At 38.2% G+C, this 72,089-nt stretch overlaps 1 long non-coding RNA gene across 2 annotated transcripts; it reads left to right on the top strand.

The window, feature by feature from the left end:
- Positions 1-24,429: 24,429 nt before the first annotated feature.
- LOC119696170 lies at positions 24,430-52,292 on the top strand. 2 transcript variants are annotated; one of them, XR_005255514.1, is made up of 3 exons: positions 24,430-24,479; positions 39,664-39,814; positions 52,239-52,292. It is a non-coding gene; the product is annotated as an uncharacterized LOC119696170 (long non-coding RNA). The 2 variants fall into 2 exon arrangements; XR_005255515.1 differs by lacking the exon at positions 24,430-24,479 and adding an exon at positions 31,095-31,188.
- Positions 52,293-72,089: the final 19,797 nt, after the last annotated feature.

Here is a 72,089-nt window from a genome sequence, read left to right as displayed (position 1 = left end):
TGGAGCCAGGAAGGAATTCCTTTCTTGCTGCAGTATTTCTGTGGCTGTGCAAGGATCAGGAAAACAGGCAGAACTCAGTGGGGATATCATGTTATAGGCAGCAAGGTCATTCAGTGTGCCATCCAGCAGGTGACACATCTCTCACGTGTGACACAGGATTTCAAACGCTGGTGAGCAGGACCCAGGTGCCCTCACCACTGCCATGCCAAGGGGTCCCTGTGCTCTCAATTCTGCAGCCTGTAATTTCTACTTTGGTGTGTGCTGCTCTTTTCCTTCTATATCTTCATGCCTTGCATTGTGGCATTAAATTCTGTGCACTTTATAAGTTTGAAATCTACCAGACAGCATGAACAATGTCACATATATTCCCATTGAATATTATTGAATACTATTCAGGCACAAAGCTCAATGACCAATCATGGAATTAATGCACAGTTTGGGTTGGAAGGGACCTGAAAGGTCACCTGGTTCCAGCCCCCCTGCCATGGCAGGACACCCTCCACTAGACAAGGCTGCTCAGTCATCATGCAACACCTGGAACTGATCAAGTGTGGTCCGAGTAATGCTGACAGCACCACAAGCAGGAACAGCAAAAGAGCAAGTTCTGCTGGAAACTAGATTGGTACTGTGAGAAAAAAAAATTGGGCTGGTCAACTACCACACTGCAGAGGGCAGACAAATGATGCCACTCATCTAAGGACCCTCTCATTGATCTCACCAATTTAAGGAAATATTTTCTCTTTTCTCTTGTTTGGTATTTCCTTAAATTTTTGTTCCCTGCATCCCCAAGGTAATTTTGAAATCAAGATCTGTTCTCTGCTGTGGACTCCTCAAACCTGTCTAAGTTTCTTTGTGCTACATGACACATTTATTACAGTACACCTGTCAACTCAGTCTCACTTTTGACTCTTATTTTTCTTCCTTTATGTTCTCTGGATTTTATCTGAACTGTCCATACCACTTCCCTCTCCTGGTCTCAAAACACCTTCTTGTCCAAAGATTTATAGAATCTCATTGATTTCAATACAGAATGAATAAGAATTTAAACTAATGTTTTACACAAAATTCTGACCATATAAAGTGTTTAAATTACTAAGTACATTAAAGTTAAGTATTGTTTTAAGGTCAAAAGGCAGACACGGTTTTTCCATATTAACTATCTCCATTAATCTGCACCGTGCTTGCCTTTGATGTATTAATATTAATGGGCTGTTAGTCTCACCCAGGTTAAAACAGGGAGTGTAGAATATATACCCTCATAATTGCCATTAGTCCTGATGAGGCTGATTCTTGTACATCTCCAAATACAGAGAAGAGCATATATCCTCCAGTCTCTTACAATAAGCCATATGAATGATCATTTCCAGGAATTAATGAACTGCATAGCTCCTTTGTTTAAAGCACTGTGTTAAAACTGTACACAATGATGAAAAAAAAACCAAACTCTTAAATGTAAAGGTTTGGAATTTTAGTGGCAATTCTTTACTGTAATAATGCAGAATGTCTTGCAAAAGGTATGTCAGGGACATAACCTTTAAGTGATTTATCTTCCTTTTTTTTTCTAATAATTGCAGCAACTCTGGTTACTATTTGTGCATTCTAAAACAATAAGGTTTACATTCTACTTTTATTTTCTGTGTTGATGTATTTCAGTTTCTATATACTTGGCCTACTTTGTAGAGTTCAAGTCTCAAACACACAGAGAATTACCTCTGACATTAAGATTATGAAAACTGCACTCAGGCTTTGGGAAAAATGAAAGGGATAAAAGCAAACCCCATAGGTTTTTAAATATCCTTCTAAAGGCCTGAAATAATAGAATATCTTAGTTTTCACTTATTGCTTGCAAAGACCAAAATGTAAGTATTATTTTTTCCTAGTAATAGAAAAGTGAAATGAAGAAAGGTTTTACTCTCAGCTGTTGTCCTTGGGTCTAGCCAGTGACCTTGTTCCAATTGCATGTGAATACAAGGAAATTTGCAAGGCTTTCTCCTGTGCAACTACTAAATGATAAGAGGTAATTATGAGAAGCATCTGGGAATTATCTAGTATTAAAAAAAAAGATTAGCACGCATGATCAGAATCTTAATACATTCAGTTCCCATCTATTTTTCTTTATATGCCTTGGAATATTAGGAAGGAAATTAGTAAGTGAATGGGGAGGTATTTTATATTGGTTTTGCTAGTTGTGGGTTTTATTAACAACACCCCTCTCTTTATTCTATATTGGTTTTATATAGGAAAGGCAAACTAAATTGAGCACATCAGATAACAAGGATATCAAAATGACTAAACATTAGATGGAGGCATATTTTTGTTCCATAATTGGGAATGAAGAAAAAAGGAATAGTGTTAAGAAGTAACAACTGAGGCATAAGAAAAAACATACAAGAAGTGTTCTTTGGTTTTGGATCCAAAGTGATCTGACAGGGTAAATTGAAGTCAGATAAAGGTAAAATCAGAAAGAGATAGAAAGACAAAATAAAGAGTAAATGGATGCACTGGATGATATTTGAGGAGGTAGGAAAGGACTGATCTGAAACTATTAATATTTGCACAAAATAAGTTAACTCCACTGTGGAGAAAATGGAGGAAGAGGTTCAGCAAGTCAGCTGGAAAGGATCCATAGGCCTATACTGAGCATGGGAAACACCTTCTCCAAGTGCAGAGAATAATCACAATTTGTTCATCTGCTGGAACTACTGGAAGAGGGAAAAGGTATTCTAACATATTATAATGGGCTAATGAGCTGTCTTGCAAATTATTGATCAAGAGATACACAATCTGAGTACCTCTTCAGCAAAGTAGAGAGGAAAGATATTCGGATAAAATTTTTTCCCCAAGGAGGTGGTTGGGCACTGCCCAGGCTCCCCAGGGAATGGGCACAGCCCCAAGGCTGCCAGAGCTCCAGGAGCCTTTAGACACCACTCTCAGGGATGCAGAGGGTGGGATAGTTGGAGTGTCTGTGCAGAGCCAGCAGTTGGACTTGATCATCCTTGTAGGTCCCTTCCCACTCAGGACATTCTGTGCTTCTCTGATTATATGAACATTTGTTCATCAAAAGGATTGCAAATCTTTGGAACAGGTTGCTTGGGAAAGTGATGGAATCAGTATTCCTGGAAATGTTCAAAAGACATGGGAGTGTGGAACTTGGGGACATGTTTTGGTGGTGAACACGGTGGTGCTGGTTTATTAGTTGGACTCAATGATCTTAGAGGTTTTTTTAATCTTAACAATCCTATGATTTGGTGATTCTAACCATGAGCCATTTATTAAAATTGCAGGACTAGTGAGCTGGCTAAGCATTATTTCTTGCTGTTGCTGTTTTCTCAAAGAGAGCACAAAACAATCAATTTACTGGGGAGGGACAATAGTCATGCTTTTACCATATTTTAATAAAGAAATTATATTCATACCTAGAATCAACTCTAAAATCAGGATTTTGTAAGAAGCAGAATTTAGAATATGTGTTATTCTGCTTTTCACCAACCATTAAGTCTCTGACTGAGACAGACAAAAGATTTTCTGCATAATAATATAAATACAACAAATGCACTTCAAAAAGTCAAAAAGGCAGCAATACCTACCCTGTTTCCAACAGAGAAGGGAACTTCAACTTTTTAAAACAGAACATTACTACAGGAAGACTTAAGAAGACAGTACTTTGTGTAGTCACAAGAAAACTTTGTTTCATAAGCTTAAGAGCAGAATTGCTTTCATATTTTACACCAGAACAAAACAAAACTCTGTACAAAACTTTATTAAAAATCTTCATAAAATGTGTCCCAAGCTTGCTTGGCCTTTCCCCTCCCCAGTTTTATTCTTTATAACTTAATAAGCAATGATGTAATTTAAGGAGTTCAGGGAAGGAAGAAATGGATGAACAGTGAGATTATGAAGGAAATATATGCTAGGTGAATTTCTGAGTTCTCCTTCAATTGCTTCACCCCATTATTTAGGGTTTTTCCTCTATTTTGTGCATGTCTTTGGTTCATCATATACACAGTTTTTTTAACTCTTATGCACTTCAAATTCTGCTACTTGATGACAGTGAGAAAGCCTATTAACAGACTTCTTGCCAACAGAAGTGAGCTGTGTTCATGGGGATAATCAAGGAACATATTCCCTGTGAGAAAAGTGTCTCATTTAACTTTCAAATAGGTAGCATGTAATTTGACAGGTTCATTTGGCATAAATTTGGAAAGGATTTCTCATGTTGTCCAAGATTTACATGATGTTCCGAGAATATATTTTCAGAAAAGCCTTTTTTAATGATACATCTTCAGGCCTTTGTAGCTTTTTGTTGAGTTATTCCTTTACCATTAAGAGTAGATGGGTGATGTAAATTGCCTTAAATTTGAATACATTTTAGGACCATGGTGGAGCCCCTAATGCACTGCAGCTATTCTAACAAAGCAGTAGATCAATACAGCTGATTAGGTAGATCGCGGTAATGGAAAATCTGAACTGCAAAAAGACCTCACAAAATCTTCCCTTTGTTGAGACAGCTTCTCTGTGGCAGGCACAATCTACCAACTGAATTGACAGAAAATTGAATAGCCATCAAACTTCTAAAGGAAATTTCCTGAATTAGTAGAAGAAAGAAATCCAGGTAAATTAACTTCATGTAAGTAAAAATGTCTACCTAAAATCCTCCATGTGAAAGAGAAAAGAGTTAAGATCCACATGTTTCCCTGTTTGCTGATCTTGAAGTCTGCTTCCACATTAACAAAGAAAATGTAGAATCTCCTCCCTGAAGGTTATAACTTTTCCAGCTAATTATATTTAAACCTAGTATATAGTAACCGACAGATTAAGATCTCTGTTGCTGTCAACTGGATTACAACAATTTATACCAGGGACTACACCAAACATCAAGGATGCAAAGACTGAAAACAGCAATAGCTGCTTCAGTAATTCCATTATGATGTTCTTCTGGATTCTGGAAACCTTGAATACACAGGAACTCTCAATAAATCCCAAATGTATCTACAATTTCCAGCTACTTCTTTAACATTTGATTTTCCATAAACACTATTGTCCAGCACATCAATCATAACTCAAGAGATTACTTGTATGTAATTTGTGAGATTACCCTCAGAAGTTTTCCCCAATTAAACATTTATTTTATTTTGGATATCAGACCTACAAATAAAAATGAGAAAACAGAATTTGTTTTCATGCCTGTAGCCTGTATGATGACATATTTACTTTCTTCTATGAATTTGGATTATAGCCAGGATTTTCTCTGGTTATTTCTGCTTTATTCAAACCCCTTCCAGAGAATTTATAAAATGTACATTAATGATAAAAGGGTTTTTTAAATATTGTTTTATTGGTGTTGTTAAGACTCATGTTTGTAATGCTGAACTGTTTAATTTTGGACTGTCTAAATTCTGCACTGTCATTGTGCACTGCAGTTCATGTAATTGTTGGTGACTGCAGAAGAAGAGAGGATTTATTTCTGTATTTTCCACATAAATTATATTTTTTCTGTGATTGTGCTGTTTCCAGCAATGCCGACATCACAAAGGTAAGAAATAGTTAAAAATTCCCCCAGCGAGTTACAAAGAATGAGAATGTGAAACAGGGTCTTGCCTTTCAGTGGAACAGACCTCCCAGCTTCAAAGGAAAGGTCCTGAACAAAGGACCGCCTGGGTTTTATTGAGCAGTCTGGGGTTTTCCTGATGTGTGTCAGCTCCTGCTGTGTCCCTTGTCACCTGGCTGGCAACACAGGTCCCCCGCCCTGTGTGATGCAAGGGATCAGAGCCAGTTCACAGCATCTCGAGCCTGCAAGTGGGAGATCAACGCCTCTGATCCAAGAAACCCCAACTCAAAAAGGGAAGATTGAGCATGCAGACTAACCAGCAGGAGAAGAGAGGATTGTTAACCAATAGAAAGTAGAATATTAATTAATAAGAAAACCAGGTAACTTGTACCTTAACTGGGATTTGTTTGCTGAAATGTGTGCAAGTGTAAAGTTTTGACAATCAGTGTGCTTCATTTGTGAAAACCTCCACCTTGTACCCTGAGGAGAACAAACAATGTTTAGACACACCTTAAACTGGCAACTCCAGAGCCAGATTAGGTAATTACAAATACCCACACCTCACTGAAGTGCACTGCAAGAGTTACCTGTTCAATGTGGTTATTATTTCAGATAGCAACATCCATTTTAATATTAAAGCTGCTTGACAATTCTGAAATGTGTAATCTTTTTTTCTAAGACCTCTACAGTTGCCTTCAGAGACACTTCTGCAGCTGTGCTGCATATAAATCCAGCCCATAGAGCATGACACCTCAGACAGATCATCAGATTGTTGGTCTCCTTTCTTATTGTTCCAGAAAGAATTAAAACTGTGTAATCAAGAATCTCCACCAGGACAGGTTTTCATACAGCCACAAAGCTTTCATACATTCAGAAGTAGAGCAGACTGAAAGAAGGGTGTCACAGTCCTGAAGACCAGTCCTCTTGCACACGTTTTAGGGGAACTTTACTCTGGAATAAATGCTGTCCAATGTAAGGCCCTGGATGTCTGTGTGCAGCTGAAAAGAATTAAGTCAACGCATTTTTTTTTTCCACAGATTAAATTACTTCCCATCAAAACCCTAATTACTCTACAGCCCCAGTGTTCCTTCTGAAAGTCTTCAACCTCCCAAAACTTCTTCCAAGCATTGACCGACAAATAGGAACACAAACACATCTTTTCTTTTCAACCGGTTTATTTTCCAGGCTCTTTCAGAATGAGCTTTGTCTTCTATTTCCACATGTTTTATAAGCCGCTGTGCTCTGTGCAATCCATGTGGATGAAGTCCTTTAGCATGGAGATTCCCTGGTTTTTTTTTTAATCCATGTGGGTTTTTTAAGTGAACATAATACAAAAAGGATGAGCTCTGGACATATCTTAGTTACATGCCAGAAAAACATGCACAAGTATTTTTTTACCATGGGAAAAAAAAATACACATGCATGCCCATGGCCTCTGGAAAATCTGTATACAGCCTGAGGAATCTGTTCTCATGTACCCATCTCACAGTCCAGACACACTTAACAGTAAAATCTCACTATTATTAGAATTTTAACAACTTTAAAGTTGTCAAAATCCTAACTTTGAGGCAATAGAAATTCAGAATAACATAATGTACCTTGAGACTGTGCTAGGTTTCAGTGCACATATCTCTGTTTCACAGTGCAATAAAGTAAGTTGAAAATGAGTTTATTATATTGCAGGAGGGAGCCATCTTTCTAGTGTTTCCACCTGCAATAGGAATAATAGCCAATTAATATTTTATAAAACCTTGTGGAGCATGTAAAGCAGCAATTACTGTATCTGTAATAACTGATCTATGAATATGTATACTAGAATTCTCAACATAGCTGTATACATGAAGGATTTGATCAAGATATATTAGGAGAGAAGTGAGATGGGATACAGGGCCTTTGAAGACTAAATTTAATGGAATTTTCACAGGAAATATTCATTCAGCTGTAAAAATAAGGTGTGATAATGGAATTTTTGTATGGAAAAGAAAACACTTGAGAATTTCCTGTGAGACTCAATATTCAGTTAAGGTTTTTTTTTTAAAGCAAGATTATCAGAACCTGTGGACATATGTGAGAAACACTGACATGATCATTGTATCCTTTTTTCTTTCCTTTTTTTAATCATGTTCTGCTGACAGATGATAATTACTTCTGTCCAGCAATTCTTAGTTCCGGTGGTATTCACTAAAATTACAGCAGCATTAATGTGAAGAAATGTAATAAAACTCCTTTCTCAAGATCCGCATGAGAGAGTAATGAAGTCCTCTTAGGTGGGGAGCAGATGGTTGAAACTTCTGTCCCAACACGTTATGGCTGAACTCACGGGCAACTTTTACCTGGTGATGGAGGGTCCATTCCCACAAAAACTTTAAGCATAAGTGAAATCCTATTTTGGGATAATCACAAACAGTGCATGCCCCAGCACAAAAGAAACCATGAAAAGAAAACCATGTTGGGGCTGCATCCTGCACTCACATGTGTGGTCCGCACCAGCTAGAAACTACCAGCACTGCCAATAGTTCTTACATTGAACAGCTTTGACTTTCTGTATCTCTTAAAACACTGAAAACATTCACTTCTTCTGCTTTTTAGCTTTTAGACATTAGGACATTCATGTACATTACAGATTTCCCAAGTTTGAAATCTATTTTTCTGTCTGCAATATTGTGTGGGATCCTACCAACTTGTCTCTATGCTGAAATAGAGAAGGAGAAAGGAAACATGGAAGCACTGGCCACCAGGATCAAAGGATGCTGAGGTGGTGTCATGGTGTAAGCTCAGCTGGCAACTCACTCAGCCCCTCCTTCCCCCACACCCCAGTGAATGGGGAGGAGAATCAAAAGTAAAAGCTGTAAGTTAAAACAGTTAAAATGACTGAACAAAAAATAAAATTTACTAATAATAGTAAATAGTAATGATGACAATAAAAAGGGAAAAACCAAACAAGTGATGCACAATACAATTGCTCACCACCTGCTGACTGATGCTAGATGACATCCCAAGCCCAAACAGAGGATAGCATTTATTTCTTTGTGTTTTTATACAATGAGGACTCACCAGATCCTTTAGGGATCTGGTCTGAATAGTGCTCCTAGTAGAATTAGGCTACCATAAGGTAGCTTAGGATCCTACAACATTTAACCCACTATGTTGTCATATGGCAGGTACATGAGGGTGGTGAAGCCCTGGCACAGGTTGCCCAGAGCAGTTGTGTCTGCCTCATCCCTGGAAGTGTCCACAGCCAGGCTGGATGGGATTTGGAGTGACCTTCGGTGGTGGAAGGTGTCCCTGCCCATGGCAGGGGTTTGGAACAGAATGGTCTTTAAGATCCCTTCCAACCCAAACCATTCTGTGATTCTGTGATTCTGTGCTTGAACCCCACAGCACAACTGAATACAAGAGGCTGCAGCACCATCTTGACCAGCAGAGCCATCAAGTAGCAAACAACACTCCATTTAATTTACCATATCAAACTGAAATATGACTTGACTTTAAGACAAGATTTTCCGATGCTTATCTGAAACCACCAAATAAAAGAAAACATTGGCATTGGGCTAAGGATTAGAATCATATGATTGCTAATAAAAAATACATACTGAACTATCAAGCTTGTGCAAATTAAAGTTTTTTTTCTCTCTTTCTTAACACAGGATATAATATTCTATTTCATCAAGTGATTCTATCAGAATATTAAATTTTTCCATTAGCCGGATTAGACTAGGTCTTAATATTAAACTATGTACGTCACTTCAATTAAACAAGATAGGTCCCCTTGCCCTGTTACCATGCTGGTATTATTCCAGCTAAAAACCTTTTTCTTACATTCAACAGGGGTTTGAGCAGACCACAGCTCTGAATATCAGGAGCTGTCCTGGGTAACTGTTGGTAATGAAGAGCAACAACTGGGAGGTAAATCCCTGCCATGAAATATGCTTAAACAAAACTAACATTTTTATTTTTTATGGAGAAAATCACATGAAATGCCAAGTATGTGGATTTAATGAATATGACTTTATAAAAGGATAAACAAGATGGGGTTTATATTTCTTTTTCCATTTTTTTAACAGCACAGTGGAAACAAATTAAATTTGCTCTGAGATGCACTACTTATACCTATCATCTGTGTTGTAAACATCTCCTCTGTAATCAGAAATTCAATATTGCAGACCACAAAGCCCACTGAGGTGTTAAGCTGAAAGGCAGGAGGAAAGCAGGGTGAGCTTTTTCTGGGGAAAACATATGGGTTTTTTTTTTTCCCAATTGAAAAGCCTTAAATGAGATTCAATTAGTTGATGACTGAAAAATGATGCTTAATGTCCAATTAGAAAATTGTCTTATTACAGTCATGATAACTCTGCAGCCCAGGGGTGGATACTCCATTTTGCAGGTAGTTCAGCGACCATATTTTTATTCTTTATATTACTTTATATTGTTTAGGCATACATTAGCATGAATGGGCAAGCAAAAATCCTGTGCCTACACAGACTTCATTAAAACACCTTTTGATATATTAGAAGCATACTGCAGCCTTCAACTGAAACCTTTGAAGGTAGGTTTTAGTAATTAATGTGTTGTGTTTAGTAACAAAACATATTAATGGTAGAAGCTGCTAACATGACAAAACAAGTGCAAGTTCCTGTCTGTCCATTATCCAGGCATACGGATAAAAGTAATGGAGTGGGATGACCACTATGCTCTGCAAGCCAAAGGGCTGGTTTTGTCTAAGTCAAGTTTCAAGCACAGTGTTGCTTCATAATTTACATTTCTGAGGGAGTTCAGGCCATGAAAACTGGAAGAAAATTGATTAGAGTTGTGGTACACAGCTGTGAATGGGTTAGAACTTGGTTTATCAGAGGTTTAAGCACGAAATGAACAGGAGCAAAAAAAAAAAAAATTGTTGCATATAAGTATCATGAGACACCTTGGAAGGAAAATACTCATGGTTAGAGTGTCAGCTAATGTGGAGAGTAACAATGAAATGTTTGTTTTCCAGGAACAGAGTATCAAGAAGTAATTGCACATTCCTATCCATAGAAAGCTTCATGGAATGATAACAAAATGAAAAGGTGCTTTGTTTGTGAAGGTTTCAGTGAGTAAATTAGAAGTTTTGGTGTGCACAAAGGTTATGTGAATTGTCATTAAGTGAATTGTCATTAACAATAATTATCATCACTGCTATCAATAAAGATCTAGGGGTCTTTCGGCAGGAAGAAAACATTCTGAGGAAGCCACAGGATACTTATCACCTTCCTTCTCCCTCTTACCAATGCATAGATGTTGTCTTGTAACTGGTATGGCCTAGGGACTGTGTTGGGGCTGTGGCACACAACAGTTGTGTCTCTGCCAGAAGGCTGGAGGAATACAATGATTCAGGGTGACCTGACAAGGAACACGAGTCTGCTCTTCTGGCACACGTAAAATCACATTAATGTAATTACTGGAGATTTAAAGGGGTGCAGGGTGATGAAACCAGGCCCAGGGTCTTTGTGAATTCACTCTGCTCTAAGCAGCTTCATATCAAACTCCAGGCTGCAATGAGTTACCAGAGAGATTTTGTTAATTTATGTGCAGAAGAGGACCCACATGTTAAAATTTTATTATGATTTTTTTTTTTAAATTGAAATCTGTTTGAAATCAAGAGTACATTTTCTCTTTACCTCAGTGAAGGCAGTATTTCACCCCTGGCAGAGTTTTTAAAGCCTGATCTCATGAGCCTTTGAGGAAACCTGAATTTGAAAAAAAATATAACTATAATATTCTGATTGCAGTGAGGATTTTCTATATCTCTGCAGCTAAAATATGAAAAACTCTTGTACATATTTTTTAATCTCGTAATTTAAAAAACTTTATAGCCAAGACTCATAGTTTTTCAATGTTTTGACTGCCGATATTAAACAATGTAACTACAAAGTGCTGGAATAGATCAGCTTCCTGAAACATATTAATGTAATAAGCAATCAGCCTAAAATCGTTTGAAATAAACATGTCTACTTACTTAAATAAAGTCAGTTCATTTTCCTTCCCTTTGGTATGACTTACACCCTTTCCTGAGCACTTTAATCTTTTAGCATAATTAAAACCCACTAAACACTACTTCAGTTCATCATCCCCAACATCACTAATGGATCCTTCCTGCTCTCAGTGATCTGATGATTACGGATAATATTTCTCTACAGAAAAGTCATTCATATCAGAAGCACATCCCAGAGTAAATTTAATTTGTAACTTATGTGCTGTAAATATAAACATCACAGTGAAAAGGTTTGTCTTGTTTATGCTTTTATGTAGGCATATTCATTAAACCTGTATTTTCTACGGTTTATGACATTCATTCAAAATTGAAATGTCACACAGTCAGTTTGGTCTATATGACTACAGAGACTTGCTTGCTGGTTTTCCTTTTCATTATTACCCATTACCCTGATGTCTCTACTCCTTCATGCTTGCAAAAAGTATATAGCAGTTACTACTTACAACTTCTTGCATTCTGTGCCTTTAATGGAAGGCAATATTTGGCTCCTACAGGAAAAACATTTTATGGTGCTTCTGGGAGACAGCCAGGAACAGCTGGGATCCCTGAACTAGACTGTAAAATAAGGTATATCTTCCTTCTTCTGTTGTTCAGCTGCTGTTAAAGGTGTGTCTGGCTAGCAAGAGACACTTCCTTTGATTACAGGAAAAAGTACAGATGGATTTGGGAATGTGGCTCTTGTGTAAGCTTGAGACTGAGATTTGCCTTTGAACTGTAGTCCAGAGAAGTCCAGCGGTAGTGCCCTGTGATGATGAACAATTCTTTTCCTGGAGAAAGCAGGGGGAATCCTACAGCACCAAGGAACTTCCAGAGCCAAAGGTTTTGTCATGCCCTTCATGACAGAGACAACTCAGCAGCTCCGTGGCCTCTGTTTTTTTGGAACTGAGCTGAGAAGTTCACATCAGTCCTCTGAGGAAGACTTAAATTAGCCAGAAAGGTCTTATGGTGCTTTCTTATTATGAAATTGTTTCAAGAAAGAATTCACACTTTTGTGCACTGGTCTTCTGCTGACAACACTGCACTCAGAATGTTTTGTTTTCACCCAGATATACTGATTTCAAGAACAGTCAAGACCTGCTCATGGGTGAACATCTGTGACTCAATGCCTTGAGGAAAGATCCAGAAAGAAATCAAGAAAGAGGAAAGAGCAAGAATGAATAGGCACCTGCCTGAGACACAGGGGTCCTAAATTCAGTGCAGAGACATGAATAGGACAAAATAGAGCCTGGGGTACAAAGCTGGGGAAGTCTTGTCCAAACAGCAGTGAAGAGCCAGAGAAAATCAGTTTTCTGCTTTGTCTTCCAAGAATCAGTACTGGTACTTCTATTGGTTTATTATTATTATTATTATTATTATTATTATTATTAACTCATAGTTGGTAGTTGATTCTTGGAAATTCAACATGATAATGTTGAATGAAAGCCTTCACACCTCCTGATGAATGGATAGATCAATGCATGTGAGAATAACATGTGGAAATAGCTGACTTTGTTTCTTCCAGTAAAACTCCAGCTCTTTGTTTCTCTCTACTCAGTATTTTTCAGCCCTGTCTCACTTTAATATGATTTTTCAAAATTTCCAGGTCTCCATGAAGTTTTCTGTCTGATTTTCATTTATAAAGGTTTAATCCCCTGCCTTTGTCCTCAGCATTTTTAATTGTGCTCAGCATTTGGGAAGAGAAATAAAAGTATAACTCAGAAGCAGCTATCAACAATGTTAGTCATATACATCCTGACTCCTCACTGCAGGAGAAGTGCTACTATTGATGTTAAAAAACGTGAAAGACAAGGATAAAGGTGGGGTGGCTGAATTCAGGGCAGAACTGACAGCGTCTCCTACAGAAATTGAGAAGAACCTAAAGTAGCTCATGGCTGTTTAAGTCACCCTGAGCTATGTCTCTCATACAGTGTCTAAGAGATTAAGGCATCACATTTCGTAAAACATTTCCTTTTTTTTCAATTCAAATTCTACATTTATTATTAATAGCCTAATGCTTGAATTCATATTCAGACAGAAGCACTGTTTGTACATTCTGGAGGAGTTATGACTCCTGTTGAAGTTCATGGAAAATCTCCCATGGATGTTGATAGGAAGCAAGGTTTCACCTTTCATATGAAGGCAAGATTTAACAAGCAATTGTTTTCATCTATTTTATAAAAATAAGTAATCATATAACATATGCATAGGGTTAGCTAATATCTCCAGAGATACCTCTGTGGGCTTTTGCTGTTAAAGCTGATATATTGTGACTTTGATAAAGATTTTAATTGTGTTAGACTTAATTCCTGTGTAATATGAAACTTGTTGATTTTAATCAGAGAACAACTGTTACACCAAAATTTAGAAATACTTCTCTTCATCATATATTGATGAAAGTCTGCGAAGTGCTGAGCTGTAGAAAGGTAGCCAAGACAAGTTTAAGTTGCCTTAGAAAGAGATAAAGATTTTTTTTTTTTCCTGTGTGATGAGCCAGTTTTGAGCACTTTGATACAAGAAATACAATGATAAACTGCAGTGAGTCTGGAAAGGCCCAACAAAATATTTGGGTCCAAAGCATTTTCCCTGTGAGAATTTGGGGGAACTGGCTGACCAGGAGCAGAAATGGCTTAGCGGGCATTTTTTCCATATCTGCAAGGAGTTTCTGAGTAGGTGGAGATGTTAAATGAGGTTGGTAGCAGGAGGAGAAGAGAAAATGGTTGTTAATTAGAATGAGGATGGTTACAATTTGACATTAAAAAAATATTTCTCAAGGCAAGAATGGTCAGACATTAGAACAGGTTGCCTAAGAAACCAGTGAAATCATTTACCCAGGAAGACACTGAACTTGTGAAAGCTGACAGGAACTTTGTCTGAATTCAAGGCAATCCTGCCTGAAGCAGAAAGCTGGACTAGAAACCTGCTAGGTTCAAACATAAATAATTCCATTATATTAACCTGGAAAAAAATGGACTGCTAGAAGCTGCAAGATATGTTCTACTTCTGTTTACAACTCTTTCTCAAAATTTCAAGTAACATTTCATTTCCACAATCTCTAATTTGTGAGGAAACGGGGCAAAAGAGATTATTTAAATTCATTCTAGGGTGTATCCCTCACTGATGATGACTTGGTATAATGAAACCCTGGAGGGCTGCCATACTATACAACCACAGTTCTGTCAAGATTCTATAATCCTACACACAAATATGAAAGAATATTACAAGTTTCCTCGTTCTTGATTACGAAACCCGCATTTTCTCTGATAACTGCTATTTTTAGTTAAAACTCAAGTGGGTATGATGGAGAATTTGTTAAGGAATTGTTATATACATTATTCTGCATTTCTCTGATTACTCTTGTTGAGTACAGGGCAGATTCTTTTTATTCTTTGAAATAACATGGTAATTGAAAATAGCAAGTTCACCATTTACAAATAGGCAGTATAAATCAAATAATTTGTGCTTCATAAAAATTTCCTTTTGCTATGTCCATAATCATTAAATTGAGAGAGAATTGGGATTGTTCGGAAGAGAAGATTGTTGAGAAGTCTTCAGGGAGACCTTAGAGCCCCTCCTATTACCTAAAGAGACTTCAAGAAAGCTGGAGAGGGACTTTGGGAAAGGGCCTGGGGTGACGGGACAAGGGGGAATGGCTTCCCACTGCCAGAGGGCAGGGTTAGATGGGGTATACTGGAAGGAATTCTTGGCTGTGAGGGTGGTGAGGCCCTGGCACAGGGTGCCCAGAGAAGCTTTGGCTGCCCTTGAATCCCTGGAAGCATCCCAGGCCAGGCTGGATGAGGCTTGGAGTAACCTGAGCTAGTGGAAGGTGTCCTGTCTATGGGAGGAGGTGAAAATTTGATGATTTGTAAGGTCCCTCCAAACCAAACCAACTGTGACTTCAATACTAAGTATTGATCAAATTGCGTATTCTCATTAAGTTAATAAAGTTCAGAACTTTGTTCTGACTTTCTACCAACTGCTAGTTCCTACAAACTGCTAGTCTTCTACCAACTACCAGTTCTACCAACTGCTTCTGTTACTCTGTATAAAGCTGAATTTTCTTGCTACTCCATTCTCTTTCCCTCCACAGCAGCTAATAAAAAAGGGAAAGGAGGAAAAAAAAAAAGTTAATTAGATTCAGATGGAGTGTGTCAAGCATTGTCAAGATTTCAATGGCTACTTTAATCAGAACTAAAACCCATATTGATTAAGATTCATAGTAATTAAAAGTCTTTAAAAAAAGTTTTGATAAGGAAAATTATACAGCATTTCTAAGCCTTCATGAATTTGTCAAGTACAAAATGTCAAAGCTGATGAATATACCTAATTGACATTAGTACTAACTTAGAGTAGAACACCAGAGAAATAAGCAGAAATTTAACTACCATTTTCTCTTCCTTTGATGCTTTGATAGATGGATAAAGGAGCTCTAGGTAAGGCCACTTATAACACCTCCTGAAATTTTGGATTTCATTATATAGAATAACAATCATTAACACAAAGGATTCTTGCCAATTTATTTCTCTGTGGCACTAATGAGGATGTCTATCTGCTCTCCATCATGACTTGTTATGTCTTATTATTATTAACACCCACTTAGCAGGCAAGAAAACTGAAGTACACCAGGGTGACACAACTTGTCCAAGGTCTCATGTATCATTGACCATGTAAAGACTTTAGAGTTGCTAACTCCTAGCTCTGGTCTATCTACAAGGCTGCTGATAATGCTGTTTAATATTATTTTGCCCTATGTGGATATCATAATATTTTTCCTTTACTTTTCTTTAATGTCAAAATATTTGCATCCAAATAATGCCCCTTAAAAGCAGGTATATCACCTTCACTGACAGCTAAGTAATAGTAAATTGAATTAATTTAAAAAATAATTCTAATCCTTGGTAAAGTTGATTATTGGTGTGTTATAAAAGTAATACTTTGAAACAACATGCCATTCCATAAGGATCATTGTTAGTGCTTACTTTTTAGAAGGAAGATCAAGGGATTATGTGTGGATGTTGCTAAAATAGTGCATTTTAGAAGGAAAGCTCTAGATGAAGTCAATATTTACAACAGATGAAAATAAATAAACAGGAACACAACTGTATGAATTCCTTGAAGCTTCCAGCTGTATTTTGTGTTCCTCATATACCATCAGTCTCTTGAGCCATCTTGACTTGTGTAAAGACTAGGTCATTTGGACTGTAATTCTAGGCATAGGAAACAAAGTGTTCCCACTGGTACTGGAGGTTGGTTTTGTTACTGCAAGATAAAGAAAGGAATCCACTTCCATCAAGCAATAATACAGATTTACAGAAATTCAATCAGTTATAAAAAGCTAATACAGTGAAATGCAATATTTAACTTAGACTTACTAGCAGTGGCTCTGGTTCTAGGTATATATTAGTTACTGAGCTAATTTACGCCATCAGTATGCTGTTCCAAGGAGGTCCAGGGATACATTTAACAGCTTCTTTCTTTACCTTCCTCTTTGTCTCTGGGAATACCTCCCACTTTGTCCCCAGTGAAGGGATACTTGAGCAGAAATTAGTGTGCTCTTTGAGTGCTTCAGTCTCTCACAATTGCTTGCAAAACATTTGTTGAGTTGCACACCCAATATCTGCCTCCTTTTCATAGTTCCTGAACCTTCATCAGCTGATGTCCTGTGATCATTTTAAAGGTCATCTAGTCTAAAAAATAACTTTACATAGGTGCTTTATTACAATTTTATCATTCAGTGTTTGGACGGGTCTACACTGGGTGTGTTGCACGTGCCTGTGGGTGCAGCACAGGGAAGGAAGGACTGAAGAAATGAAATGGAGTCTCCTTGTCTGAAGATTAGGTGATAAATGTACTTGGATCATAAAATCATAACATCATTTAGGCTGGGAAAAACCTCTAAGATGATTGAGTCCAATGATTGAGTGCTGCCCAAGCCCACCACTAAACCATGTCTCTGAGTGCTACAGCTGCATGTCTTTTAAATCCCTCTAGGGATGATGACTCTGCAACTTCCCTGGGAAACCAGCTCCAGAGTTGACACTCCTTTTTGCCCCTCTAATACCAATTGTAAGCCTCCCCTGTGCAACTTGAGATGAATGCCAGCCTGGGTGAAAACCCCCAAGGATTTACGTTTGGTGATTTTCCACTGGTGCTGCAAACAGCATATAGTTATTAACTGCCTGCAGTGGACACAGAAGGAGGGATAGGCAAGAAAGTGAATAGAAAAGATGGGGAAATAAAACCAAACAGAAGCAAATGGCTGCTGAATTTTAAAGTTCATTTCAGCATTAACTTGTGCAGCTCAACACCAGGAGGAAAAGCAAAAGTATTCGGCAAACTCAAGCAGAAAAGTAGAACAAATCTGGAGTCAGATTGATGATACCTCAGCAACTGTATTTCAAAGGGATTTAGATGGTTATACCCTACATTACACAGAAAGTGTGATAACCATGCAAGTAAATGTTAATTTCCATGGAAATTACAACAATAAAGCACTTTGAGGTACTATCTTTCATGCAGCAAAGGTCCCAGGGTACTTTACTATTCAAAACAATTTAAAACAGCGACAGACAACGTTTTCTGTGTTTGATTTAAAATCAGCAATGAAAACCAGCTTTTGCATTTCTAAAAATGATAAACATTCTGCTTTCAGAGACAAAACTTTTACTGCCTCTGATTCCACAGTGACCTGAACTCTGTACTTTCAGTCTGCTTCTCTGCTTGCTGGTGCTGTTGGCTGGACCTTCCATCTGTTAGTGAACATCAACCCTCCCCAAGGCAACAGCACAGAAAATTTACAAAATGGTACTTAAAGTTCACTCTTCCTTTGAGTCTAGGTCTATTGGTGGAGAAGCAAATGTCTTCCAAAACAACACTTTAACTACACTGTCTTGGGGATACTAGTCCTCATTCTACAACACTCCAGGACTCAGGCATCAGGAATGAACCTTACTTGGTCTTTTTTTTTTCTTTTGGTGTGTGTGGTTTTTTTTTTTTTAGTTTAGTTTTTTTTTTGTGTGTGTGTGTGTGTGTTTTTCATAATTTTCACATTAAATATCTCTTCTGTTTAAATGTCTGTACTGCAATAATTTTTCATCAAAAATGCCTCTGTAGACCCAGACTGTAGCAAATGTGTTTTAATTTCTCATCCACTGAGAAAGCCCAAACTTCTTTTCTGTCTTCTTTTTGGGTATGCTCACATTGGCTTCTTTCTTTCGTGCTGAAATTTTCATGATTCCAGACAGGTGACTTTGAAGGGCTGAGGAACATCTAGATGCTCTTTTGCTTACTTTTCTTTATTACATTGATGTCACATTTCATTAGCTGAAGATCTTCAGGATTTTTCATTACATTGATATCACGTTTTATTAGCTGCAGGTTTTGACTAAAACCTTTTGCACACTAAGTTTTTTTCTAATTGTAAATCCTCCATAAACACTCTGGAATTAATTCTTATTAAGTTTTATCCAAATTTAAGACATAAAAAAATAGGTAGTCTAATGGAATGTTCTCAAAACAGCTTACTTGGCATTAGTTGTAATTTTTTTGCATATCAGTGTTTGAAGGACTATTTCCTATTTCCTAGCTATTTTTTCTGAGAGGAAACATTTGCCATGCAAAGATACTCACTGTGCCTCAAAATTACCTGAATTTGAGAATTTCAATACAAATTATATGGCTAATATAATTGCAAAGTTTTCACTACTAAGAAAGATGCTTTTATTTCTGTAGATGAGTTAAACCAACATGGTTCATTTGGTGGCACAAGGACTGGGTGTGATCCATGGGTCCTTTTTATTTGGGTGATTATCACATCCTATTGCTCCTTGGCAAAAAAAATATTTTATGGAACATCTTGAGTGTGATTCAACATGTGTGTGATACAACACACAAAGGGCAAACAAAGAATGAGACTCAACCAGCATGGGTTTAGAAAAAGCAAGTCCTGCCTGAGCAGGTTGTTCTCTGATGAGCAGGTGACCTGCCTGCTGGGTGAGGGACAGGCTGTGGCTGTGGCTGTGGCTGCACTCCAGCAAAGCCTTTGACTCCACGCCCCACAGCATCTCCTGGGGAAGCTGCAGCTCAGGGCCTGGCCAGGTTCCTCCTCTCTGGGCCAGGAGCTGGCTGATGGCCTGGCCCAGAGGGTGGTGGGGACGGTGCCAGATCCAGCTGGGAGAAGGCCACCGTGGTGTGCCCAGGGATCAGTGCTGGGGCCAGCGCTGTTTAAAATCTTTACTGGGGATCTGGATGAGGGGATCGAGTCTACCCACGGTAAATTCATGGAGGACACCAAGCTGGGTGGGAGTGTGGATCTGCTGGAGGGCAGGAAGGCTCTGCAGAGGGGTCTGGACAGGCTGGATCCAGGGGCTGAGGCCAATGGTGTGAGGGGCACCAAGGAGAAGTGCCAGGTCCTGTTTTGGTCTCACCAAGCCCTGCAGCTCCAGGCTGGGCAGAGGGGCTGGAAAGGGCCCTTTGGAAAAGGCCCTGGGGGTGCTGGTGCCAGGGGCTGGACACGAGCCCAGGGTGCCCAGGGTGGGGAAAGAGGCCAATGGGCCCTGGGCTGTCCCAGCCAGGCTGTGACACAGCCCCAGGGCAGGGCCTGTCCCTGTGCTGGCCCTGCTGAGGCACCTCCAGTGCTGGGGACAGCTCTGGGCCCTCAGGACAAGAGAGACACTGAGGGGCTGGAGCGTGTCCAGGGCAGGGAACGGAGCTGGGAAGGGGCTGGAGCCCCAGGAGCAGCTGAGGGAGCTGGGAAGGGGCTCAGCCTGGAGCAAAGGAGGCTCAGGGGGGACCTTGTGGCTCTGAACAGCTCCTGACAGGAGGCGACAGCCAGGGGGTCGGGCTCTGCTCCCAGGGAACAAGGACAGGAAGAGAGGGAACGGCCTCAGGCTGGGCCAGGGGAGGTTCAGGCTGAAGATCACGAAGACTTTCTTCTCTGAAGCTGTTGCCAGTTATTGAAAGGGACTGCGCAGAGAGGTGGCGGAGTACTCAACAAATAACTGGATGTGGCACTCAGTGCTCTTGTCTGGTGGTGATCATTTAAAGGCTGGATTCAATTATCTTAGGGGTCTTTTCTAACCTGAATGATTCAGTGATTCCCACACCCTCTTCACTCCCTGTGAAATTCCATTGTTTTCATATGAAAGAGATGTAGGGAGTCACAGCTCTTCCTCCGGTGCTTTTGCAGCCCAGCACCGACCAGCTAACTGGAACTGTCAGCCTTGTTCTCAGATTTTGGAGTGCCATAAGGAACTCAAATGAGGGATTTGTTCTCTGTATTAACTTAAACTCCCTCACACTTGCTGATGAGTACTTATTGGGAACTTCCACCTGAAAACTTTTGTTTATTTTAAAGGAGAGAGAGTAAGGACATACTTTAATTAGAATTGAAATTTCTACAAAATCTGTACCTTTTTCCCTAAATAATGTCATTTTCTGTTGAAATGCTCTGATAAGCAATAATGAGAATAAAGTAAATAGCATGTCAGTTTATTTCAGCCTGTGCTGTTGAAGACATGGGTTGTACCAATATATATATATTTTTGGCCATTTAAGAAATTTGCTTCCTCTGACCCCAGCTGATGGTTCTAGTCCCCATGACGCAGGTTGCTTCCCTCTCACTTGTGCCAGTGCCATCTGGATTTGTTGCTAAAGAAAATTTTTCACTAATTACATCCTGAGCTGCCAGCATCATCTGCAAGACCCATTTCCACTTTTTAGCCTTTGAGAGGTACAGGAGCAGATGGTAAAGGCTTACAGAAAGAACATGAAATGACCTTACTGATTTTGGCCAAAGATCCATATATTCAAATAATTTCAGAATCATTAAGGTTGTAAAAGTCCTGTAACATCATTGAGTCCAACCATTAACCCAGCACTGCCAGGTTCACTATCATACCATGCTCCTAAGCACCACATCTACCCAGTTTTGAACACTTTGAGGGACGTTGGTTCCATCACTGCCCTGGGTAACCTCTTTCAATTCATGACAGCTCTTTCAGTGAAGAAATATTGTCTCTATATTAAACATAAACCTCCCCTGGCACAGCTTGAGACCACATCCTCATGTCTTGTAAACTTCCACCTCTGCTTCTGGAGGAGGACAAAAGCAATGCACGAGGGGAAAAATCATGCCCAGTAAAAATATAAAGTGATAATTTTGCTGGATACTCTTCCATGTCTCACTTGGGAACTTCCAGAAATGTTGATAGTGTCGTAGGTGGTGTTAGCAGCCTTCATGGATTGTCTTGTCCATGCTGCCCTTGAACCAAGGCACACTCCAGAACATGGAGCACTTCTCAGGACTGTTCAGCACACCTCAGTATGGATTGTTTGAAAAACCACATCCATTTTTTTTCATCTTGGACTGCCTGCATATGAAGTTCATCTGATGCTTTCAGTGATTTAACTGGAAAAGCAAACCAAAGTGAATCTTACTGCCCCTTCTACAGGCCACTATTTTTTTTCCCTCTTGCATGTCTTGTTCCTCAAAAATTTGTGACCTGGATTATTTCTGATACCTGCCTACTGAGAATCCCACCTGCTCAGGATGAAGCATACACAGTTATATAATTAATAATTTTATGATTTTCCATATAATGTTTTTTGCTCTTTTTCTCCTTCTTTTCTTCTTCTTAATATGTTTTTTTTTTTTTTTTTTGGACACTGCTGAACATTGCATTGGTAGTTTCATGGATTGTCTATTATAAACTCCAATTTCATCTCTGAGCTGCAATAATTAGCACAGAGTACATTTCTTCTAACATAAAGATTAGGCTATTGTAGTTTAATTTCCCCACAAAAACCATTTTATGTTTGTTTGAAACAAACATTTTTTCCTCCCATTCTACCACTGATTCTTATCACCTCCTGTAATTCTTCAGGCAGCCTTCATCTTTCCTGCAGGTAAAACTACAGGTTACTACATTTGGTAACTTAATTACCAAAATGTGATCTTCTGGTCTTTCAAGTTTCTTTCAATTAGTGTTAGGACTCTACCAACTAATTTACTTACCTGATTTCCTTTAACATTTTCATTGTGAGGCATTTTGACAGAAACTTCTTCGAAAGTGAACTGAGGTCTATTAACCAGCCTGATTCCCCTTCTCTGTGAGGTATTAAATTATTGTTTGATGATGTAGGATGCTGCCCAAGCTCTGCAAAAGCTACCTGTCAAATGGAGCCATAAAAATAATGAAATACTTTATTGTTTTTGCAACTCTTCTACTATTTAGGCATTTCCTTTTAAATTTTTTGGGCATCAGTTTTTTATCTCTGGGAAAATTTGCTGTTCCTCAAATAAAAGATGAGAGACTTCAGGGAAGCAGTTATAGAAGAAACAAAGCACTTTAATAAACTGATAACTTAGAACAAGTTTTATAAAACTTAAAATCTAGTGATTTTTTTTTAAATAACAATTTGAATATTTCATGAACTACATAAGGAGTAAAAATTTTATAAATTTAACAAAAAGGAAAAGTTAATACTGAAACGGAGATTTAAAAAAGTTTAAAACATCTAGTAGAATGCTATCATGTTTATCCCATGACAATTTTTTGCCCTAATTTTTTGATTTGTAGATGTGAGGAATGAAATGTGCTAAGGGAGAACGTTGGAGGAATGTGAGTAAAATGGCAGAGAAACACTGCTTCAAGGTGAAGATCTTCTATCATCTGATCACTAATGTAATTATGCTTAATATAAAAAGGTGTCATGAAAATATTTAATTTTCTATCTTTTCTAATTTACATGCCTTGAATCTAAGCCACTTTGTTTTGATCTGTGACCATCAGTAGATGTGGAAATGAAAAGCATTCCTAGTATAACTTCTACTCTGCTCCTGTTGGGCTTCCAGACTCTCTAGCACTTTTCTGGAATTTCATGCTTATTTATTGGGAGAGCAGATCAAAGGGGCTGCAGCAAACATGCTCTGGAGATGGCTTGAGAGAGCTGGGTGTTCTCAGCCTGGAGCAAAGAAGGCTCTGGGGCCTAAAAGGGCTTCAAGAGAGCTGGAGAGTGCTTGTGGTGATAGGACAAGGGGGAATGGCTTCCCACTGCCAGAGGACAGGGGTAGATTAGATGTTAGGGAGAAATTTCCTGAGGCCCTGGCCAGAGCAGCCATGGCTGCTCCATCCCTTGAAGTGTCCAAGGCTACATTGGACAGGGCTTGGAGCAACCTGGGATAGTGGAAGGTGTCCCTGCCCATGGCAGTAGGAGTTGGACTGGATGGTCTTTAGGATCCCTTCCAACCCAAACTTTTCTGTGGTTCTGTGATTTCTTTTTTCTGTCTACAATGCAGTAAGACCAAATCCCTGCCCATGACTTGGGCTTGTAGGTGCTGTCATAAGTCTGCACAAAGCCAGGACATCAAAATTTCTGGAGGCAAAACCAGAAATCCCTGTTTTATTTCCCCCTTCCCCTGAGCCAGCATTTCAGGTGTCTGTGTGCAGACTACATGGATGCTGGTGTGGATCATAGTGGTTTAGGTTACCTCCAGGTGGACAAAAAAATGATTTAATATGAACCTGCCTTAAATGTAATGACGGACATCTCAATGAGACCAATCTCATCCATTATTAAGAATCTACAAAGAAGCTGTCTCAATCAGAGTTAGTCTGCAAGACTCTGTTTTTAGTCTGTGTAGAGAAATATGAAATTCTGGGAGTGACTCATTTGGCCTATTTTTATCTCTTAATTTAAAATGGAATGAATCACATCTAGTGTCCACTGACCACACTGAGAAGGGGTCCATTTACCAGAACTGGGAGTGTGCAGTGACTAAGTCAGATGGGGATCTCTCTGTTTAGTCTGGTGACTAACTAGAAAAGTAAGAATTATGCCTTTGCATGGAGCTCAAGCACAAGAAGTTAGATTGCAATATAGGCAGATGGAAAGAGACTTACAGTGGGTCCTCAGCTCCTCTTCCAGGTGGGTGAGTCCCATTTCCAATAGCCTCTTTACTTCTGGACACGTTTTGCTTCTGGGCACATTTCCCAAGGCTCCTTTGAGCACTGGATGTTCACATCCTGTAAAGGAGGGGAAAATATTTTAAAAATTGGTAAAAGGGAAAAGGCCACTCCTGTCACACAGGTGTTCTCTAACACATTTTGCCTGTATGTTATGGTCAGTGTGTAGTAATAAGTATATCCTAAAGACCTTTGTAATGGGAAAGATTTAAAGGTATGAACTGGCAGACTTCCTGTATTTTAAATTCCGCATGTTTCTTTCAACATTCTAAAAATATGTAATTCAGGAAGATTTTCATGGCATTTTTTGTTGTCGTTCATGAAAAACGTAAATCAATGTAATGACAAATTCAGAGAATAGGAAAAAAAATACTAAACATGCCAAAAAAAGAGCAGTTATTTCGCAGTTATTTTTATTTTCTGGAGATTGTTATTGGAAGTGTTTTTTCTCTTACCAACTTGCCAATGAAACTTTTCTTGTCACACAGCTGAAAGATGTCTGTTTTTTTCTACAAAGCCCAGCAGTGATTCTTATCACTTTAGATAGATGTGTTCTTGCTGTGCTAAATGGTCCTTCAATACTTCTGGCACCCCTGGTTTGGCTCAAATCCCAGGGGAACAGACCACAGGGCAGAAAATAGACCACAGAGTAATTTTCTACTCTATATACAGAGGAACTGTGGAGAATCAGACTTGCTGCTGAAGATATTGCAAGCTTTTTATCTGGCTTCATATCCTGCTTCCTCTGCATGATTCTTGCTTCTTTTCCTTCAGCATGGAGAGTCTGTTCTAGATCCTCAAACTGGACATAAAATTATATTTTTTTATTTTTCTAAGAGACCTTGAGCCCATTTTGTTTACATAGGATACTTAGCTCTCATGCTGCCATTTCAAGCTATTAAGGGTGAAAGGTCTGTCACTTCACAGAGGTGGAAAATTAATCCATTCCTGGCTGGAAAGAGCAGATTGATAAGGAGGGGTGGGTTTGGATAAGAATAACAGGTAAAAAATAATGACCATATCTGTTTTTCAAATCAAGATCAGAGTAAAAAATCCAGAAACTTTATCATAAGATGATAGGAAAGTCTAAGGGACGGGAGAAAGAAAAAGAGGATCAAATGTCATGAATTTAACAGGTAAAATATCTGTAAGAGATCTGGGAACAATATCACTGGAACCAAATCAGATGTTTAAAAAAAGCAGATTGCAGAAAAAGTACGACAAAGTACAGTGTTGGATTATCATGGTTTTTTGGAAGATATTGGCTGTTTTTTAAAGAAGCACTGTGTTGACACCCCAGTTTTGTGCCTGTCTTCTCACAAATTGTTGCTGAAATGGTCTGTTTATAATGATACATCATTCCAGCTCTTTGCATTTGCCTACCAGCTTCATTTCAGAGTGCCTAAATTACCATTTCAAGTATTGTCTATAAAACTCCTGAGGAATTTACAGTTAAGAGTGAGCAAAAGATCATCTGCCAAGTATAATAGAACTGAAGTGATGTGTAACAAATTCACTTGCATGGGAATTGCATTTCTGAAAGGACTTCAGATCTGGCTTTGAGTACACAGAACAATTCCACAAAGGAAAAGAACAATTTAAAAGTAATCAAAATATTGTTCTTGGTTTTGGCTACAATAATGTAAACTTTCATCATGAGATTAAGGTGAAAAACTGAAAATGCCTAGAGACTCTGTCCCTTCCTGACAAAAAAATGATCTGGCCTCAGGTAGTCCATGGCATTTCTCAGCTGCTCTACAGGAACATGATATTACTGGGCATGATGCCTCCACTATTTAGGAAAAGCCAATTAGTACTGAACACTGGAGCAAAATGAGTCTCTCCATTGTATATGATGCTTTTCCCTCGGGGAAAAGAATGAAAGAGAAACAGAGTGTGACAGTACAGTCGTGTTGCTTAATGCACTCCTGGAAGAAACCCAGCTATTGTTGTGAACAGGCTTGTTTAAAGCCTATGAGGAACAGAATTGGGTGTTTCACTCAAAAAAAAAAAAAAAAAAAAAAAAAAAAAACAAAAACAAAAAAAAAAAAAAAAAAAAAAAAAACCCAAAAAAAAAAAACAAAAAACAGAGAGAGAGAGAGAGAAAGGGAAAGGGATCAGGTTTTATGTTTGGTTTTCATGTTTGGTCGTTGGAGTTGGGTTTGTTGTGTGTATTTTTTGGTGTGAAATCAGAATGATTTCATTAAATACTTTGCATGAAGGAAATTCCTAAATACTGATTCACATAATCAAGCAGATATAAATGAGTACTGTTTTTTTGGTTTTTTTCTATATATGAACTAAATGGTCTCATCCAGTACAAAATTAGTGCCAGTTTTCTTCTTGACAGAAGTTGGTTGCAATTAGGGTTTTCTGGGATAATTAGCAGCCTGCAGTGGTTGTAGCTGCAGGGTTGTGAGGGAAGCAAAACAGATTCTAAGCAAAAAATAGAGTGTCATAAGCTAAATCTCCAAAATGGAGCCTACATTCCTGTGAAAGTGTTCCATCCCTGGCAGTGCCCAAGGCCTGGTTGGACAGGGCTTGGAGAAAGCTGGGAGAGTGGAAAGTGTCCCTACCAGTGGCAGAGGGGATTAGAATGAGGTGGTCCTTAGAGCCTCTTTCAATCCAAACCATTCTGTGATTCTATGATTCTATGACTCTATGATATTTTGATGATTCTGCATTAGAAAAAGAAGTGTTAATCATTCACTTTATTCACTGATCCTCACATGGCACCTCTCTTTAGCACGCACCATTCCCATATTTAAGTAATTTTTTTTTAATCCTGTTTTACTTGTGTAATACTAGAAGACTTTTTATAGCACATAATCTGTGACGATATAGTACTAAAATTTGAGCTGGGGAATATTTTAAACTTAATTTTTACCTCATTTTCTATCTGCAATATTTTACCTCTGTCTTGAACCGTAGGATTCCTCTCACATTGATGTCATTTAGTGGTGCACTTGACCTTTTTAGGTTAATGGTTCAACTCAATAGTGTTAAAGGGCTTTTCCTACCTAAAGGATTCTATGGCTTTTAGGATTCTATGGCTTCTATTTCTCAGCTGCTTTACAGGAGCATGATATTCCTGAGCATGATGCTTCCACTATTTAGGAAAACCCAATTAGTGCTGAACGCTGGAGCAAAATGAGTCTCTCCATTGTATATGATGCTTTCTTCTATGCCTTGTATACAAAGTAAAAACATATGTAAAAAACTTACCTTTGGTGTTCAAGTGCCAGATTTGCAAATCAGGAGGTGAAAGTGTCTGCACCTTGATGCAGGCCATTTTAATTTTGCACATTCTTAACAATGATTACATGTGCCAATATTCCGTGGCAAAACTCCCATTCCCTTCACTTGGTGGTATCAGTAGCATTCCTCTAATCCTCAAGGGGCTGGCACAGATAAAATCCTACTGTATTACTCTCAACCATGTCCTATTGGACTGATCTTATAAGGTCTCTGCAAGACAGAGACCCCTTACTAGGGAGCAGGTTCAAAGCTGAGGCATTCCCACATCACTACTGAAAAGTTACTGGCTCTCAGTGACTGATATTGAGGAAAAGAGCCATTTTATGACTCTATGAAAAGAGCAGAAGACCTTTCTGGGCAGGTGAACAAAAGTGTAATTGGAAATCTGGACTCACAGAGTTGTTTGGGTCCAAATGGACCTCAAAGATCATCTCGTTTCAACCCTGTGCCATAGACAGAGGCACTTTCCAGTAGACCAGATTGCTCCAAGGCAAATCTCACCTCCTCCCAAACACTTCCAGAGGTGGGACATCTACAGTCTATCCAGGCAAGCCCTCTCAGTGGCTTGCCACCCACAGAGTGAAGAACTTATTTCAAATATCTAATCTAATGCTACCCTTTTACAGTCTGAAGACATTCTCCCTTACTGTGTCACTCCAACCTCTTGTCAAAAGTGCCTTTTCAGCTCTTTTAGAGGCCTTTTAGGTGCTGGAAGGGTCTCTAAGCTCTCTGAGTCCTTTTCTTCTCCAGGGTGAACAGCCACAATTTCTTTAGCCTCCTTCCAGCCCTCTAGCATCTTTGTGGCCTCCTCTGGACTCACTCCAACACGTAAATGTCCTTCCTGTGATGGGAACCTCAGAGCTTTATGCTGTTGTCCAGCTGGGGTCTTATGGAATAGAGGTGGGAGGGAATCACTTTCCTTGACCTGCTGGTCAGGTTTCTCTATACTTATGTATATATTTTATGTATTAATTCATATCCCTGTATATAAAATTCTTCTGAGCAATCTGACAGTGTATCTGTGCTGTTTCTGGGACTGCTCAGCTGGGGCAAATACTGAGCTCTACAGATCAGACCCAGGGGCTACAACAAGCCCTGAGGTTGCTGCCACCATCCCCTGCCCGCTGCTCCCAAATCCTCTGGCTACATAGAGGAAGGAAAGACGACTGGTTTGGCGTTCACTCAGATTGGTGGGGTTGTGAGGTTTATTTCTGAGTGCAAAAGTGGGTCTGTGTTGACGCACAGGAGGAAGGAGGGCGAGCCGGCACAGAGAGCAGGGCTCAGCGCGGAGGATGCAGCAGATGCTCGGTGCCATCTAGTGGGAAGGAAGCACCGGGAACTCCGGCAAGGCTGAACAAAAAAAGTGCCTGATCTCACAGGTTATTTCACGGACTTTTGCTCACGACAATTTATATTTCTCTGCAGGGCAGAAAGCCACGCTCCTGGATGCATAAATACATACTCATAACACGCACGTCAGCACAGCAAAGTTTAGTGCCGTGGCAGAGCTGGTTTTCTCACTGAGAGCATCTACTGCCTCTTATCTTGCGGCTCCAGCTCTAAAGTGTAGGGTTCTGCAGTGGTGAGCAGCAAGGATTTCTACCTGCTGTGCCTCTTTTGCTTCCTGGGAACTAAGATTAAAAGGGAAAGAATAAAAGAGAATTAAATTATTTGTGTGGCTGTGAGGAAAGGCTGAGAGAATTCATATTGTTGAGAGGGGAGAAGGCTCCAGAGAGACCTAATTGTGGCCTTCCCGTACCTGAAAGGGCTACAAGAAAGTCAAAGAGACTTTTGAAAGGGCTTGAAGTGGTAAGAGAAGGGGGAAAAGGCTTTAAACTGACAGAGAAAGGTTTAGATTAGATATTAGGAAGAAATTCTGTACTATGAGTGTGGTGAGGCCCTGGCACAGGATTCCCAGAGAAGCTGTGGCTGCCCTGTTCCTGGAAGTGTCCCAGGCCAGATTGGACAGGGTTTGGATAGTGGAAGGTGTCCCTGCCTGTGATGGGGAGATGGAGCAAGATGAGCTTTAGGTCCCTTCCAACCAAATCATCCTGTGATTCTATAGATCATAGCCTAAAATTTCTGGGAAACCACAGAATTACATAATGTCTAGCTAATAATTATTAAATAAATGCCTCTTCTTGCTCTGAGTCTCTCTCTAATGAGGCACTGAAGGGCAGCCATATATAAAACATAGGAAAATCAGAGTCTCTAATCTTTGTCCCATTTGAAATGATCACAGATTAAAGCTGGAGGAAAACAGGAGCACTGGTATGGTTGCTAAAGGTCTATGTCAACAAATCTGAGTCAACAAATCTACTCAGCATTATCCTGGCCAACACTACACACTGAACTCTGGTATGTCCCTTTACTAAATAGTTCCTGGAATTACTATAGGAAGTCACAGGTCTATTAACCAAAAGTAAAGAGGCAGAGTTAACGCACCTTCTTTCCAAAACTGAGGGGATTATTTACCATGTTTATCTTAACCTCACCTGTAGGAAACAGAATAAGTCACATTCCCTGGGGGGAATGTCAAAAATGTCACCTGGGGGGAAAAATATTGCAAAATGCATCCCAAAACATTACTATTGCACCATGTTTTATGACTTTTGTGTCATGTTTTCCAGATGGCTCACTATGATAAGTTTCAATAAGTTTTATTATGATTTATTTTCACCAAACTTAGATCAACCATGCTGATATAGGATTATAACTTCACTTTGCAATTCCTTAAAATAAAAAAAGCAATTAGGAAAAAGCTCCAACAGACCCACTTTACCGAATATTTATTTTTATTCTTAAATCAATAAGATTATTATAAATTTCTTGACTTTCAGAATATACTACCTACATTCATAACCCAAATTTGTTTCTATTCCTCTGACCTGTTACCAGCAATATTTCTGACCTAAAAGGAGTAATTCTGCTTTCTGCTATCAGAACTCTTACTCACTGCCTGCCTGCCTCTGTTGGGATCCCATTTCTGAGCCCATTCAGGTTAGTCTCTCAGAAATCTCTTTTTAAACAGGTCTCAGATAGGGTCAGGTTGTGAGAATGACCAAGATGCTCAAAAAGCCACCAGAAGTGATGGGGATTTTGGGGTTTTTATGTTTGTTTTGTTTGTTTGTTTGTTTGTTTTTCTTCCCATTAACACTTAAAAAAATCTAAACCCCCTTAAGAGTCATAAAAACTCTGAGGCTTTATAAACATCTGTGAGTTACCCATGGGGTGCTTTTTTTCTACCCTAGAAATCTGAAGAGCTTGCTCATTCCTCAGAAGGCCTCGCTCTCAAAAAAAGCCACCTGTAGATAAGGAACTGGAATTCCGCCAAAGGCAATTAAAGAAATTCAATCAGCTGCCAAAGCAAATGGAGCCATGTTGGGGGTCAGAGTCCAGCAAGACATTTAGAGGTAGTAATCTCTCATATTAAAAAAAAAAAAAAAAAAGAAAAGAAAAACATAATTTCCAGTTTTCTGTGGTCAAATAGCTGAAATGCCAGAAAATCGGTGTTATTTCTCAAACTGAGGCACAGGGCCATGCCTGACAGTTTCTGATGACTGACACAGCCCTTTCTTTGTTCAGCAGCCTGTGCCCTGAGAATTTCATTGCTGTGCATCTCACTGTTGTGTTCAGGGAGGTAATTAAAGAACCTGGGTCTAGTTTAACAGGAGTGATTCATGAGTACACGAATCTTCTCCAGAATTGCAGAGGGAACCCCAGGGTAGGAAGAGAGAGATTTGTGTGCCAGATTTTCTGCCTGTCATCTTCATGTGTTTTCTTTGGGGATAATTTGATCAATAAGTGAATGAATACATCTGTGGCTCTTTTTGCAGGTAAATCAGTGAAATCCTGGGTTACACTTCCTCTTGCACAGTCTCTAATAATAACATATTTCTGCTGCTTGAAAAATGATGTTGGAGAGTTTCACCAACCAGTGGTTTAGTGGGTAAGAGGTAGTCTGAAGAAATGAAATCTTCTTTATCTGAGTGCATATTTCAATCTTTGTTTTAAGTGAACCAAATCCACTTAAAAACTAAAAAAAAACCAAAAAACAACAAAACAAAAATCAAAAAACAAAAAAAAACCCAAAAAACCCCAAACAAACAAACAAAACCCCAAAAATTCTTCCCCCAAATATCCCCCAACAAAAACATAACCACTCAAACCTCACAAAAAAGCCCACAAAAAACCAAAACTACAACAATGACAAAAAACAACTGCAAACCCAAAAAAACAAGATCTCAAATCAAACAAACAAGCCCAGAATACCCCAAAACCAAAACCTGAGATATATCCTGTTGCTATATCTTATTCATTGTATTAGGAGTACTCTGTCCATGACTATGAAACAGGGTACATAATGACAGCTCTGTGAATATTTACTGTGTATTTACAAGTGCTATAGAGAGCAACATCAGTAAATAGGCTTTTTCTACAGGCAGATTTTCTTGGATACATTGAGATAACTTATGCTGCAGATAGACCTTAAGAACCTTTAGAAAGTTATTTTAATAATGTTATTTTTTAAAACTTGTATTCTGAATTTTATAAAGAGTCTCTACTGAGTCTCGCTTTTCATCAGGTTTTGGTGGTTTTTTGGTCCAGCTTTCAGAGTAGCTTTCAATAGTTTGGATGCTGAATGCTCCAGAATATCACTCTATAGCCATCAGGATAAATTCCTGTATACCTGCTGTATCCTTTGAAGTCCAGTTGCAATCGGTGGGATGAAATTAATGCCTAGTCCAGGCGGGGTGCACAATTTTCTGTGTACTAATGCCATGGGTGGGAATTACTGCTATTCATCACGGTGCTGAGTGCTTTGCAATAAGGCATTGCAGTGCCTCTCTTCAAAAATCTGCAGCTACGTGGGATCACATTAACATCCTGGGGATGAGAGATCTGGCCAGTCTGTGCAAGGAGCTCGAGTGCAAGGAGAAGGATTTACCCTTGCTCGCACTGAGGATGGCAGCAAGGACCACCACCAAGGCAGGTGCTTTTATCTCTGAGCTTATAAATAAAGTAAGCTGCAGATGAAAGACAACGGCAGCCGATGAGGCAAAAGACACTGCAAAAGATGCTGTGAGTAAAAAGAGAAAGGGGGGAAAAGAATCCTCCCTTGTGTGTGTGAGCTCAGTCTGCAGGTGGCTGTGTGTCTCATCCAAACCTGCAGGTGTTTCTCTCAGAACTCTGGCATCCACAGCCTTTCCTAAGGGCCTCTGCCTTAATCAGAGCAGGAGGAAAAAACCAAGATGAGTATCACTACTTATTGAACTCCACAAGAGGAAAAAAAACAAGTAAAGCAAATTCATTTAAAAGTGAAGTATAAATGGAGAACAGATGAAATGCACCATCTGTCCACAAATTAGGAAGAAAAAAGTTTTATTGCTGAAACCAGGCACTTTTTGGTTTTGTCCAAAACATTATTACCAAAAAAAATAAAAACATAGAAATGTATATTTCAGTTGATCAAAATGTTTGGGAAATAAACATCTGTTCTGCTGAACTCTTTGAGGCAAAAATATATTTTTTTTCTATATTTTGAAAAGAATCCTAATTTTGCTTTGACATGCATATTCAAGTGAAATATTCTAATTATCAGTTGAAGTTATGTTGTCTCAGAAATTGCATTTCTATTTTTAATTTATTTCCATAAAGTTTGAAAATAATATAGGAAAAGTTGGCCCTAGATAAAATGAAACATCTTATTACGATAAAGCATTTTAAAAAGTAATTAAAACTTTGTGACAAAAAAAAAAGAGGAATTATTCAAAATTCCACTCTCTACCTTAGCAGCATCTCTGACTGTTTGCTTCCTCTGCTTCATTTTAACACACCTTCGCTTTTCCAAAAAAAACCCTGAAAACAGCAAAACAAAACAAAACAAAAACAAAAAAGCCAAACAAAAAAAACCCAAAAAACCCAACAAAACCAATAAAAAAGCCACAAAAAAACCCAAACCACAATTTTTTTTTGAAATTAAGTATGAGAGGCAGAATAAACCCCAGACACTCAGGCATCATGTGTATAAAGAATCTGACTTCTCAAATAATTCCCTTAATGGTTCCCACCATAAAAAGAATAATTTTCCTACCCATGTAGTTATAGAACCATAGGACCATTAGGTTGGAACAGATCACTGAGTCCAACACATTGCACTGTCCTGACTAACACTGCAGTAAATTTCCCTCAGACATCCTTACTCACATAGGAGGAGAGCCAGTGACCCTCTAAACCACAGCAAACCTTTGTGTTATAAATGAATACTGGGAGCTGAATAATGGAGGAAGAAAGTATAAACCTCTGCAAACTCCCTCTCCAAAAAATTTGGGCTGAAAGGTTCCTAACAATGTGGCCCTTGGGAAAAGACAGAGTTTGATTCTAGTGGTGGCCTTCATACGTCCAAGAGTACACTACAGTGAAAGACCTGAAAGGTTCTAACAGCAAATTCAAAAAAATGAAGATATTGCACTTCTAAAGTCTTCTACACTGTTATGTGTTCATCTCAGTGGAATACATAATAAGCCTAGTCACAGAGGAGACAGAGGAGGCAAAAGAAGCTCTCAAAATGTGCCTTTGAAAGACAGGAAAAGAATATAAAATTATATTTTAGAAAAATATAGAAATAATTTTATTTTATTAAAAAATTAATTTATTAATTTTTCATCACCAGGTAGCAATGTTTGCAATATAAGAGGAGAGTGAGCTACGAGAGTGCTATTAATTTTTTTTTCTTCTAAAGCATCAGAGATCCTGAGACAATCCACAGCTTCTAATTAACTAGAGCTTTCTATAGCTTCACAAAATAATAAACCAGAAAAATATGCCTAACTCATCCATAAAATTATCCAGATCCAAGCTTTCAGATTGTGTGCTGTTTCAGCTCCAATTTTAATAAAAACATAGATGAAAAATATCAGTTAAGGTTTGGCAAACATCTGGCTCTGTCCTCCCACCCGCACAACTTCCCAGGCACAGAAGATCTTTTAATCCTGTCAGTTCAAAAAATCAGAACATTCAGGCTTCTGCTAGGAACATTCAATCCTGCTCTTATCAGGGCTTCTGATACAGGGAGTTTTCATAACAGTAAATGCATCCCACATGCTTCAGAACTGTCCCTGAGAGCACAAAGTGCAGACAGCTGCTGCTGCTGCCTTCAATTACACCCCTGCCTTTGGGGACTGAAGTGAGGGGTGGTCTTCTCTTTGGCTTCTGCAAACTCCACAGCTTGCTCCTGGAGGAACACTTCCTTAGATATCTGTCTCCTGTGTGTCAAGAAGGCAAGCTTTAAATACGCCAGTGTCAGCTTTAAAATTTAGAAAATAGCCAAGGCCAGGTGTGAGATTGTCCCCTTTTCATTGTGGTTTAAGCTACAAGATGAATTGAAGAAGAATTTGTGTGCCAGGGCAGAGTGGCACCAACATGAGCAAGAATAAATCTTGAAGAGTCTGCCTAATTTGGCAGCTTCAGCAAAGCTTTCAGCATGGTGTCTTCATCACCAGGAAAAACTCAATTCTGGCTTTCCAGGGCTTCATATGTTGTGTCTACTGCAACTTTCAGGTGAAGTCCCCCCAGGAAGTCTCAAGGGGGAGAGCTCTGTGCCATGTGGAAACTCTCTGTGCTGCATTCACAGAATGGTTAAGGTTTAAAGGACCATGAAGCTCAACTCATTCCACACCCTCATTCCACCTTCCACTAGACCAGGTTGCTCCAAATCCCATCCAGCCTGTCCTTGAACACTTCTAGGGTTGGGAAGTCTACAACATTGTCTATAACAATATTGTCTAGTTAGGAATGGATGGATTTGGTGAGCTTTTTTTCTCCTTTTCTGTGACTTTATTGATGTGTTCCTTTATTCTAATAATTTATTAACTGCTTAAACTTTCTTCCAGGAGCAGAGTTGCAATTTTCTCTTTTTCACCCTGCCCTTTCTTCTTATAAAAGGAGTCAGCTTCACAGCACCCTTCTGGATTTGAGGAATGACATGAAATGGGGCTTGGATTTGACCCCAGAAAAATGAGACATAAATTTTTGGGAATTAACAAGCTACTTCCATTTGAAATGAAAGCATCTGGTAATTCTCCCATTTAGTGTGTGCATGCCTGTTTCTGCTTTCATAGTAGATGTGTGAGCTTTACTCTTGAACAAATTTATAACAATTTCTAACAGATCACTAGTAATATTCCTTAGGAACTCAAATAAAGTAAGTCAGCAATTAAAAACACAAAGAAATAGATGTAATAAATGAGAAATTGAAGGGTATTTTCACTATTTTAACCTCTTACATGTCTGTTTTTCAACCATTAAATCAAAATAATAGTGGCATTCAAATAAGAACAGTAAGTTTTAACACAGAACAGCTTTTCAATTTTTGTACTTTGGGAATACAGGCTTTTTTTTTTTTTTTCCTGCAGTATGAAAAGAAGAAAGAAAAATTCAGAAGGCATGAAAAGAGAAATGAAATTACTTCTTTAGCAGGAAATTACATGATAAGAATTAAATATTATATACAAAATTGTGTAAAAATATAAAACAAAATTTAACATACATAAAAATAGCCATATAAAGTTAACAGCTACATTTTAAATTTTCTTGATTTTGCTGCTTTGTGATGTTATTGTATAGGTGTAGGCACGTATATTAGTGAGGAGTGGTGAAATTTTTTATCTTTGCTGCCCAGTGTCCTTGTCATGAAGAGGAGCTCTTACAAACACAGACTGGCTTAGGAGTTCCTGGTGGGGAAAGATCAAAAATGAGAGAAGGAAAGGTGGGCTGTGTGCAGAAAGATCAAAAATTAGAGAAGGAATAAACGATGCTGGCAGCCTCAGCTGGGGACCTGCACTGGGACAGGGGTGAGTTCTAGGGCACAGCAGAGCTCAGTAGCACAGAATCACAGAATTTGTGAGGAGCTTTCCTGTCCAGTGACCAAACACAGGACATCTCACCAGAGATATTCCAGAACTGCCCGGATTCAATGCTGTACAATGCGTTTATGGACAACCCTGTTTGTGCAGGAATGTGGGACCCACAAGACCCCCCTCTGAGTTCAGCTGCTGAAGGGGAAACTGGAATACATTTGTCTGTGATAAAAATCTGTGATGCATCAGCAACATTCAAGAATAAATAAGATGAGAAAATCTCCACATGTCCTGGCTCTGTTTTTACTGAGTGTTTGTCAGAAAAGAGTAACAGAGAGGTTGGAATTATCAAGGAATTTCATGGTAAAGGGAAACGTGAGAAATTTAGAAATGTGGCTTATTTCTGTAAGGATTCAGGAATAGTGGAGTAGGTTATCCTAGGCCTTAGTTAATAAATAGTTGCAGATGACAGAACAAAACAAAAATACGGATTAGGAATTTAAAAAAAAATTGCTTTTCCAATCTCAGAGGAAGTGGGAAGGAGTGCTGCAGTCCACAAGACAGAGCCTTGCCCTTGAAGCTAAAAACTACATCCATCATCATGAGGACACTATCCTAATCTTCACCCTATCAAAATGTTGAAATTATATTGGGATAAGAAGGTCACCAAAGTAGTCTAGCCTACCTGGCAGAAAATACACACACCAAAACAAAAACAAAAACAAAAAAATCACAAAAAAACCCCCAAAAAAACAAAAAACAAAACCAAACCCACTAACTCTGAAAGCTTGTGTTGTATTGTGAGGAAAAAAAAAAACCTTAAAAGAGGCAAACAGGTATTAGGTAGGAATGGTGGCTTTGGTTTAAAGACTGGACAAAGGATTGAGATAGAGTTTGAGGTTTTATTTTTTTTTGGCATAAACCAGAATCATGTGTTCACTCCACTTGTGGTATACCAGTAGCACCAGCCTCTCTTTCTAATTCATGGCCTCTCATTTTAACTCATATGTGTCTCCAGTAGTGAGGTGCACAGAGGTCAGTCTGAACTCTCCATCCCTCTTATCTTTTGATTACCTACATTCCCCTGCCCTCTTTAAACAAACCATTGCTCAGATATGATAAATAACAGCTCTCCATACCTATAAACTTTTGACTCTGAGAAGACCCCATCTGGGTCTGTTTAGCAACATTGCTTCTCTGGTTGTAAGGTCTGCTAATAATTTGGACCAGGAATGTAAGCAGATAGACAAGGGAGGTTATATTTTGTCTGTAAAGCTTACATACATAGGGTAAAACATATTGAGAACATAGAACTTTGGGGAATAAAATGAGTCTGAGATAAAAACCAAATGTTTCATAGCTCTTGTCTCCTGTGTGCCAGTAACCAGATCTATTCACTAACCATGGGTTCATAAAATGGATTAAGGATTGGACCACTTTGCCACTGAGCATTTATAGACCATTTAATCCAAAGTGTCTTGGAGTTCCAGTTGAAGAGGCTACAAACTTTGGAAATCAGAGTGTTATCATAGTGCACACAGCCTCAATCTTCTCCTACTGTGTTTCACCCTGGGACTGAACCCTGGCCTCCTGAAATGTTCTCAAAGGTCAGGATATAGCAATCATTTTGTGGTTGAGTCCTCTGAGGTTATGAATGCTGCCCATGCCAGTTAATTTCAGCTGTGTTCATTCACACAGTGTCAATATAAGTCCCAGAACATCCATCAGTTGAAAAGTCAGTTTTGTCAAGATCAAAAATTATCTTTGCAAAAAAATTCCTCAGAGCATTCTTATGAAGAGAAAAGACTGAGATTTAAGTCACTGTTTCCAATCAGAGGGAGCTGAACCCATTGAGGTAGGCATGAAATGTGTCTGTTCTTTTTGTTGAAGAGCAAAAGAAAATTCTCTAAAATTGAATCTCATAATTTCACAGACAGAAATTTCCTTTTTTTCTGGCAGACCTGCTAATAGTTTGCTTTCACACTGGACAGCTGGCAGTCATCAGTGGCAATTAAATCACAATTAGAGCAGACGCAATTTCCGAATTCTACAATTTTTTTTTTTTTTGTAAATTCTCTCTAATCTCAGGAAAACAATAAATAGAAGGAACAGCTTTCAGCTTTTAATATACTCTCTCCAGAAGATTAAAATAGTTAGCATCACCAGACAGCAGCCCATCATGTCTAAACAATAATCACATAAAAATGCAGTGAGGAAAATAATTTCAAATGTGATCCAGTGATCACTGGCCTCATCTTTCCAAGACAATTTGGAAATATACCAAAGCTTTTCTATTTGTTTTCTAAATCACAGTCTATTTGCAAGTCTGATGACACAAAATGTTGTGTGCTATGTTTCTGAATGATTGTATTTTATTTTTCTGAAATTGAACAGGAAATAATTTTGATTTTTTAATTTTTTTTCCATGTAGGATGTGATGTAACTTGAATAAGAGTTCACAGCCCTAGTGACAGTGGGGGACAGAACACTACCAAAAATTACATAGATTATCAGGCAAGTAAGATATTTGCAGAGAAAGTGAGGGTGAAAGAGCTTTAGCAATATTGAGAAGAAAATGGCTTAGCGCTGTAATACTGCAGACAAATAAACAACAGTATTTTGTGAGTGGTTTGCTGATATCTACAAGACTGAAGGCCTTGGTAACCTAAAACATACCTATACCTCTAATCTCTATGATGGGTGAAGAGAGCCTCTGACATTTGCCCAGGGCCCCAGCTTCCTTGTGTGCTGCTGCCCATGGTTAATGAGGATAAAGATGGTTTAGGAGAAGATTGAAGTGGTTCAGTGTGCACAATGTCTTTTATTTAGTTTGAAATTAAAGGGTTATGTTGTAGGTGTAAAAAGTGTCAGAATGAGAAAAACAGAATTTTAGGGAAAGGCTTTGCCATGGAGATCATGGTAGAATATAAGATCAGCTACAGTAAGGTGCAGAAGTTTGAAAGATGTTTCCATACAGACTTAAGGGGAAATTTATGTTCAATAAGATGAATTTTTCTTTTGTTTCAACAGGAAAAGATGTCCTAGAGACTAAACAAACAAGGAAGTCAAAACAATATGGCAAAAGCCAGAGATAATTTAACTTCCAGCATCAAAAGCAACACAGAAACAGATAAAGGGGGAATGAAGAGCCTGAGGTCTGACCCGAGCTCCTGGAGAGTGTGTAAGTATTGTCTATGAAAGTACAACTAGTATGGCAGTGAAAAGTGTGGAGTTTTGTCCAAACTTCAATCACTACTGGTGCTCTGCAGTAACCTCTCTGTGTAAGAAATATCTGCCTAAAGAAGACAGCATTAAAATTAGAAGACAAACTGATGCTGAACCAAATGCAGGATTTTCTGATGCCACAAACTGGATTATCAATTATGATTTTCTTTGTTTAATCAGAACATGCTAATCAGTGCAATCTCTTCTATGTGAAGTAAAAATCCTTTAATTTAATCCTTTAATTTACTGGCATCAACATTATGAATAGAGGCAGAATACTTTGATACAGCAATGCCCATAATCCTGTATAAAAGTAATCTTTTCTTTATGAAATGAAAGCTTCTTGCCTAAAACTCAGACAGCAGACAGGAATGTTGTGCAACTGCTTACAGCAGGATTGTTCTACAGCTGTGGTGGTTTCAAGAAATCAAGAGTTTCAAGAAATAAGGCCCTTTTTTGGAAGGGGATCTGGATTTTTATTATGCCATTATATGTGCTTAGGGAGGGAAACATGGCAGATTTAATTGTGAAAACCCTTTTTTTATGCATGGGGAATTTGTATGATAATTTTCTTGTTTTAATAGTTAAATAAAGGTTTAAAAAAGTTTTAAGTTTTACCATAAAACAAAACAAACAGGTTTTGGGAAAAATCCAACATTTGCCAGGTGTTCAAGATCTGTATTCTTCGGTCTGTAATTACAGGAAACCTAAACCAAATATATGTGATATGAGATTTCAGTTTTCCCTAGGACAATCTTCACTTTTGCCAACAGATGGGAGTAGAGTCAAGGAAATAATGAGGTATTTCCTTTGCTGGTGTTAGCATATTGTTCATGGCACTGAGACATGCCTCAAGAAAAAGATGACAAGATACAATTTAAAATGCTATATAAGATACTCACTGCAAAAAGAAGATAAAATACTATATTAAGAGTGTGAGGGAGAAATTTTCTAAATAAATTCTTAAAAGATAGGTCTCAGTCAGAGAAAATATGCAAAACAATATCTTCAATGGAGTCTGATTTTTGACCTTAGCTTCCTTAATTGTGTCTCATGTTGTCACACAGTCTCCAATCATCCTATTGAGCAGTGTTAAGGAGGAAGAAAGCACAGAACTCTCCATCTGCCACTGAAAAGACGATTCATGAGCACAGAGTAGCCACCAAGGTCACCCAATCTGGCTGACCAATTCCTCCAATGATGACCAAAGAGAAAGTGACCTTGTGTTAAAAGCTTTTAATTACAGCAAACCAAACCACTTACATTCTTTTCAGGTGAATGCATTTTCTGTTACATGTCTTTGAGTGATGAACAGTTTCTAGTCTAAATGAAAGTTTGGGGAAACATATGTTTATAAATAGCTTCTATTACTAGAAGATTTGCAAGCTCTGCTGCGTCTTTAAAGAAAAATGTATTTTTTGGCTAGGCACAGAGCAGAACACCAAAGCCTTCAAAATACACGGATTTAACTGCCCTATGTTTTAATTCCTGGATGAATGCCTATTCCCATTTCCAGTACATGCCCTAAGATTTGGAACACTCTCTTGTGGTACCTGCATTTCTCCACTGACTACAGAGACAGGGTATTCAGATACACATATAATTTAAGCATCCCAGATACCTGATAAAAGGGGATTGGGTCACAAGGATGTAATCTTGACTAGTGAATTGATAAAGATTTTATCAGAATGTATTTGAGGAATAATTTAAATTATTTTCATTTCAGAAGCTGGGAATCTTTCAAATCACTTATAAAGTCCATTTGTCTTAAAACTGCCGTGTCTAAACATAACTGAGAAGTAGAAATTTCAGGCTTGTGTTATCTGACACATGCTTAACTATTTAATTCCTTTGTGAAACTGCATACTTAAATAAATTCTTATCAGTTTTATTGACAAATCTAACACATTCCCTCAAAATATTTTGATTTAATTGAATCAACAATTCCTGGTGGAAAGTATTTAAGTATGTCCCTGTCAGAAATCACTCAAGTGTCTGTTGTATCTACATGAAAGGACTTATGTCAGCACTGGATTACAGTAATGCACCAGGAACTTGTTCCAACACTGAGGAGTTTCCAGTGATAGTGGAATAAGTCATGTCCCTGGCATGTCATGAAGTTGTGTAGTGAGTTGGTCCCCTCTTTGAGGAAGAGGCCAGAACATCAGAATTATCCCCTTCAGTCCTTCAGGAAAACACTTGGGAGGATCATGGCCACAAGCAGTGACCAGAATTTCCACTTTGCCTCCTTGCATGAGGTGATCTCAACTGAACAAAGTGTAAAATATAGAAACACAGGTGAACATGTCTAAAGTTAAGGTCACCATCATGGACCATTACCCTTTTTTTACTGCTGTCATTGAGCAAGAATGCCAGAGATCTGTCCTTACTTCCCAGTGAATACACTGACTTTTAAATTTTGTTCCCATAATACAAGTCTGGAATTATTAATATGAAAATCAATTTTTATTAGCAACTCCTGAAATTATATTACTATTTTATTAGCATGTAGTTTTATGAATATGTCAGAAAAAAAATCAAAACCCTTCTTCCAGTTAATGATTTCTGTTCTGTGTGCTCTTAATATAAAACTTCCAAATCTCATTAGCAGAACCAGCCATTGAAATGCACAATGTTAATAAAGCACAATGGAAAAGTGCTGATACAGTAAGTTTGGAGTACAAATGTGGTAACTTTTATAATCACAGTGGAAAATTGAGTACTGATGGTGTATATTATTACCTTGACTAATATGGAAAATACCTTGGCACATGAAAGAGTACAGGAATATACTTTTTATTCTGTGAGTTGAATCAATCCAACACTTTGGTGGATCTCTTAGAGACTGTGATTTGATCAGACTTTTAAAGAAATCCACTACTCAGGTGCGGTCTTTGGATTCACAGAGATGATCCTCTCAATCCTTTAAGCATATTTTGTTGGGTTTTTTTTCTGAGTATGTTATCTAGGATTTTAGATATGATACTTTGTTTCATAGCTTGATTTGTAATCCAAGATTTATCTGGTAATCTGTGGGATTTAACCTCATTTCAAAAGCTGAAGTCCACAAGCAGAGCTAGTTAATCTGTTTACACAAATATATATTAGCCATATGCACAGCTCTTTGGATTGCTTCCCATACTATTCCCTGGGTACCAGGAAGGCAAACAGTTGGGGTAAGATTACTGAGAGAGGACATAAATAGAAATGGGGGTGGGAATTAGCTTCTGCAGTTGGACAAATAAAAGTAGGTAAAAACAAACAAATAAAAGTAGACCTAAACACCTGGATGTCTACATGTCTGTTTGCTACCAAAAATCAGACTTTAGCCAATGCTGACATCTTGTTTGATTCTTAGGGTCTGCCCAAATGTGGGCTGGCTGATTCTCAGACTCTGGATTCCATCTTCAGTGGCCAGGCTCTCAGCCCAGATATCCCTGGTGCTACCAACTTTCTCCCAGCTAGAAGTGAGCAGGCAGAGCCCATCACAAAGATAACTGGAAAAAGGGTGGGTGAACACCACACCCTTTCAGGCCTGAAAACAGGTTTGGCTCAACACAACCCTGGTTTTCCATCTGCTTACATTTTTTCACAGACTTGTCCATCTGTATGAATTCTCAGTACAAAAGAAGTTTTCTATGGCACGCTATGTGAGCTGCAAAACAACAGATCTCTTCCACATTAAGTGATGACTCATTGTAACATGTATGATATTGTTGGACATTTGGAAATGGTAATTTTCATGGCTGTACCACAGTTTATGCTAAGCCTTCTACAAACTCCAGCACAGGGTTGATAAACCCCCTGACCGATGAGCCCTTTGAGGTTTTGCTGAACCAAGGCTAACAAAGAAGAGTGAGAACCTTATATCTCATCTCATCTTTTTCTTTTGGGGGGGCAATGCTGTGTGTGGCAGAAGTTCAGTTGTAATTATATAATTACAATGTAATTATATAATTAATATATCAGGGACTGATATATTATTTCCTTCATTGATGTATAGAACCACTCTTACCAGTACTTCTAATTAGACAGTAGAGAAGGTATCATGAAAAAATAATGACCACTTTGCCAGTCCCTAGTTTCCCGGGCTGGGGAGAGGGAGCAGGAGATTGCAAACACCATTAAGATATTTCACTTATTTTGCATTTTAAAACCAGAGCAAGAGAAATGCTGTTTGGATGCAATGGCTCACATTTTCAAAATTACAGAGTGACACTTAACATGGATTTCACTTGAAGTAGAGGACTTCTGGATTTCAAACTTGAGAAATCTACCTGATAATGTTTGCTTTTAAACCTGAAAAAGTGTCTGATGCTGTTTTCTAAAAGTAAGCTTCTACAGTACCCAAAAAAAACCTGTGAAAATTCCTTTTATACAGGTTAAACAGCAGTTACCTTCATAATTGTGTTGTGCAGCAGAGTCATGGCTCACAATATGAGCATACTCCATCAGCTCTCCTGTCCTGCATCATACCTTGAACAGTTTTTTTCTGATTAATGGATTAATTTGTTTCCAGGTGAAATGATGACTCTGGCAGAGTAAGATTGTCCCTGGTGAAGTCGCATAAAGAAAGGCAGTAATATTTTAAACTGGAAACACAAAATTTTCTGGGGCTACCTGACAGGGCCTTGTGTTTCATATAATCACAGAAGAGTTTGTAAAGGACCATAAAGCCCATTTTGTTCCATCCCCTGCTTTTGACAGGGACACCTTCCTTTATCCCAGGGTGCTCCAAGCCCTGTCCAACCCAGTCTTGGACACTTCTAGCGACAGGACAGCCACAGCTGCTCTTGGAAACACATCTTTGTCACCATTTTTGTCACCAGTAGATTCTCAAAACTCACCTGGACATAGTTGTGTGCAACCTGCTCAAGGTGAACCTGTTTTGGCAAAGGGATTGGACTAGACAATCTCCACCCTTCCAATCCCAACCAATCTATGATTCCATGGTTCTGTAACATCTTCTTCAGGACCTTCAGCCTGTGGATCTCCTTCAGGATTTGGAACCACCTCTGGAACCAGAAGACTGATTATGGAAGCTAAACACACCAAAGTTACTAAACCCAGAGAGACAAAAATGGTAGCAACTAAGAAATCAATGTATGGCTATGTGCTCTGAAACTTTGCTCTACCCAACTGTTGAGAACTCTTGCTGGCCTGAGATATCCCAGGTCCGTTTGTAAAATACATTTACACACTCAGTGAAGAGTTGCCCCAGTGAAACAGAGCATGGCAGCTATTTTTGCAATGCAGCTGTACTGATACAGAGTGAAAGGGGTAGAAAGAGAATAACAGAGTAAATTTCTCTGCTGAAAAATCCCAGGGCAATCTAGCTTTGCAAGTACACTTCCTTACCCTACCCACTCCTGCAAAAACCACCTAGGGAATAAATTCTTTCTTGTGAAAAAGGACAGATCTTCCATGGTGACAAGTTGTTGGAACCCTAGTTTTTTTGCTCCAGCTGCAAAAACATTTCTAACTATTATTAAATGCTTTACCTTTTTTTTCTCCTGACTGTTTGCTTGAGTTTTCCTTCCTCTGTGCCTTTGGATTCCCTTGAGGTTCCCACATACTATGAATCACTGTCCCTCATCAAATGAATGCTTTATTATCTTTCTTAGTCTGGTATTTTGACAACTTATTTTTTTCTCTTTATATTTTTTCTGTGATTTGTGTTGTTTCTTTCTATAAATGAATCTATAGTAACTGGGCTTCTTCTAACAGAAATCAACAACTGGTGCCACTAGCACTAAGGAGAATTATTAAAGCATTTCAGATGTTGAGAATTTTTACTTTTATGCTTTCTGTTTTTAAATATAGGATGAAGAGGTTATTTATTATTTACAGTATGATTTGTTTTATTACCCTTCATTACTCCCAATGTTGGTAGATGAAGGCTGCAATGCTGGGAAGCCCCAGCATCTTCCTGGAGTACCTATCCTTTTACCATGCATTATAAATTAGATAATGAATTACTAAAGAACCAATCTGTATCTTTCTGAACAAGTTAGACACTGGCGACACTGCTGCTACTCCTAATGTTGTCTTTAAAGACCAAAATGCTGATATGGCCAGGGAAGATTTTCAATAACTCTGCAGCATGCAAACTATGCAAGAGTGACCTCCAGGTCTGAGATAAGCACAGCATGGCTCCTGCAGAGTCAGACAGAAAATGAAACCTTTTTGTCTCATCTGCCTTCAAAACTCACAAGATCCACATTTTAATAGTTATATTTTATTTATAGCACAGCTGCCTACAGGGCTAACCCTGGGTGTACCGGACACTTGGTGGAAGAATTTCTTCATCTTTTTTTCTTTCACTTCAACAGATTTTCAATCTTCCTTTGCTTGCCCTGTCAACTTTTCTCCCTCAGATCCCACCTCTCCATCACATCTTTTCCAGCCCAGAATCCCCTCAAACCATATCCCAGTTTTAGGAAGGAAGTCCTTTTTTTAACAAAAATTATGACTTTTAATGTGACAGTAGCTTTTAGAAATGCTGAAATTTGTGATGGTGCCTTTCCTCTCTCAAAGCATTGGCTTTCAGGGAACAAACTCAGAGCTCCAGTTTGCAGTTTCTGAAGTGGTCTTTGGCATGCACTGTGTTTTTGGGGAAGTGTAAGCTGTGGTATATACACACCCCTGGACTCATCACATGTCACTTCCAGTAACTCACTGAATCATGTGGATGCCCCAGGCTTCTTCTCAGCAGTGAAAAATGTAGATATCTTCTTAGGATATTTTATCCAGTCCTGAGTTCTGATTCAATTCCTGCAAATATGGCTTCAGTTCAATAATAGGAGGCCAGAATGCTCAAATTCCCCTGAGATTTCTTCAGCAGGTAGGATGAATCTTCCTCCAAGGGACCATTTTCTCTCAGCCAGCTTGAGACAGCTTCAATTCCTGTTGCACTCTCCGGGAAAAACATACACTACAACTTTTCCTTTGCATCTGGAAGTTAGAAGCAGCAGAAGGAAAAAAAAAAAGTCTGAATCTTCCACTATATTTAGCTATTTTTGTTCTATGGTATTATTATTCATAAGACTTTCTTAAATGGGAAATTAATAAGAAAATAATACATTACACTTTTTCTGTCACAGAAATGTGTGAAGGGCTTGGTGGAACACTTCCAACATTCACCTGAAAACCTCACTATTTAATTCTCTTCATTTTAATACCAATTCTCTCCAGAAATTCTTGCTTCAATTAATTCAAGTCATCTAAATTTAAAGCATACTAATTAGGCAGCCAACAAAAGGGAAAGTCTACCCTTCCAGGAAATTGGAGCCTTAAATATAGCTCTGATCATTTAACTGTTTGGATTTTAAAAGGAAGAAAGGTATTTTGAGGCAGAAGCTTCCTGGGATGTAGAGATATATGAGCTCAGGCACTCACTATCAAACAGGATAAAGCTCTGTATTAGTCTAGGTGCATAGTATGATTTCTATTACATTTTTGCCTTTTTTCAGCTAAAAAAAAATTAAGTAGTATTGTAGAAGGTTCAGAACTAACAGAACAATCTTCCTTTTCTTACATAGAACTCATGAATTGAAAAGTGTTGAGTTAGACTGAATATCTTAAATTTAAAAAAAAAAAAGTCTAAAGGATACCTGCAGCTTCTGACAAGGGCTCACAAGAGTTATAATGTGCTCCCAAACTATCTAGTAGACTTTTGCAGCACTGCATGTGGCCCATGAACTCCAATAAATGAATTTCAGAAGACGGTGTAAGATCTCCTGTTCCATGGTCTTGGACAAAAAAGCAGCTGAGGAAATTTAATTTAATCTAATTACAAGTTTCCTCAAAAGAAACACTCATTTCTTTTCTGATTATTTCTTTGTATCCACTCTGGCCTAAAATATAACCTTTGAGGACTCTGACTGAAACTAGTGATGTTGCAGGCTCTCACTTGCCCTGTAACACCACCTGATGAGGCAAGAAGCTAGCTGGAGAACTTGCCCTGTGAACTCTTTTTAAAATGAAAAGTTTTCAAATTGCTTGTCCAAAAAGTAACGGGCTAGCTTTCTCCTTTCTCCTCCTTTTTGGGCAGTTCATAGAAATAGATATATGAGGAGCAATTTATATGATTTTTTTTTTCCTGTCTCCAGCTCCCAAATACAATAATTCCTGTAAAAAGATGTGAATGGCTCCATGCTGCCTTAATATCAGTTTCTGGGTGAGCCAAACTGGGTCAATCTGAAAACTTAAACTGAAGGATGATGTATTGTCATTTTCCCCTCTCCTAATACCACAGTCACATCACAATGATATGAGAAGATATGGTCATCAGGACACAAAGAAAACAAAACTCAAAGGTTCCTTCTTTCAAATGAAGTTTGGAATTTAATTCAGTTCAGATAACACACAGTTATAAAGATACAGTTGATCTACACACTAATGAGGCGATTTCAAGTTGGGTGAATATGTAATTTATGACTTAATCTCCTCAAGTATTTTTCTCTTCCTAACATTCCCACAAAAATCTACATTAATCCATGCTAGTGTTATTCAATCAAATATGCTACGAGTTTGAGGAGGCTGGTGTGAGTACTAATTAATCTACTCATCTGATGGAGAATACCATTGGAGGTGTCAGATTAATGTCAGCCTAGAAGAAATACAACCAACTAGCATTTTTAATGGCTTGTTTTCTTCTACTCATCCTTTCAAGCTTTGTAGTGCTTGAAAATTGCAAGTCTTCATTATTAATATTATTATTAATTATAAGTAGTTGATAATAACTATTTAGTACTTTTCTATTCAGGGAAATATGCATGTATTTGTTCAACTTTTATTCAAAATGTTCAGTGGCAGGCCTGAACAGTGGTTACATTGGATCTTTTGCTGTTTATACACAGTATCAGAATAATATATTTTGAACATTCTGATTGAATGACTGACCCACGTGTAGGTGCCTGTCAAAGGCACAGTGCGTTTGTACACACGCACTGCAAGTAAGCATCTCTTAGTTTTCAATTTCAGTAGATAAGTGTGCTGAGTGCAGCTGGGGTAGTGTTCATTTTCTTCCCAATGTCTGGTGTGAAGCTGTGTTTTGGGTTTGTGCTGGGCACAGGGTGGATGACACAGAGATGTTTTTGTTATTGCTGAGCAGGGCTTGCACAGAGCCAAGGCCTTTGCTGCTTTTTGCACTGCCAGGCTTGGGAGGGCGTGGGGGTGATTGAGAGTTCAGGAGGAGACACAGCCAGGACAGGTGACCCCAAGTGACCAACGGGATGTTCCAGACCATGTGACATCATGCTCAGTGGGGGAAGGAGGAGGAAGGGGGAATGTTTGTAGTGATGGTGATTGTTTTCCCAAGTCATTGTTACAGGTGATGTGCCTGACTCTCTGGAGGTGGCTGAGCACCTGCTTGCCCATGGCAAGCAGGAAATTAATTCCCCTTTTTTCTCTGCTGGTGCTCATGGCTTTTGCTGTGCCTGTTAAACTGTCTTTATCTCAGCCCATGAGTTTTCCAGCTTTTACCCTTCCAGTTCTCTCCCTGATCCCACTGGTGGGAGAGTGAGCAAATGGCTGCAAGGTTCTGAGGTCTGGATGAGGTTAGACCACAACAGTCAAAAAATCTGGTCATTTTAAACCTTCTTCACATCACAAAATTCATCAGAAACACATGTAGGCTTGGCACCTCTGGTCTTCTATTTTGAAATGCTGCATTCATAAAGCAGCGTTGATATTTATTTCTCTGAATTATTAATGGAAGAGCCACACTATCGCAAACAACTTCTGTGTTTTTGAAATATTTCTTGATCATAACCATTATGGAAAAGTCATCAAGATCCCATCACATACCAGAGACAGTGTAAGGCTTTTGATCTGCTTCTGTGCTTTGGTAATATAATTCCTGACATGCACAATAAACAAATGCCTGGGAGTCCTTTGAAATAATTTTAAATTCAGGTGTTATAATTTGACCTTGTTATTACAAGTTATAATATAACTTGTTATCAAGTTGTCACTGTTTAAAATTATTTATGGGGTTTCCTGATGAGTCGCCCTAAAATCTGTATAAAGAAAGAACTTTTGTCAACCAGACATTTAAAGCAACATTGCCACCAAATACCTAATTTTCAACTTGAAGGTTTTCTTTGAATCTTTTCTTTCTTAAAGGAATCTAATTAAATTAAAAATATCACACATACTGTGTGTGAGAGAAAAACAAACTCCTTTTTTAAAAAAATAATTATTTTATACAAAGATGGCACGTGTAAAGAGATAATTCTGGTAGGAAACTTTTCTGTAAGTACTTTTGTAGTCTTTGAGTACTTTTAACCTCTGCTTTTTTTGTCTATCATTTACCCTGTTGAAACCAGTTATTGCTTTGCTATAGAATTTCCATTTATGCCACATCTCTGACTTAAAAGACACATATTCAGTGAAGCAGAGTTATATCAAGCTTCCAATCACAACAGATCAAGAGAAAATGTGTCTAAAGATGAGATGATTGTGATACATTCAGTGACAAAGTCATAAACCAGTGGTTTAAAATAATTGATGAAATTTATATTGAAATAAATTCTTATTCATGCAAATAATCCAGTAGAGGATGATGGTAAATATGAGTTAATATCTCATACAAGGAAAATCTAAGTATACCCCATCATAGCTGTTAGAACAGAAATTTGGATCTAATCATGCTGTTGCATTTTTACTTCTTTATTTTTATTTTTTTTTTTTTTAGAATTATTTTGGCATTTCCTGAAGTTAGTCTCTGTTGGATCACCTGTTGTTCTTTCAAGTGATACAACTGCTTTACTCCTCAGTGAAGGAACCCATATGCTATATAATCTGTTTCTCCCTGATATGGTTCTGTCTCAGTTCTAAGAGATTCAAGAGTCTTATACCCAGGTCTCTTTTAGGCAAGTTGACCTCAGGGAAAATTTTTGGGACAATATGAGCTAGATTTGGGAGTTATTAGATTTAATTCTTGTGGTGCCTATCTTGACTGACAAGCTTAAAATGTTAAAAAAAATCAACAAAAGAAACAAAATAACCAAAAAAACTCTTGTTTTCAAATGTTTATGTAATTTAAAAGCAACAAACAAATAACAGCAGTCTTGCCATCTGCTTCATGCATTTTAAAGTAACGTTTTTTAGAAAAGGGAAAAATTAGCAAGGAAAAAGATGGAAGAATAAAAGGCTTGATGATTAAACTTCATTCTCTGATACCTGTAGACTAAACCTAGTGTGATATGATTTATCTTTAGTTTTATATTCCAAATGGTTCAAGAACAATATTAATTTTCCCACAGATATTCCATGAGTGTCAACTTTCCTATAGAGTAGATACAAGAATGTTTAGATAGTATTTTGAAATTGTAATGTATAAATTGTTTAATGGACTTGCTCATTTCCCAGCTACTTTTCATCAAAAGGTTTAAATCATATAAACTTTTCTTAATAAATTATATGCAAACACTTATTTGCTGTCAAAATAAATAAAATTTATTGTTATTAAAAATATGAACTAATCATACTACAGTGTAGATTTCTGTTTGAAAAAAACTTTAACATTGGTAAATTCAGTGAAAAAAATTATGATTTGATTCTGATAGCTAAATTATTATTGGTTAATGACATGATTACAGATTGTCTTTATGACAAAAATTTACAGAATATTTTAAAAACAAGGAAATTAATATTTTGAAAGATTATTGTTATCAATTTGAACAATAAAATCAAATCCAGCTGATTGAAAAAAAAGGGTACAAGAAAATGCTAAGGATAAAATTTTGAGCTGTTATAAATTTTCTTTCAATTTTTGCAAATGTTTCAATAAAAAGATAAATTACAATTCAGCTCAACACACAAGTTATCTTTAAGTGTTTCTCAAACCATATTATTTCTTTCAGACAACATATCAGTTGAAAAGACTATTGACAAACATGTTCTGTTTTCAAGCAATTGATGAACTACTGAAAAAATATCCTTCAAAAAACCACTTTTTTTTTGGCACAAATGCTGCACAAAAAGTTCACCTCCAAAATGGAGGACAACAATTAAAGAAATGATATTAGAATTTCAATGATTTGAATATCTTAAGACAGAAGAAGTACATCTGCCTGTTCCTTTTGGAATATTGTGGCTAAACCTTTGTCTTTGCTTTGGTGAAGTTATCTGCACTGCTCAACTCACAGCTCAAATAATTACTCTGGGCACAGAAGACCAAGTGATCATCTCCCCTTTTCTTGACCAAACACGTACATAGCCTCTTAACTGGAACATTTTGCTACCTGTAAATCATCACAAATTCTTGAGGGCACTTTTTCTGCCAATTAAAGTCAGCTTCTAAAACAAAATTTCTTTCTTCTTCTTCTTTTTTTTTTTTTTTTTTTTTTTTTTTTTTTTTTTTTTTCTGCCAGAAGCAAAACCTGACCATGGGAACTTCCTAATTTATATCAAAACTTCCTGATTTATATCAAAAGATTTAGCCTGCCTCTGATGGAAGATTTGCAACAACCTCTGTTATTGAAGTCCCAGTGGGGTACATGTGGCCAGGAAAGTGTTAGAGAGAAATCTGGATGAAGCATGATGTGCCTTCTAATTCTGCAGTCTCTGAAAATGAATGCAAAGCTGTTATTGTACCATATCGTCTATATCACATGCATATATTTGTGAAGGACAAAAGTACTAATGGAGAATAAAAGGACGCGGATGTTTCTGGAGTAAATGACCTGGAATAAGAAGGAATTGCAGAAAAAAACATAGGGAGTATCCAGCAAATCCAGTAAGATTTACTTTGAACAAAACCCTGATTGTTTTAAAAAGCATTTCAAAAAAACAAATCACAAAAAAACCCCAAAACAAACTAAAAAAAACCAAACAAACAAAAACCAAAAAAAAAAAAAAACCAAAAAAAACCAAAAAACAAAAAAACCAACACAACTTTCTCTTACTTTTAATACTTTGATGATGTCTAAGACTTGCCTAATAATTGCTATTCCTTACACAAGACATGGATCTGGGTAACATTGATCATCAGAAAGACTACAGCTTCATAAACCTTCCTTCCTTCTGGAAAGTGGTCTTGAGAGCAGCAGAAGGAATTTTGACCTCATAATCTGTGCAATTTTGCCCTAAGAAGAACAAAGTGTGAGACTTCTTCAAGGACAACAGTAGTAAATGGGTTCTTCCAGCATGGCTTGATGTCCCTGGTATTGAAGTCCTTCAAGACTACAGAAATTTAAAAAAAAACAAACCAAAACAAAACAAATATATATACACACAGAATTAGGAAAAAAAAAATTAAGCCAATTACTATTTATGTTTGTATGGCCTGCATAATTATACATATGACAGACTGGAGAGACCAGAATTAATTTTCAATCTTATGATAATTTGTCCCTAATCAAACTCATGCTCAGACATATAATTTTTAATTTGATTTTTAATGACTGACCCAAGAGTGGGCATAGAAATTCCTGACATTGTAAACCAAAATAAAGCATCTTATGAAGCTTTTGTCTAGTTTGCTCATTATTGCTCTAAATCTCTTACCATTCCCAGAGCTGAAGTGTGGTAGCATAATGTACAAATATTCTTAGTCTGCTTCAGTATAATGTCAGATAGGCTGGTTTAAATTCATAGCCTTTCTGATTTAAAGGTCTATTAAGCTGACTGACCACACCAAAATTGATTAGAAGCAATCATTTGGTCTGTTACTGTGACTCAGCTGGGAAGATAGTAATGAACTAATAGCGGCCAACAGCAGTCTTAAATCTCAACAGCTGCTTTTGCAGGGATCATGTATTTATGCCCCAATATCCTGGAATTGAATACATTCTTAATGTGTCTCAAAATAGGTTTATCGCTCTCCTTACTATCTAACATGTGTTATTAAAAATATCACATCAGTTAATATTTATGTATATCTTTATACATAATGTTTTATAAAGATTCATAATCTGGCCAAAATGACGCCCTCCATTTCATGGATTAGTGGGATATGTTCCCTGTCTGCATAGATTATAGAAAACAAACAACTTAAAATATTAGTAACTATTCACTAATTCTTCTATCATAGGGCAGGGCACTTCATTTTAAATTCTCCACTATGAGCCAAATTCGACTTTATCACTGGAAAACTTGCAATATATCCATTATCTTCAGATTAAAGCTAAAAGCTTTTGATATGACAAGCAGGCAATTCATCCTGTTTATCATCTGACAGCTAATTCTCCTCCTCATGCTGCAATAGTGGAGTACAAGTGTTCATTTTGTCACAGTAGCTTTGCCCTGCCTGAATTTCTTCCCTTAATGCATGTTTGTATTAGTCTCCAGATTGTCTTCAAAGTGAGAAGGTGGATGTCCCTGCCAAAATTTTAGCACTTCTAAATAATTGATATAATCTCACTGGAGCTCAGAGAGAATTCTTAACCAATCCATCAATCTATTTTAAAGAGGGAGCACAGACTTGGGGAAGAGGGGGAAACAGAGATGAAAGGTAATTACTTTCAGCAATAAAATGTCTAGCTGGAATTTCCATCCTTTAAATTCAAAAATTTTCATTTGGCTCTAACTGCCTTTGTAGAGGAACAGACCAGTTGCATTTGCCGTTTACTCTGTTTCTATCTCCTCTCCTTCAAATCTGCACAGACATCATGCAGAAATGGTAAATGGCAGATGTACCTTGGCCTTTGCAGCTGTAAATTCATTAGCTGAATGATAATTTTGCTTGTGGATTACAGGACTTCTCATTTGAAGCTAAAATGTGTCCATGGGTCCTCAAGTAAAAATTGGGCTAAATATTGAAATAACAGAAATTTACTTATTCATTAGTTTAGTTTGTTTGGTTTGGTTTTTTTAAATGGAAAAATGAAAAAAAAAAAAAAAAAAAAAAGATTCCTTAAATACACAGATAGGGTTTTCTTCCTGAAATGGATTTCAGGCACTGAAGGAGTCTTGTCACTTTTGCTATTTATTTAATTACCTGTCTCTTAGATACAGAACAATTTTATTTCCACCAGTTTACCAGCTGCTACCAGATTAAATTCACAGATTTTGATACAACACTAATTGGGGAACTATTGTCATCATCAAATGCACTGGGAAAGTTAATGGTGGGGAGGGACAAGATACCTTATTCCTTAAGGTGGCTGAAACCTGATTGACGCTGCTGCCCCCAGTGTCATGTTGAAGTTCACCCCTTGGCTTTCTCTGAAGCACTACAAGTTCAACTTTTATTAAGTAGTAGCAGAGTCTAGGTTTGGATCCTCATTTAAAAACAAAACGAAAACAAACCCACTGTCAGAATGTAGGAGTGAGGCCTTGGGGATGCCTTCCGCACTGTTGCTGTGGATCACTTCATCCCTAGAAACAGCTGAGCCAGACAGAGGCTTTATGGCTTTGAAAAGAGAGAAAAGTAGGATGCTTCCCCCAGCACATATTATTTGTAGCTAACAAATGTAACTTGAATGAAGAGACAATGACTGAAAGTGTGGTATGCCCCAAAAAAGAGTCATTAGCTCCCCAACTTTTCTGTGACCACTAGGGAACAGAAAACTTTTAAAAGTCTAGGTGCAGCTCCTCCAAACATAGCAGAGCCCAGAGATTAGGCCTTCAAACAGCACAATATTCTTATAATGTCAATTACTTGTGAAGGAAAACCTAATTAGGAGAAGAGCTACTTAAGGACATACTAGAGGAAAACATTGATGAGGCACAGGAACAGGTTGTCTGGAGAAACTTGTGTCTCCCAGGTCTATGGAAAGGTTCAAGATCGGATGGAGCTTGGACAAACCTCTGGAAGTGGAAAAATGACAGGAGGCTGGAGTGAGATGGTCTCTGAGGTCTCTTCCAATGCAGATTGATCTATGATTTTATAATTCTCTGAGTTGGACCAGCTGCATCTACTTTACTGATATTTTATGAACTATGTTGAATTAGGATCAGCTCTTAAATCAGAGCCTGTGAGACAACAGTCACTACCAGGGGATTGAAATGAGTGTGGCACCAGCCATTCTCAACTTCTCAATGTCATTGCATGGATGATAATCCTGATGCTGAGATACAGCAGGAATCTTTCAAAATAAACAAGTAACCCTATTATTTTCCAGTAGTGAGAGATGTGAGAAAACATGTACTAGTGAGCTAATAAGTCCATACCCTTATTCACAACAGGACTTGCTGCAAGCAATAACAAAACCAAAACAAGTCCCAGGATCAATTTTACCCTGCTCTGATGCATGAGGAGGCCTTGGGGGGGTTGTGGTCAATATATCCAATACACTTACCCAGCCCGAGGCTTTACAGGATGAGAGTTAATGGCCTCAAGTGGCACCAGGGAAGGTTTAGAATGGTTATTGGGAAAAAATCCTTCACTAAAACAACTTTCAAACCCTGGCACAAGGGGGCCTGGGGCCGTGGTGGTGTCACCATCCCAGAGTGTGTTCAAAAGGCACATGTATGGCACTTTGGGATGTGGTTTAGGGGTCGGCAGAGCGGTGCTGTGTTAACAGATGGGTTCCAGGATCTCAGAGGTATTTTTCCAACCTTCACGGTTGTATGTTACACTAATTCTGCTGGAGTAAGCTGCTATGGCTTCAGGCATTCCTGAGGTGTCTGCAACAGAGCTCTAGCAATCCAAGGATTTGTGTACTTCACATAAAATCCTTTGAGTAATTTCCATCTTAAAGTACATCTTCTCCTTATTTTCCTCTCCTCTAAATCTTACTTGTAAGCAAAGATAGTCAGTTCCTATTTGAAGGTTTTATTTTTAATGACCTGTTTTTTCATCTGAGTGTAACAATGGAGGGTGATTGAAGAGCTGAGACCCAAAGACTCTTCAATTTTACAAATTGGTTTAATTTGATGAAGAAGGAATGCTACATTTTGTTAAATTATATTATGATAAAGAGGAGCTGGTAGCTTCTCAGCATGAATCTGAAAGCAAATTATTTCCACAAAAAAAAGGACGATGTATTTAACCAGACAAGTAATTATGTTGTGGTGCTACTATCTCCCCTGCTTCAGATTAGAAAAAGAATTCAATTATCACTCCATTAGATCAAAAAATAATTTTAGTGATACATTCAAATTGAATTCATTTATTCCTAAGCATGCTCTGGATTAACCTTCACGCATTTGGCTGATTAGAATCTTCAGTCAATACTGTTATTCAAAAAATCTGCATTAACTTGCTACAATTTGTATTTTATGTTAACATGTCCTGTTATTGATTTTTCTGATGCATTATACTATAAATCATATTTAATTTTCCAGGTCAGATAAGTGGGTTTCTCATACAGTTTAATAAAATTTGGTTTTTTCTGTTATCTTGCCTCCTTACCCCACTTTTCAGGTAACAATTACATTTAAATTATCATCTTGAGATGCTGTAAAGGTGTAAGTTCAGAGGTAAAGTCTTCCAAATCAAGAAGGAAATCTTACCCTTGTTTTATAAAGCTGTGATTTTCTTGATTTTTGCATTTTTCATTTTGGCTCATATTTTAAGTGATTCCCTGCATGTTTCCTTCTCTGCCACAACCTGATCCAGCAGACCAAGGTCCTGTGTAAGGATAAAATTGTGGCAAAGCAGAAATAAGAGAGTATGGTGATGTTACAAGTTTGGTCCCATATGTACCATGTGTAGGTGTACAAGGTTGACTGTGGCAGGTTTCCACACTGCCCAGGGAGAGGCTTGAATTCTTTCTTAGCAAATCAGTCCTGACTGATTTTTTTTCCCATAAAATCATCGTGTCTAGCATTTTAACACATGCAATATCCCTGATTGTCCAAAAGTTCTAGGTAAAACATTTCATCAACACTCCAGGGAGCTTGTCCAGACCTTTCAGAAGTCATATAGGTAAGCTTTATTCTTTTTTTTCTTTCATTTTAAATTAAATATTGTAGATGGTACAGGCCTCCCAAGAAGGATGAAGAGGAGGGAGGAACATTCTTGTAAGGAGCTGGGAGAAGTCTCATGGGAGAAGTCTCTGGTTACTGCCCCTTGATTCTCATGGGGCACACCAACTTAGCAGGTGTCTGCTGGAAATAAAGCACAGCAGAGAGCAAAGAGCTGAGGAGGTTCCTGAGGTGTGTGGAGCAGACCTTTCCGATTCATCTGGTGAGTGGGACAACCAGAGGAGGAACCTCTGAGGTGCTGATGGTGAAGAAAGGAGGGCTGGTGGGAGATGTGGTCGCTCAGGGCTGTCTTGGGCTCCTTGACCAGAAAGTGAGTTTCCCATTGTCAGGGAAGGAAGGAGAGAGGTCAGCAGAGCTACCCCATGGGCTTCTGGAGGGCAGTGTTGGCTGGTTTAGGAGACAGATTCCCCTGGAAGTCTTTGTGGCAAATGAAGTCTAGGAGGGCTGGATGTTCCTCAGGAAGGAAAACTTAAGGGGTACAAGATCAGGCATGTTGGAGCCCTGACTGCTGAGAATTTTAGACTTTCTGCGCTGACAGGCACTGACCCCCAAGTGAGCACTGCATTTGACCTGAGGCCTTGGAGAAGGCTTCCAAAACTGAATGATAGAACTGGGATTATGGGTGTGTAGTTCGAAGTGTGTAATATCACATGGTGGAAAACTTGCAGTTTAAGGTTTTAGAATATAGTAATATAAACAGAGCAAGATGGAGGTTTTAGGGGGGAGGCTGGTCCTCCTTCTTCACCTTCTTCACCTTCTTCTCCATGAGTTTGGGTGGTTTTGTGTAATTGGATAAAAAAGTCCACATTGTGGGGCACAGGTGGTTGGTTATTGGGTTAAAAGTAAAAATTTAGGTGCTATTTCTTAATCGGACAGTTTGTCCTTAAAAGGCCTTGTAGAAAGAGAGAGACATGGCTCCATTTTTAGTTTGTTAGAGTGAAGTTCGGTAGAACTCAGAATTTGTAGGACAGTAACATGGATAAGAACTAATAAATATCAGTCCCAACAAGAAACACCCTCTTGAGCATGTAATCCTGACCCTGGCAAAAAGTTAAGAAACTGCAATTAGTCCCCACGTGCTAAAAGATTAGCAAGTGGGGAAGGGGATTTGCCTTTCCAAACAGAGAGTGTTGGCTGAATCTTGGGGGAAACAAGGAGAGTGTACCTCCTCTGGAAGCCCAGGTGGAACTTAGGAAAAAATTCTTCACCAAAAAGGGTTTTCAAGGGCTGGAGCACACTGCCCAGGGCAGTGGTGGAGTCACCATCCTTGGAGGTATATGGGATTTGTAGACAAAACACCTAAAGGGATTAGTTAGGGATGGGCTTGGCAGTGCTGGGGAAAGAGCTGGACTCAATGATCTTAAAGCCTTTCTCCAACCTAAATGATTCTGTGATTCTATGATAATATTCTCACCTCAGTAGGTGTGTTTAATGTGTTTTATCATCCTTATATGAGAGAACATAAAATCTTGTGCATTTTTAATTACAGGAGAGGTGTGGGCACTAAACACTTAAGAGAGGAGTAAAAATTTTATTTTCTATAATTTTAATGGTTACATATCGTCGCATGTCCCAAAATTACTAAAATCTTTCTGAGTTACTTTACCACTATGCACCAAAATTTTTCCTGTGGTGTTTTAAATTACCTCACCCACTTTCTGTAGTTCAAAAATCAATATAAGTTGGAAGCTATGACAGTTATCTATTTTGTTCCTTTACAACATTTGTTACCTTTTATTTCTATTTCTTTCATTCTTTACCACAGAACTTAGGAGAACTTAGCAGAATAAAACCTTTGATAGCTGAATTTTGCTTCTGACTAGCTCTAACACTGAAAACTCTTAGTTAATTTATGCTAATTTATTTGCCCATTCAGTTAAAGTCCTCATCTATTGTATTCATAATTTCTCTCTGATTTGGACTAATAGCCTACTAGAAAGAAATTTTATGAAGTACTATTCAGCATTTATTTTCCCAATTTGAAGTCCTTAGGAAAAAACCTCCACACTTAATGATGATTTCTATCTGAAATAGAAAATAATTTTTTATTTTTTATAGCAGCTCCTTACAGCATAAGAAAAACCCTCAGCCTTTGCTCTTACATTGAATACACTGTAACATAATTTTATGTGTGCTTTAAAAAAAAATCTCCTCTTGTTTTCTAGCTCCACTTCATGGCCTGAAAGCTATCTTTACTAAAAGATAAGTAGCAAGTTCAATCAGTTCACTGAAGCAGTGGGTTCTCTGAGGTGTCACTCACAAACCATCTACCAGCTTTATCCCTTCTGTTCCTGTTACAGCCCAAATGCAACATCCCACTCAAGCAAAGCATACCAACATACAAAAATGTTAATGTTAATTTTATCAATGTAGTCTCTTCAATAGGCTTTCTACCTCAGTCGCCTTAAAAAACATTCATTTCTGAATTTGAGGATTATGCTCATTTATTCCTATCTTATAATTCTCCTGAATTTCACTTTACTAGTACCTTGTTTTCTACTCTTGCTTTTACAATATTCTTGTATCTTCATATAGGGAGAAGAACTTGCCTGTGTGGAGACAAGCTTTGCTTGCCTCAGTATCTGTTAGGCTCAAAATTTTTGCCATAACTTGGTATCAGCACAGTTCGACTGAAAATTGTACACCTTGCCCAGATCTAGCACAGAACAATTAATTATCTCTAGAAGAGGGCTAACAGGACTTTTCTAGTCCCTTCCTAAGTCCTCTAGGCCTACTGCAACCTGTGGGTATTTGCAATAGATTGAGATTAATTACAGAGTCTATCATCATCCATGGATTTGCCAATTTCCATTAAAAAATAAAAGAAAACATTATTCAGTTACATCTGCTGCAAGTTGCCCAGAGAAGCTGTAGCTGCTCCATCCCTGGAAATGCTCAAGGCCAGATTGGATGGAGGTTGGAAGAACCTGGTCTGGTGGAAAATGTCTCTGCCCATGCAGGGAGGTGAAATGAGAGGAGCTTCACAACCCCTTCCAAAAGAAACCACTTTGAGACTCCAATTCTGTAACACTTAAAACCCTCAAGGTGCTAAAACTTGTTTCCAAAGCCACATAATTTCCCCCTGCATCAACACGAGATTTTTGCTTTGCAGTTCCTGAATTTCCGACTTGTCACTTTGAATAAAACATTCTATGTGTACAGTTCATCACAGCAATTTTTCCTTTAGTGTTTGGCTTGCTTCTTACATTTTGGGATGTTTGACTTCGTGTCCTCTGCAGGTGGAACCCATACATTGTCCAAGCAGACTGGTGGACTCTTTCTGTTCCAAGGAATAGCCAGGTTTTCTTCATGGACAGCTGAAACCTTTTCTGAGCTTTTCAAAATATTTTTGGAATTTGTATAAAAGAGCATATGTTACCAAAAAAAAAAGTGAATGACCACCTGAATGTAATATACAGAGTTTTTCTTAGTTTTGTGAATTATTCCATGTCTTAAGTATTCTCCTGTATATTATTCAGATTTTGGTGTGCTTTTCTTCCTAATAATTTATTTCATAATTTCCCCTTTTTATAGGGTGATGTTCTTTCATTTTCTGGATTCTGGTTTATCTTTTTTAAGACAAGCAGCAGGCCTTGGGAACTTTGTTTGTTTAATTTCTTTGTTTGTTTTGAGTTGGGTTGGGTTGGATTTGATTTTTTTTTTTTCATTTTATAGGTTTGTTTTCTTTTTTATTTATTTCCTTTAGCTCAAGGGCTACCACAATGCCATTATTTTAGCATTTTTTGTAGAGCCTGTTGACTACACAACAGTGGCATCAATTCACTGTAGGATACAGAGAAAACAACAGAGGCTTTGCCACCATCCTTAGTAATTAAGTGTCTTAATGTTTTTCATTTCAGAGTTCTTATTGGGGTGGGTTTTTTTTTCTTTTTTTTTTTTTTTTCTTCAGACAGGTACCCAATTCCAAAATGCTGCAATTTATTTGAAATAAGGGAGAAAATTGTAACCAATGAGTTCAGCTCACACACAAAAAAAGGGGAGAATTTTGCATTCATTGAGCTAACCACTCTCCACTGCACTGTTTCATTTTAATCTAATGCCATTCCACCTCCTCTTTCTTTTGTCCTGGCAGAGTCAATTATAACCACAGATTGCTACATGGAATTGCAGCACTAGGGAAACTGTTAGCACCTAGCTGCTCTGGCACAAGATCACACTAAACAGCTTATTAAGATTCAGCCATCAGCTCTGATGAGTTGCATGCAGTAAAGGGCTGGGATTTACTTCCAACTCATTTAATTACAGAAATCAATGAATTCACAGAGCAAAGCCATGAACAGGGAGATCAACTCGACTTGGCCACTGTTTCCTTTGAGATCTCAAGACGTTACAAGCGAGACGGTACTGAGAATCTGTTCAGTTTTGGAGGTTTGAACAATGAAACAACGGCAGCACAGTTGCACATATCTTTACCCTGAAATCAAAGTATTTTCAGTATTTCACAAATAAGACAAATAAATTTGAACTGATTTTATCTCTCTTACAAATAATGGGCTGTTATAAATAGGGGCACAAGGGTATTTATCTTATAACACAGGGGATTCTGTCATAAGTAAGGCCACCAGGGTATTCTGGCAGAAACAAATTTTAAGAATGTTTAAGAGTTTTAAGAATGTTTTTAATGTTTAAGAATTCTACACAACTGAAAATCCAATTGCTTGTACTGAAGACATTTTTTACATTTGAGTAGCTACCTAAGCACTCTCTTACCTCTCTCCTCTAAAGCAGGTAAAGAAAATGGTCAATCAAAGAGCCTCACCCAAAATGGTGACGCCAAGAATCTAATCCAAGCTGTTTTGGTGATGGCTAAAGTAGCAGTAAAGGTATTTAAATTTCATAAAATGTACAAAGCTGAGGTAACCACAAGATATCTTCCTCAGTGCACACAAAGTTGGAACAGCATGACAAGATGAGTAAATGTTATAAAATAAATTGTAGGTTGTTTTGGGATCTTGCAATGCATCACTCTATTTCCTGGCTATCCCCTGTGCAAGTATGGCTTTTGTCACATGGTTTCACAATTTATTCATTAAACTTTAATATGTCATATGCCTTGCTTCCCTGTTATGCCATTACTATGTAATGTTAACTAAAAAACCAAATACTAAACACAGCTTTGGGGAGAACAAGCCCTCAGGAAAACAAAAAAAGAGAGCAAAGGAATACATGAGCAGGTAGAACAGAACATGAAGGGGGAATAAGGACAAATTAGAGAATAAAAGTAACCACAATTTAAAAATGCAAACAGAAGTCCAAGATATGCTAATCAAAAAATGTCCTATTATGCAAACGTAACAGTAATTGCTGAGCATATGTATTTGAATCTCAAAAGGAGAGAAAAAAATGTGTAACAGCTACTGATGCCATATTGTACATTTGAGTAATTTAAGATACTGATTTATATTTCTTTTGGAGGTTCCTTTTCTTTCTTTCTCCCACAAAAGGCATCCTTCCTGCCTACAAACAAAAAGCTCCAAAATGCTTTGTCCAAGGTTAATAGTTTTGTGTTATTTTTTTTTTAAGGTTTAGCAAGTCAAATAGTTGCTGAGCTCTGTGCCGTGGAAATAAAGCATCAGGGCAGAAGTGGAAAAAAATTATCTGACTGAAATGAAGAAATTGAAGACAGTGATTAAAAGAAGGATTATGATAGAAAGTTAAATTAATTAGCTGGATGAATATCTATAACAAGACAAAGACTCAGGTTTTTAAGAAGGTATGCATTCCTTAAGGCAGCAGTCTTTTAACTAATTCAACATTACAATGAGGAAGAAAAAAAAAACAAAACAGTTTTTGGGGTTTTTTTTCAATGTGTGGTTTGGTTTGATTTTTGGTTTGAGGCCTGGAAGGATGCTGAGTAACATTTTTTTTTTTTGCTTTTCATGGATACGAATTCCTTGAAGGTGACATTAGCTCCATGAAGGCAAAACCCACAGCCCATGGAACTGCCTGTGTAGAGTTTGAACAGAATTTAACCTAAGAAAAGCTATTTCTTTATTCTTCTAATGCAATGTTAACCATGCGGGTGAACCAGCGGTGTCTCTGGAGGCAATGGGGAAGAAAATGTCATTGATCTCATAATCTGAAACTCTGGGCTCACTGAAGTCACTCTGAAGAATTCTTGGCTACAAAAAGGGTTAACTGCCAGGATCAGGTTTCCTACCCCAGATTCCAGCACAACCTAAATACTAAAACAGGACTGGTATGTTTTCCTTCTGCCTGCAGCCCAGCACAAAACATACGGGACCATCAAAAGATCACATTTGGGATAAATTTGGGGCAAAACAGGACATAGCTTGCAGAGAATGAATCACACTAGAAAAATTCATATCCTGAATGCCATAATGAGAAATAAACAGTTGCCATTATTTCTAACAGAAAGTCTATTGCTGTGATTCAAAGGTCTTTTACAGAGACAAGGGAGAAAATAATGGAGATACCTAAAAGACTGATACTGCTCTGCAGCACCTGGGGTGATGCAGCTCCAAACTAAGACACTGACACAGAGATGTGTTGGTGAAGGAGATGAGAGAAACTTTAGATGAATGAAGACATCATTATATGTTTGGTAGATGTGACATGGGGATGAAAAAATCCCCTACACTTCTGGGGTGGTGCATGAAAACAGTGTGGAATAACCCAAAATTCTCTACCTGGTGCTATACTCCTTATATTTGAGCAATAAATAACTTTTAAATAAAACATATTGTGGCTGAGAATAGAGGGAATTATGACCCCTACCTCACTGACACCTCTATCCAAGCTATTTAATCTCATGCAGAATACTACACCTCAAGCATTACATGTGAATGCATATTAAGAGACCACATATGAAACTGAGTTTATTTTTAAGAAAATTTACACAGTGACTGAAGCCTGAAAGGCAACCCTGGCAGCTGGTCCTGCTCCACTAATGTGAATCAACAAAACACTAGCTACCACAATTTTCAGGGAGCAAAGTAGATCTAAGCTTCTCCCTCTGTGTTCTACAATTAAATTTTGGTAATGGACTAAGGGAGAAAATTAGAGCCAGATAACAATATGTATTCCATTTAGGAGGATCCCAATATGATCATGCAATCAATATTAAAAAAAACCCCAAAATTATATAAGAAACTTCTCATAAAATTATTTCAAGATTTTCATTTAAGTAATGATGGGAGAAGAATTTTCTGAGAGTTAGCAGTTAAAAAAAAAACAAACACAAAGCTCCTTAAGACTGGATCCAACAGGTATTCTACCAAGTTATTCTCTCCACCTAATTCTTTAAAGTGATTCCTCTCAGGTTATCTGGTTATCTCTCATCCAGGTGTCACATCCACACTCAGGAGTGAGGAGATCTCATACAGGGATTTCAAAGTCTTTGGCTGTTTTTCTGTGAGAAAGTAGAACGGTGCTAAACTATTTCTCATCAGTCCATACCCTGCCTACATGTCCTGTTATCCAGATGGATGACACTCTCTATCAGTTTTATTTAGTGGAGACAATATTACACAAGTCCACTTTTGCAGGCACAGTTTTGTTTCTGATGCAGCTTTTCTTTTCTGATGTAACTTGCTTTTCATTGTCCTGTAATAGCACCTCTGCAGGCATTCACCCGTACATTCTCTGCTCATTTACCAGCTCATTGAGTGATCTTTTTGATCTCACACTGAAAAAAGCAATTGAATACAGACATTTACAAATTTTACCGCGAAAACATTCTGTGATTTCTCCTGGATGAGACAACTGCCAGATAGAAGATGGAAAGAGATTGAAAGAGGTGAGGAACCTTTGGCAATGTGCAGTAAACCTCTAAGAAACCATTACTGCAAATAAGTAACAACAATCTCTGATGAGGTTGCCAGAATACAAAATCCAACTCTTCAGCATGGCTCCTCTTTAATTACTGCTGTTTAGTAACGCTAAAAATCCTTCTTCCAAGCTCACTGCCCCCCTTCAAAGATGGCATTGCCCAGTTCTTTCATTGTCTTCCAACTTACACCTTAAGCTGGGATGGAATTTTTCCCAGAGGACCTACAGAGGGTAGGAAATGCAGAGTAATATCTGTGGTCTACACAGTGCAGCTGCAAGGCTTCACGGATCTGTTCTCTGCTCTGGATTGTGGCTCTACAGGATTGTAGAAAACTGAAAAAAAGGTATTTCAGTCCCTCTTTTAAGCTTCCTGTGTAGAAGCATTTACAATCCATGGACTTTGACTTCTCAGAAAAGGATGTCAATCCAAAAACATTTTGATCAGCGCGTTATGCTCTGTTGGTGAGATAATCAACATCAGAGCAACTGCTCACAGCCTAGCACAGAAAGCAAAGTGATTTCACCTTTCTGCTAATCAAAACCTAACTGAATGCAATTTGAATAATTTTGAAAAATAAGTAACACTGACAAGGGCAAATTGAGTTCTAAAACAGACATTGCAGAGCAGACTGCAGGACAGAAGGACAGCAGGACAGCAGGAAAGCAAGTAGGATACCATAAGAAAAGGCCATTTGCTACCCCTTTGAAACATTTCTGGGAGTGAAGTGTCACCATAATTTTTAAAAAATGAGAGAGAAGTCCCACTGATCTTGAAGGGAAATTACCATATAACATCAAAAAATAAATGTTCCACATGTGGGCTTTTAAAAAATGTGATAAAAATTGTAATGCAGAAGAAAAATGTAAAAAGCTGTGATATTTCTTGATAGAAAAACGTGTGTGGGAAATGGAATCTGATTCCCCCGGTGACAATGATCAGACAAACACTTTCTCACTACTCAGGTGCCTCCATATATCAGGTTTAGCCCTTGCTGAGTGTGTTAGCTTCCCACAGCAGCACAGATAGGAGGGCTAGAGGGCAATTCTGAGCCAGATGATCTTTGACTGCTACAACTGTATCTAAGCATTTTTAGAGGTTTTTTTTGGCAGATATATATCTAAGACATTTTTAAAAATCTCCAGCAAGGGGGCATCTCCAACCTCTCTGTGTTTCCTTAAAAATCCTTATGTTAGGAATTTTTCCCTAATTGCAAACCTAAATCTCTTTTACTGCAATTTAACACCATTGCTGCTTGCCCTAGCCCCAGTAAACAATAAAAATACTTTATTCATTTCCTATATGCAGCCATTCTTCACACGTTTGAAGATACTTATGTCTCTCCTCACTCTTCCCTCCTCTAGACTAAACAAATTCCATCATGCTGAATATTCAAGGCCTCAGTGGCTATTTACAAAGTGCTCATATATCAGGGCACAGCAGACCTGAATGGCTGTCTAAACTCCTTGGTAAGTGATGGCTCTACTCCTCTGTCCCAGGGGACCTGTTTAGGTTGAGGAAAAAAAAGAATGAGAATGAACTTGACATATTTTATGAGAGAGTTCATGTGTATACGGTGTGTTTGTCCCAAAGATGCAAATGGAATATTGTGGAAATAGCTGGCTTCCACAGAGGAAGAAAAGAACAAGGTAGACCCAAAGGGAGGTGGTGGCTTTCCAGGAAGGGGTGGGAACTCTGTCTGGACTCAAAAAGGAGTTTTGTTTCTCCTACTGCAGCTAAATTAGAAGTTGGGGCTGAACGGAACCTTTGCGTGTCCTGAAACTTCTGCCTTCCATCCAGAGCACATGAGGGATTACCTGTGAAAGCTCTGTTGGGATTATAGAAGTCATCCAAAGTGATAATGTGTCCCTGAAATTGATGGATTAACAGAAAACTAAGTGTTGGGGGTCTAGGTTTGGGAGTTTAGAGTAGAAACTGATGCACAGAAGTTCTGCCTGAACATGAGGAGAAATTTTTTTACCGCTCACATGACTGAGGACTGAACACGTTATACAGAAAAGGTGTAGAGTGCACTCACTGGAGTTATTCCAGAGCCCTCTGGACACAATCCTGTGTCCTGTGCTCTGGGATGGGGTTGGACAAGATGACCCACTGTTCTTGGGTTTTTTTCCAACCTCACCCACTCTGCGATTCTCTGGGTGTCAGTTGCTGAGTTGTGCCAACACCAGGTCAAGTACCACCTTCAAAAACTGGCAAAGTATTTACTACTCACCTCTCTTCTCTTTGTGCCAAGTCCTTTTTTTTTTTTTACTTTTTCTTTTTTAATGTGTTGGCTAATGCAGATACGTGGCGCTGGACATAGCTGTAGAAAAGAAAATCCACAGGCAATCTTTCCTTCCTGTGGAGAGTGAGCCCCTCTTGACAGATGCTAATTACATCACTTAAAATTGTATTGGGAGGTGCTCAGATGCTGAAGAGATGGGAATGGATATATAAATTCAGTAGGTCTTAGATCCCATTATGCAATAACTGTTTGAATAAAACCTAGACTGACTCTCAATGATGAGTGGTGTGAAAAAGGAGAGAGATAGAGAGCTTCCTTCCCACATCAAGTCTTTGCAAGAATTCTTGCAGATAGAAAATTCTGATGGATTTGCAGGGAATTTGCCTTAATTCTGCACAGCCTTTCTCCTGTTTCTAAACTCAGCACCTGAATATTTTCCATAAGTATTAAGCAGTGTGACTAAGCATCTGTCAGGTGTTTGCTCTCTCGTCTTCCCAAGGGCAGAAGTAGGAGTGTGTGTATAAGCGGAAGCAGATGGCAGAGTAAGCATATTCTGTACACATGGATATGGTGAATGCACTAATATTGTTGAAATACCAAATCCTCAATAGCTTTGCTTTAAATAGCAGTGTATCAAGCTGGTGGGATGAAAGTCATGGAAGTGTATTGAGGGAGAAAGCTGTGTAGGAGAGGACATGAGGGAGAGAGAGATGTGCAGAAGGGGATCGTTTAGCACTGCAGCAACGCAGAGGCACCACTGGATTAAGTCTCTAATCTGCAAACAGAGAATCGATTAGATACTCTTAGAAGGCAAAATAATAAAACTGCAGCATAGTTCAGCTGCTTTTGTAGAAGTAACAGGCAAAAGCTTCCAGCTGAAAGGTGGAAGAAGTGTGCCAGAGTGATGGTGAGAGGAGCACCAGGAAGCCCAGAGTGGAGGAATGAATGACAGCTTGCACCTGAGAGAGAGTGGGAACAGAAAGGAAGACAGTGCTGACTGGCCCTGAGATACAGACACTTTATATTTTTTGTCATGCTTTAGGACACTTTTCTGGGAGCCAAAAATCCACCAGATTGGCTTAGCACTGAAAAGCAGAAATTTCTGAAGAGCAGGGGTGGCTTTTGGGGCCAGCAGGGTAAGCGCAAGAGACATTGAGGGCACAAGGTGGGTGAGTGGCAGAAATCTGATTGCCTTGATGGCTGGCAGATGGACAACAGAGCCCTGAGTTGTGACAGATCCAGCTGAGGCTTTTCTCAGGGACAGAAAGCAGGCAGCATCCTGAAGCTGCCTTATCATGGTGAGGGTATTGTAATTTGTGAAAGAAGTAACTAGGTCATTGTATCTTATCCAATTTCCTCCCTCATTTTGTTTTCTTCTCTCCCTTCAGGAAAGCACACTTCCTTATACACTTGATTGCCTGTTTGCAAATGGGAAGAGCTTTTTAGGGAGCACCCAGATGGTATAACATGCTCAGCATTATTGTCCAAACATGAGCAGTTTGCGTGGAGGCTCAAGGCAGTGTTTATTAATGAGTCATAAAAACAATGAAACACCAAGAAAAGACTGGGAAAAAGTTGAAAATATATCCCACCTCCTTTTTTTTTTTTTTTTTCTTTGTGATTTCTTCTGTCTCTTCACAAGTCCTGACTTCCCTTTTAAATTTGCAAATGTCATGTGCGGGTTGATGTGCTATGGGAGAGATAGCAAAACTCAGGATATCAAGTTGTTACAAAAACTTGGTTTCCTCTGCTCTTCTCTTTCTTTTCTTTCTTTTCTTTTTTTTTTTTTTTCCATAAGGAGATAGTGATTTTTTTTTTTTTTTTTTTTTTTTTTTTTTTTTTGGTCATGAAAGGTTGTCCAGATCTGGATTTTTTAATATTGTCTAGGTGCTAAATATCACCTTTCTCTTCTCTATTGCAAAGTTTCTGGGAAGATTACACAGAAACAAGTGAGGGAGCAGGGGAGAAGAATAAGAAATAGTAGGCCAGTATTAACTACTTTAGAAAGTGGGGAAAAAACATTTTTAAAAGATTCAATTAGGATAAAGGAAAGCTCACTTGGGGAATATAAATACTCAGCAAGCATACAAAAAAGGAGAGTACTGAAATAAGGAAGACTCTAGAACTGAGAAAGGAAGGAAAATAACAGAAACTCAAGTCACACTCATTGTGTGAAAAAAGATACAAATTCTGGTTTTTTTCAGAATTTGTAATTTGTAGTGGCCAAACCACTGACTTTCTAGGGTACTGTATTTTAAAAGTATTTTTGCCACTTTGCAAATAATCCAAAATTCATAAGCCTATGTAATACTCAAATACATAATAATAGGAGTTTTTCTTTTTTCTGTATATTATTTTCTATCACTGCATTATCTCTGTCTGTTATATCAGAGGGGTCAAAATGTTCAGGGGATGAGTCAGATTCATATTTTTATCATATTCATATTTTTAGGCTGCTCCATGAGAAATTACACAGTAACAACTCCAAAAATTTCAGCTCTATCTCCTCCTGTGCAAAAAATTACAGGTATCAAAAGTTCATGAAAGACCAATTATATCCTCAACTTTTTTAGTCTAGGGTTTAGGTTTTATTCCCTGTATGGAAAACCACAACTAGAACTAGTGCTAGTGAAACATATCAAGCCACAGACAAATTAAACTCACGTGTCCTCACTTGAATATGTCTGAGCAGGCAAAACATTTGTAAGTTGAAGACAAATTTCAGTATTATTTCATCCACTTGAAGGCAACTTTGCAGTGGGAGGCCAACTAAGATTCCTTTTAGGAAAGACAGATCTGAATGATCTTGAAGTAGCATCACATAAGCCATGGTTCAGTGAGATATTGAAGCATGAGTCTAATTTCTGTGGGACTGTCCAAATGCCTAAAAAGCAGAGGATCTGAATTTCAAATCACAGCATCTGCTCTTCAGATTAGAGGTATTTGTGTATCTAAAAGTGTCTTGCAGTAGCAGAACCAAACCTTATGCTGAGCCCCGGAGTCCCTCTGGTTCATTAAAAAAATTACCTTAGAAAATTCACCATTTGAAAATAAACCCCAATTTTATTTTTAATTGCTGGTTATTCCCTTTTTACCTCCAGTGGTTGCATGCCCACTCTGGGGCTCCATGGCCAGGTCTTCTAAATTCCCTTCCTGCAGGTTTTCTCCACACGGTGGCAAAATGTAATAAAGCACAACCCTACGTTTTTGCCCTGCAGTTCACCTTAAATGAAAAAAAAATCCAAACTAGATTTGATTCCCCTATCAATGGAGGCTTAAAACAGGAGAATCAGGGACTGCTCTGAATACTTTTTATGTGCTTGCTGTTGCCAGGGAAACCATTCCCCTGGCATTCCAGAGCTGAGCATATCTTGCACTTCTAGCATTCCAGTTCTCAGAAAATTAAGACTGCATCATGCTATCATGGTGTGGAGAAACTATTAGGAAATCAGGACAAATGCTGCTTAAATTAATAGGCCTGACTTCTAAAAATAAAACATTTATTGAGATCAGATTTTAAATGTTCTGTATATTTTCTTTCATTTTTTTTAAGGGTTCAGCCTCATAATGAAACAGATTAAGGTGCAAGGACAGACCCTGGTTCATGCTGAATATGCAGAAGAGACTGCTGATATTTAGCAGTTATTTTCTCCACTGTAACACAAAATTAGCTGTGGAGTGTGTGGCAGACAAAGAAGACTGTGAATAGCTGTGATTTCTTGTGTCATGTCATAATAAATGTGATGATCACACACAGTTTTTATGTATGGGTAAATACATTAGGACAAATTTATTTCTGATAAATCTATTGATTTTGCTAAACCATCCAGGGAAAAATTTTCCGTGGTGTTTCATGTCCAGACCTTTGATCCTCTAGAAGTTATTTATGAAGAAAGGAGCTAATAAAGTTTTCCAGGGGGACCTCGACATATGATCAGATTTCAAATTAAAATCTCGTATTCTGTGTCCACAGAGGGCTGGAAGTCATTATTGTCCTAAGCAACAGTGGTAACATCAGAGTAAGGAAACATTTCCTTAATTTGAAGAAAAATAAAATTTGGAACCCTTATTGAAGTTTCAGGTACAAATATCCTTGCCCAATAGTCCTTTAGTATCTTAGGCATAATCTACTCAATGGTCAACAGGGAGCACATTTTCCTTCAAGTTATCCCTGTGTCCTAACCCTCACTTTCAAGGATGAATTCAAACAGTGAGACATTGAAAAGCACTAGCAAGAACATAAGCAACATGACACTCACAGGGAAAGGACATGAATCTCTCTCCTACAGGTCTAAA

The sequence above is a fragment of the Motacilla alba genome, chromosome Z (assembly GCF_015832195.1).
Source record: "Motacilla alba alba isolate MOTALB_02 chromosome Z, Motacilla_alba_V1.0_pri, whole genome shotgun sequence".
Classification (NCBI taxonomy): Eukaryota; Metazoa; Chordata; class Aves; order Passeriformes; family Motacillidae; genus Motacilla; species Motacilla alba.
The sequence above is the reverse complement of the archived record's forward strand: the minus strand, read 5'-3'. Positions and strand labels throughout refer to the sequence as shown.